Raw genomic sequence first — 60,948 nt, forward strand, 5'->3', positions numbered from 1 at the left:
CTCTTGATTAGATTAGATTTACTTTCATTCCAATTGATCCTTAGTGAGGAAGTCCTCAAGGATGTAGAACATGTCAGAAAAACAATAATACATGACAAATATTTACAACTGAAACAAATAAGCTAATGTACATTCCACAGGTCCCAGGTAGAATGAGCAATATATGACAGAATCATTTTACACACATGAATGAACTGAATTTATAAGAACTACTACAATACTTATTTACAACGAACACATTACTGCACTGAAATGGTGCAGAAGTTAGATTGTACTCCCACACACACACACACACACACACACACACACACACACACACACACACACACATATATATATATATATATATATATATATATATATATGTTGTTGTTGTGGTCTTCAGTCCTGAGACTGGTTTGATGCAGGTCTCCATGCTACTCTATCCTGTGCAAGCTTCTTCATCTCCCAGTACCTACGGCAACCTACATCCTTCTGAATCTGCTTAGTGTATTCATCTCTTGGTCTCCCTCTACAACTTTTACCCTCCACGCTGCCCTCCAATGCTAATTTTGTGATCCCTTGATGCTTCAAAACATGTCCTACCAACCGATCCCTTCTTCTAGTCAAGTTGTGCCACAAACTTCACTTCCATACAAATACTTTCAGAAACGACTTCCTGACACTTAAATCTATACTCGATGTTAACAAATTTCTCTTCTTCAGAAACGCTTTCCTTGCCATTGCCAGTCTACATTTTATATCCTCTCTACTTCGACCATCATCAGTTATTTTACTCCCTACTACTTTAACTGTCTCATTTCCTAATCTAATTTCCTCAGCATCACCCGATTTAATTTGACTACGTTCCATTATCCTTGTTTTGCTTTTGTTGATGTTCATCTTATATCCTCCTTTCAAGACACTGTTCATTCCGTTCAACTGCCCTTCCAAGTCCTTTGCTGTCTCTGACAAAATTACAATGTCATCGGCGAACCTCAAAGTTTTTACTTCTTCTCCATGAATTTTAATACCTACTCCGAATTTTTCTTTTGTTTCCTTTACTGCTTGCTCAATATACAGATTGAATAACATTGGGGAGAGGCTACAACCCTGTCTCACTCCTTTCCCAACCACTGCTTCCCTTTCATGCCCCTCGACTCTTATAACTGCCATCTGCTTTCTGTACAAATTGTAAATAGCCTTTCGCTCCCTGTATTGACTTTGAAAGAGAGTATTCCAGTCAACATTGTCAAAAGCTTTTTCTAAGTCTACAAATGCTAGAAACGTAGGTTTGCCTTTTCTTAATCTTTCTTCTAAGATAAGTCGTAAGGTTAGTATTGCCTCACATGTTCCAACATTTCTACGGAATCCAAACTGATCTTCCCCGAGGTCTGCTATTTCCATTCGTCTGTAAAGAATTCGCGTTAGTGCTTTGCAGCTGTGACTTATTAAACTGATAGTCTGGTAATTTTCACATCTGTCAACACCTGCTATCTTTGGGATTGGAATTATTATACTCTTCTTGAAGTCTGAGGGTATTTCGCCTGTCTTATACATCTTGCTCACCAGATGGTGGAGTTTTGTCATGACTGGCTCTCCCAAGGCCATCAGTAGTTCTAATGGAATGTTGTCTACTCCCGGGGCCTTGTTTCGACTCAGGTCTTTCAGTGCTCTGTCAAACTCTTCACGCAGTATCCTATCTCCCATTTCGTCTTTATCTACAACCTCTTCCATTTCCATAATATTGTCCTCAAGTACATCGCCCTTGTATAGACCCTCTATATACTCCTTCCACCTTTCTGCTTTCCCTTCTTTGTTTAGAAGTGGATTGCCATCTGAGCTCTTGATATCCATACAAGTGGTTCTCTTCTCTCCAAAGGTCTCTTTAATTTTCCTGTAGGCAGTATCTATCTTACCCCTAATGAGACAAGCCTCTACATCCTTACATTTGTCCTCTAGCCAACCCTGCATAGCCATTTTGCACTTCCTGTCGATCTCATTTTTGAGACGTTTGTATTCCTTTTTGCCTGCTTCATTTACTGCATTTTTATATTTTCTCCTATCATCAATTAAGTTCAATATTTTTTCTGTTACCCAAGGATTTCTATTAGCCCTCGTCTTTTTACCTACTTGATCGTCTGCTGCCTTCACTACTTCATCCCTCAGAGCTACCCATTCTTCTTCTACTGTATTTCTTTCCCCCATTCCTGTCAATTGTTCCCTTATGCTCTCCCTCAAACTCTCTACAACCTCTGGTTCTTTCAGTTTATCCAGGTCCCACCTTTTTGCAGTTTCTTCAGTTTCAATCTGCAGTTCATAACCAATAGATTGTGGTCAGAATCCACATCTGCCCCTGGAAATGTCTTACAATTTAAAATCTGATTCCTAAATCTCTGTCTTACCATTATTTAATCTATCTGATACCTTCTAGTATCTCCAGGATTCTTCCAGGTATACAACCTTCTTTTATGATTCTTGAACCAAGTGTTAGCTATGATTAAGTTATGCTCTGTGCAAAATTCTACAAGGTGGCTTCCTCTTTCATTTCTTCCCCCCAATCCATATTCACCTACTATGTTTCCTTCTCTCCCTTTTCCTACTGACAAATTCCAGTCACCCATGACTATTAAATTTTCGACTCCATTCACTACCTGAATAATTTCTTTTATCTCGTCATACATTTCATCAATTTCTTCATCATCTGCAGAGCTAGTTGGCATATAAACTTGTACTACTGTAATAGGCAAGGGCTTTGTGTCTATTTTGGTCACAATAATGCGTTCACTATGCTGTTTGTAGTAGCTTACCCGCACTCCTATTTTTTTATTCATTATTAAACCTACTCCTGCATTACCCCTATTTGATTTTGTATTTATAACCCTGTAATCACATGACCAAAAGTCTTGTTCCTCCTGCCACCGAACTTCACTAATTCCCACTATATCTAACTTTAATCTATCCATTTCCCTTTTTAAATTTTCTAACCTACCTGCCCGATTAAGGGATCTGACATTCCACGCTCCGATCTGTAGAACGCCAGTTTTCTTTCTGCTGATAACGACGTCCTCTTGAGTAGTCCCCGCCCGGGGATCCGAATGGGGGACTATTTTACCTCCGGAATATATATATATATATATATATATATATATATATATATATATATATATATATATATATATATATATATATATATATATAGGGTGGTCCATTGATAGTGACCAGGCCAAATATCTCACGAAATAAGCATCAAACAAAAAAACTACAAAGAACGAAACTCGTCTAGCTTGAAGGGGGAAACCAGATGGCACTATGATTGGACCACTAGAGGGCGCTGCCATAGGTCAAACGGATATCAACTGCGTTTTTTTAAAAATAGGAACCCCCATTTTTTATTACATATTCGTGTAGTACGTAAATAAATATTAATGTTTTAGTTGTACCACTTTTTTCGCTTTGTAGTAGATGGCGCTGTAATAGTCACAAACGTATAAGTACGTGGTATCACGTAACATTCCGCCAGTGCGGACGGTATTTGCTTCGTGATACATTACCCGTGTTAAAATGGACCGTTTACCAATTGCGGAAAAGGTCGATATCGTGTTGCTGTATGGCTATTGTGATCAAAATACCCAACGGGCGTGTGCTATGTATGCTGCTCGGTATCCTGGACGACATCAACCAAGTGTGCGGACCGTTCGCCGGATAGTTACATTATTTAAGGAAACAGGAAGTGTTCAGCCACATTTGAAACGTCAACCACGACCTGCAAGAAATGATGATGCCCAAGTACGTGTTTTAGCTGCTGTCGCAGCTAATCTGCACATCAGTAGCAGACAAATTGCGCGAGAATCGGGAATCTCAAAAACGTCGGTGTTGAGAATGCTTCATCAACATCGATTGCACCGTTACCATATTTTTATTCACCAGGAATTGTATGGCGACGACTTTGAACATCGTGTACAGTTCTGCCACTGGGCACAAGAGAAATTACGGGACGATGGCAGATTTTTTGCACACGTTCTATTTAGCGACGAAGCATAATTCACCAACAGAGGTAACGTAAACCGGCATAATATGCACTATTGGGCAACGGAAAATCCACGATGGCTGCGACAAGTGGAACATCAGTGACCTTGGCGGGTTAATGTATGGTGCGGCATTATGGGAGGAAGGATAATTGGCCCCCATTTTATCGATGGCAATCTAAATGGTGTAATGTATGCTGATTTCCTACGTAATGTTCTACTGCTGTTACTAAAAGATGTTTCACTACGTGACAGAATGGAGATGTACAGTCATGCTCAAAAGTATCCGAACGACATGAATTGCATTTCGCCTGATTCGCATGCAACCCACATAACGCAGCTGTCTAGCAGGTCCTCTAATCGCCACTTGGTACAGACGTTTAACTACCGAAAATGGTTCCAACAAGTCACCACTAGAAAACACTGCTCTGTATCGCAATAACTCACGATGTATAGTAATACCACGATACTGGAAATATCAGGGAAAACCGTATCACAGATAAGACTGTCCTTAAGGCTTGTAAGCTCACATTTATTGCAATAAAAGACATACCTGAAATGTTACCACTCTCATTATTACGGCAGATAGGTAATGCACGTAGCAAGTTCGTCGTATTCATGGTTTCCTCTTCAAAGTAACATACCGTACTTGTCATTAAATACAAAATGACATTAAAAATTTAAGTTATTCACGAGCAACTAGTTGCAAATATGTATGAACTTCAAATGACACGACGAACCGTCTCGTTCTGCATATGGATTCAAACCCAGGTCATGCAGACTAAGATTTCCTGACTGACGGAAACTAACAGTCATTTCTGACTAGGCATACACAAAGTGATATACCTCGATTTTAGACAGGATAAGTTAGCAAATATCAACTTTAAATTACATAACGTAAACATTTTTAACGGACGCGAATTCCTACCCAGCATCTATTGTCCCTGTTAACGAACTACATGAGATGTTAAATATTGCTTCTTCACAAGTAACTTACTTGAAATGCCATGAGGTAAGGTTTTGTGTTGGACAGGGATTCGAACCCAGAACCTAATCGGATTGTTATCGAAGCACAATCAACTGTGACATATAGGATTTTCTCGGCAGTAGCTAGATGTTTTAACTGAAATGACAAGATTAAACGTTATTTTTTTTCCTTCCCGGGACCCCAACCCAGCACCTATCGCTGTTATATTCTAAAAAAAACGAACGTAAAATATGGGTTTGTTACACCAGCAGCGACAGGTGAGCATGTTTGAACTAGAAATAATATGACGAAGATTTCAGTGCTGACTGAGAATCGAACCCAAACACATATCGTAGTTGACTACACACAAACAGACGTCAGCTAACGAATTTTTCTCCACGAGCAGCTCGGAATAACATCCTTGAACTTACAGTGATCTCGCAAATAGTTATGTCTCACTGGGAGTAAAAAACGTCAGATATCGTTAGTGTTGACAACGAATGAAAATGTATTAAAAATCAAAATTATTATCCACCAGCAGATAGGTGTTCTCATGCTAGAGCTTGATAATTCATGACGAAAACCTTAGTGGCGGGCCAGGATTCGAACCCATTCACGCGCAATATGTGGAGATGTTGTGGAATCTGCAGTTTTGAACAGACAACAAATTGTAGTCGAGCTGTATTGTCACGAAGGGATCAAATTCCGCGTTAAGGGCGGTCTGAGTTGCATTCCCAGTTCAGAACCAATTTTATCGGCATACAGAAGCTCTAATAAAAGATACAATAAGAGTCCTGTGACCCTACATAGCGTTTGTTTCGTTACTAGAAATAAATAACTAGTATTAGAAAGGATACTGGTGATAGAGTTCCTACATGTCGCCACTCCTGACTTTATTGTGTTTCAGCCTAACGTCTACTTGGTAGAGAAGGAATATCACGTTTAATGTGAATTTCAAACCACAATGCCATTATACCTTCTTCACTTGGAGTAACCAGAAGCGAATAGAATCTGTCTCTCCCTATCAAAAAGCATCGACAGAAATTGGAATCGAACCCATCATGAATCCAACAGACCACCAAAACCTCTTCTCTGTGACTCATTTTTCTATCATAACACCGATGCGGCACACTCGATGAGAATTCCGACACTTAGGCTCCCTGTAGTGGTTTGCAGCATGTTCAGTACATTCATTTACTTGGTTGACCGAGTCGCCATGAACTAGCTGCCTCAGCTATCCAGTGCATACAATCGACTCTATTTTGTAATCACCGAAATAAAATAACGAAACTGCCACCTACACAGAACTGCCAACAGTGTAGGATGCTGAAATAAATTTAAATAGGAAGTGTTTCTTTCCATTTGAGCTACTCTATTGCGCTATCTGTTTGTTGAAACCGTCGTGCAGTGCAAAAGAAAAGCTGTAACTGTTTGTCTCTCAGAAGTCTAGATCCGGCCATATGCATTATCTCACAGCACTGTGGAATGCAGAAGTTCTAGAGGAATTGTTGTTGACTTCTGGAGCTGCTAGCTAGTAGCGTAACAGTAAGTGTCGCACACTGTAGATAAGGTGTCGCGAGTTCTATTCCATTCGCTGCTACATTTTTTAAAACGCTATTCTGCTGTCTGCTTAAGTTATCAGTTTAATGGAACTTTGAACATAATTCCCTTCTCAACTCAAAATAGTCACATGTGGAAAAAAGGCTAACTTCTGCGACATTTTGTTCTTTTCAGGTTTAATAGACGGACAGGCAGCAGATGCATCTCAAAGCTTTTGTATTATGCATGGGAAGAGCGCATCATGCCAAAATAGTCAGAAAAGTATTTTCTACATTAGCTGTCGTCTAGTAGTGGCATTTTATTCTTCTTCAAACCTTATTTGACAGCTTTAACTCAGAACAAGTTTTCTACATGCATGTAATCAATAAACTGCACGTGCATTGTCAGACTGTTATACAGGGTGTTACAAAAATGTACAGCCAAACTTTCAGGAAACATTCCTCACACACAAATAACGAAAAGATGTTATGTGGACATGTGTCCGGAAACGCTTAATTTCCATGTTAGAGCTGATTTTAGTTTGTTCTTCCACCTACGCTCAATGGAGCACGTTATCATGATTTCATACGGGATACTCTACCTGTGATGCTAGAACATGTGCCTTTACAAGTACGACACAACATGTGGTTCATGCATGATGTAGCTCCAGCACATTTCAGTCGAAGTGTTCGTACGCTTCTCAACAACAGATTCGGTGACTGATGGATTGGTAGAGGCGGACCAATTCCATGGCCTCCACGCTCTCCTGACCTCAACCCTCTTGACTTTCATTTATGGGGGCATTTGAAAGCTCTTGTATACGCAACCCCAGTACCAAATGTAGAGACTCTTCGTGCTCGTATTGTGGACGGCTGTGATACAATACGCCATTCTCCAGGGCTGCATCAGCGCATCAGGGATTCCATGCGACGGAGGGTGCATGTATGTATCCTCGCTAACGGAGTACATTTTGAACATTTTCTGTAACAAAATGTCTGAGGTCACGCTGTTACGTTCTGTTGATGTGTGTTTCCATTCCATGATTAATGTGATTTGAAGAGAAGTAATAAAATGAGCTCTAACATGGAAAGTAAGCGTTTCCGGACACATGTCCACGTAACATATTTTCTTTCTTTGTGTGTGAGGAATGTTTCCTGAAAGTTTGGCCGTACCTTTTTGTAACACCCTGTAGATAACATCAGAGAATTCGCATATATCGTTGATGATTAATTTCTCTCTCATGTTTAGTATTGTTTCAACAACACTAAAAGAAACCTTACGAAAATTGTGCACTGTATTACAAGAAATGAAATAAAACTACCCACGATAACCTTACGACAAAAGTCTGTTTTAATAAAACTGAGTATCTGTACACAAGCGTGCCTCTTTCAGCATGAATTTGTAAAATACTACTCACTTAGATTTCGATTGGGTCTGTGTTTAATTGGTATGCTGTGTTATACTCAACAGGTATGCAAATGTGGCATTTCATAAATAAAGTTATGTATTCCTAGAAACCCAAAATTTGCTTGTCAGCAGCGGAAAGAGGCGTTACCTGTTGTGCAGCACTGTAAGGTTTTCACAATTGCACTGTGAGCTGAAAGTATCTTCTTGCGATTTGCTTATCGATGTTTCATGTTTCATCTGACTGCTTGTTGCTCTTTCACAGAAGAGATAAAAACGTTACAGTCAGTGAGACTGTCCCCGCGAACCAAAACAGACGCTTTTTCACAGGTGAGCACGCACCACACAGCTAGCGAATAGGTAGGTTTTGCGCCTTCCTCTTACAAGGCCAATAGTGGCTAGAACTCGTAAACTGCTATTTAAAGGACGAGATTAGTGCGATTTCCATGTGCAACGACTTTCCTGGGCTGACAACCGTAAATTTACAATCTTCTGTTACACCTCAAGCGATAATAACTCGTATTATTCAATGGAAATGACAGGAAAAATCAAGTGAACTATGAGGCTTAATTCCGCGCACACAAGGAAGTAACTCGTCGATCACAGTGTTTCCAAACATACCTTGTCTTTTTGCCAAATCTCAGTTACAGTACTAGCAGGAAGAAGACGAACCGATGTGATTCTACAGCGGGCTGGGAAGTGACCATATCTGACGTCTCAAAGACGCGGCTGCTACGGCTTGGAATACGTAATGCGTCTGATTCGCATTTCTGTAACTAGGTTTAGGGACTGGAGCGTAGTTACTAATAATACTCAGAACTGACTGCCAACTAAGCATCATAAATCAGTAACTCTCTTAGTTGTTTTTATATTTCTTTCGTAATTGTACTCAAAACTAAGAAACTCATTCACGGACGTTTTAGTGCCTCGCCGATAGTCGAGCACAACAAACAAATAAAAATAAAAAGAGAATGTGTGTGTATGTATGTGTGTGTGTGTGTGTGTGTGTGTGTGTGTGTGTGTGTGTGGGAGAGAGAGAGAGAGAGAGATAAAAAAGAGATCTTTCATTAAAATGACACGTTCCACATCATTACGAAATGTTTTCATGATGTATGGAACAAGTATTAATCTAATCTAATCATATCATATTGCTGACTAGTCATGAAGGGTCATGAATTACCGAAAATTTCGCCAATATCAGTAACCAAATCTAAACTTGAAAATAAAAGACGACAGTTTTTGTAATAAGCCGGGACTCCTATCAAGACCCTTTCATCCCTGTTAACTAACCACGAAAGATGTCTGACATACCTCAATTCAGAAGTAACAAAGTGTGTATGCATTTAAAGATGAAGCGCTTGATGTGAAGTTCTGTGACGGAGATACGAACCCAGCACGTAATCGGATTGTTAACTAAGTAAAATCAAATGTTACGTATCGGTTTTTATTACCAGCTGCTAGGTGTTTGAATCTAAAATAAGGTTACAAATTTTTGTGCCTGAGCGACAATCGAACCGCACTCCTATCGTTCTTCTTTATCGTCCACGAATATAGCTTAAGTATCAATTGCTTACGCACCAACAGTATGATGTGTGCGTGTTTGACCAGAAATTGTTGGCAACACATGAACAGACACGAAAAATGAACGTTAATTTTCACTAGCAGGCCGGTGTGCACGTGATAGGGCTTGAAATGAAATTATGAATATTTTTGTACTAGATCAGGATTCGGACCCACATAGTTACCTTTGGAGAAGACCTAGAGAAGATTGCAGTTTTGGAGAAAGGAGCGAAATGATTGAACTATACTGTTCCGAGAGATTCAGATCCTCGAAAGAGGAGATACGAATTCGAATCACAGTCCAGCACCAAATTTTTTAACGTCTCTAGTTCAATCAAGTGCAAGTAAAATAAGAGCCCTGTTCCTTTAAATGGCTATTGGTTCACCAAATAAAATAAAATTTTCTAATGTAAGTAAGTTTACTGGCGACAGTATTTCTGTTTACCATGACCTCCACCTATGTCATTTCCCAACGTAAACCGGCTCTGCCCAGTTGGGAATGAAGGGACGTGATGTTTAATGTGGATTCTGGATTATAACATCTTTCTCTTGAGGTTACCAGAGGTAAAGTAAATCTGTTTGTGCCTCTTAAAAGTAAATGCCTGAACCCACGCATTGCACTTGTGATAGTTCGTCCCACCAGACCATTGTGGCCACATTTACCAGCCCCAGGAGTGTGCTGTAACGGATGATGTGCTTAGCTTACAAAATTAGTCACGTTGGAAAAAATGCGAGAGTATTAAATGGGTAAGTAGAAGCAAGCTTCTGACGTGGAGATTATGCTATTCTCATGTCAGCAGGATATAAAGACTCTTATAGGCATCATATCCTCGATGTGAAGCCATTTTGAAGTTTTCACTAATTCAGCAAATTTCTTAGTTCGAGAAAATCCAATGTGAAGTGTGAAGTTACTTGATAATTCGATTGTTACCGTCATTATTACTATCATTTTCTTCATACCGCTGCTGGAACACATGTGCTTGAAGATCATTTAAGGCCTTCTGGTCATTATAGAAGTAGGTGTCCTAGAACAGGTTCTTTCCCTGTCTACAGAATCCTTTTCATGATAATATCAAACATCAACAATTACTCGTAGATCACATTAAAACTAAAGTAATTGATGAAGACGGTACTTGATGACAAAAGCGCGCTGCCTTTCTTCATTTATTTGCGCCTAGAAAGCGCTGTCGAATACTGCCAAACTTCCGATATACGACGCTGTCAGTTCTTCCATATGATTTGGTCGACGTGACCTGTGTCAAGTTGTGTATGACAGAGAATGTTTTAGAAAGTCAATTGTTTTCCTTTGCTATAAAAAGAAAGATTTTCATTCTAAGCTATCCAAGTCCAATATTTTCGCAATATAAGTTCAAATTTAATATTTGCTTCTATAATGTAGGAAAGTATTTCACAGTTGCAAAACCCGCATCTGACTCAGAGTTCAAAAAATGGTTCCAACGGCTCTGAGCACTATGGGACTTAACAGCTATGGTCATCAGTCCCCTAGAACTTAGAACTACTTAAACCTAACTAACCTAAAGACAGCACCCAACACCCAGTCATCACGAGGCAGAGAAAATCCCTGACCCCGCCGGGAATCGAACCCGGGAACCCGGGCGTGGGAAGCGAGCACGCTACCGCACGACCACGAGCTGCGGACTAGCTCAGAGTGACACCAGTTTAAGTAGCCTAATTTAGTGAACACTGTTTGCCAGTGCTCTTTCTCACCGGAAAATACGCAATTCACTCATTCGGCTCCAAAAGTACACTGTAACAGTAATTTCTGTTTGTATGCAATGTATACGGATTGTAGAAGTTAGTGGTGCTCTCTCTTCCACTTCTGTATACAATATGCCTGACCTAAACGGGCCCTTTATCATTATACGCCCTGGGCGGTGCAACATCATACTGACAACAGTAATGTGCTTATACTGACAACCTCACTGTTCGTTTTACCTGATTTTGTAATCATTTAAATAAAACAACATGACCTTCCAGTGGGAGACATTACGTCCCCCTTTTCCTTCTGTGAAATTTGTCAGTAAGCTTTTTGCCTTCCAACCAGCAAAATGCGGCAGAGTACGGCCGGTAAACGATTCACAAACCACGATTCAGTGCCGTTAAGGCGATTTCTTTGAACACTGAGTAGCTGAAGGAATTTAGTTTCTTCTTAAATCCTCTCATCCAGCAACGTTCACAGAGATCTCAAATAGGAAAAGCTCTTTATCCAGGTACGAAGGTTTTAAAACAAACTTCCCGCAGTTTGTGTCAGGTTGATCTTTTCGTCTGATAGCACTGCGAAAGTATTTTGTCTAAGAGGTATCACTAATAGTGTTCCTGTAGCTGTGGGAATCATTGGTTGAAAATGAGTTTAACACCAATGGGTACAGTACTGCTAAATATTCAAAATTATTACGAACCTATGTCTGCGTTCATCCACAAACTGAGGAGTATTTGTAATATTGAAGCTAGACCGTGTATCCTTGTCTTCCTTGAGTGGGCATTGGAAGGCGTTTACACACACGTATACGAGGGTAATCCCAAAGATAAGGTCTCCTAAGGGACACGCAAGTGACGACGCAGGCACAAACGAGAGATCCTAATTTTAAATCCAAGCGGAAAGTACAGAGTTGGCTGCATGGTGGCAAGTTGATAAAGAGCATGACTACGACTATGAAGGTCCCAGGTTCGATCCCTAGTCAATCCCACAATAGATATGTGCCATTTTACACTTATTTCCCCTCGGGTAGTGTTTGTTGATGTGAAAAATGCCGAGTTGCACTGTGGCCCGAAAGGCACGTTAAACTGTAGGCTCCCCTATTGACTGGCTAGGTAAGTCAAAGGTCGGAGGAAAGCAACGGCATACCACCTCCTGCAAGACCGTGGCCATTAAAGCACTGTCGCGTTAAAACCACTGTTCCAACTGATGACTGCTTTACTTTCTGTGGGCTCCAAAATTAATGATCTTCGGGTTATTAACATTTTTGTGTTTTCATGCTGTAGCTTTGATACCAGTAAACGTAAGTAACCGGCCGAGCACTGTCACCGTTCGAGTTGTCAAGGTGGTAGACGACGATGCTGTCGACCCCAGTTACAATCTTGGCCATGGCTATGTTTCAGTCGAATACCTCTATGTGCCTTTCTGCGTGTTTCAAGATATACTTTTATACACTTGGAACGCATCCAAATTGATGTCTGATAGAGCTGTATTTAGCAGCATGAATCAGATATGTTTTCCGTGCACTATATCAGACAATACGTCAAAAAATGACTCTGAGCATTTAATGGTTCAAATGGCTCTGAGCACTATGGGACTTAACGTCTGAGGTCATCAGTCCCCTAGAACTGAGAACAACTTAAACCTAACTAAATGTAAGGACGGCACACGTATCCATGCCCGAGGCAGGATTCGAACCTGCGACCGAAGCGGTCGCGCCCTTCCAGACTGAAGCGCCTAGAACCGCTCGGCCACACCGGCCGGCGACAATACGTCAGTGCAGCGAGATTTAGTTTGTGTGTGTTGTGCATGGTGCAAGAAATATTTGTGTTTTGCTTGCTTCTGTGGTAGGTTTCACCCACTGAATGCCAGTAAGCTCACGAATAGACTGTGAACAACTGGAATTACGCAATAATACACTTAAAAGTTGTGTTTTTGCATTATGTGTCCCGATGAAAATAATTGTAATCAGGTTATATGCCTACTTGCTTATTATTCGCGCTTCTCGATGCTTTCCTCAAAAAATAAAAATAAAAATAAAAAGAGAGGGGGAGACAGAGAGAGAAAACAGAAATGTATTTCAAATATCAGCTCAGTGACGCCATGTTGGTCTCATGATGTACGAGGTGCATTCAAGTTCTAAAGCCTCCGATTTTTTTTTTTTTTTTCTAATTAACTACTAACCCGAAATCGATGAAACTGGCGTTACTTCTCGACGTAATCGCCCTGCAAACGTACACATTTTTCACAACGCTGAGGCCGTGCGGTTAAAGGTGCTGCAGTCTGGAACCGCAAGACCGCTACGGTCGCAGGTTCGAATCCTGCCTCGGGCATGGATGTTTGTAATGTCCTTAAGTTAGTTAGGTTTAACTAGTTCTAAGTTCTAGGGGACTAATGACCTCAGCAGTTGAGTCCCATAGTGCTCAGAGCCATTTGAACCATTTGAACCACAACGCTGACGCCATGATTCCATGGCAGCGGCGAAGGCTTCTTTAGGAGTCTGTTTTGACCACTGGAAAATCGCTGAGGCAATAGCAGCACGGCTGGTGAATGTGTGGCCACGGAGAGTGTCTGTCATTGTTGGAAAAAGCCAAAAGTCACTAGGAGCCAGGTCAGGTGAGTAGGGAGCATGAGGAATCACTTCAAAGTTGTTATCACGAAGAAACTGTTGCCTAACGTTAGCTCGATGTGCGGGTGCGTTTTCTTGGTGAAACAGCACACGCGCAGCCCTTCCCGAACGTTTTTGTTGCAGTGCAGGAAGTAATTTGTTCTTCAAAAGATTTTCGTAGGATGCACCTGTTACTGTAGTGCCCTTTGGAACGCAATGGGTAAGGATTACGCCCTCGCTGTCCCAGAACATGGACACCATCATTTTTTCAGCACTGGCGGTTACCCGAAATTTTTTTGGTGGCGGTGAATCTGTGTGCTTCCATTGAGCTGACTGGCGCTTTGTTTCTGGATTGAAAAATGGCATCCACGTCTCATCCATTGTCACAACCGACGAAAAGAAAGTCCCATTCATGCTGTCATTGCGCGTCAACATTGCTTGGCAACATGCCACACAGGCAGCCATGTGGTCATCCGTCAGCATTCGTGGCACCCACCTGGATGACACTTTTCGCACTTTCAGGTCGTCATGCAGGATTGTGTGCACAGAACCCACAGAAATGCCAACTCTGGAGGCGATCTGTTCAACAGTCATTCGGCGATCCCCCAAAATAATTCCCTCCACTTTCTCGATCATGTCGTCAGACCGGCTTGTGTGAGCCCGAGGTTGTTTCGGTTTGTTGTCACACGATGTTCTGCCTTCATTAAACTGTCACACCCACAAACGCATTTTCGACACATCCATAACTCCATCACCACATGTATCCTTCAACTGTCGACGAATTTCAATTGGTTTCACACCACGCAAATTCAGAAAACGAATGATTGCACGCTGTTCAAGTAAGGAAAACGTCGCCATTTCAAGTATTTAAAACAGTTCTCATTCTCGCTGCTGGCGGTAAAATTCCATCTGCCGTACGGTGCTGCCATCTCTGGGACGTATTGACAATGAACGCGGCCTCATTTTAAAACAATGCGCATCTTTCTATCTCTTTCCAGTCCAGAGAAAAAAAATCGGAGGCCTTAGAACTTGAATGCACCTCATAAAGCAAGGATAGTTGATAGGTAATATCTCGTTGTACTAGCGATATGTATGGCTACAGGGTTCTTTCTTTTCTCTCTGCAAACAACCAGAACAGAATTCAGTAACAAAGTGGTAAGAACACCTACACAGTGCGCCAATTAAACACTCAGCCTTTCTTAGTTATTTTGTCAATAGTCTGTAGTCCAGTAAACATCCTTGATTATTGATTTGTTATTACTACCATTGTTATTGTTATTCGTCACCTCACAACAGCTTTCCTATCACTCATTGCCGCCGATGCACATAACGAATGGATCAGGATGAATGGAATGTGGGATGTTTCGTCACGGAGAATATACATATTTATCTCGGCGTCTTGTGTTCAGGTTAATATTAAAATCTCAATAAGAGACGACGACAACGGGATGCCGGTGATGCAGGCAGTAACACCCAACTATTTCTGTCGACTTAACACCATAATGACAGACAAATTGGCGTCTCACTGTATTTTGATTATAATTCATTAGCCTTCTTGCGACCTCGTTCTAATACCTCATGGGAGCAGGTATAATATTTTGCTTTTTGAACACCTAACAATAACACATAAAGATAGTAGATTGAAGGATACAAAGAAACAATCAGACTTATGGGTGTGGATCCAGTTCATCATTAGAAGACTAAACAAGAGGGAAACATTACGAAAGCAATGAATACGCTGGTTAGTATACATTATTTGTATAGATCTGAAGATGAAAAAGCGCAGATGTGCACAGTTCCCGCATCTGCACTTCAGTTTCTGTCTTAATGGGCATAATTTTTAGTTTCTTCTCTTCTGAATTTTCAAGTGAATTGATTTTTACGTGGTACAGTATAATTAGTTAACTGTGTTTCTAACAGCTTCCATTCGCACCAACGTTTATCTACATTCTCGTGCAACTCAAGAAATTCTACTTGTATCATCACAAGACTGCACATAGATGCAATCGATTTCGAGGTGCCAAGTGTTTTTTATCTTACTTTTCGTGACAGGTGGGCGAAGTTGATTTCCAAAGACTTTCTATTGTACTGAAATAAACTTTTGTCACAAAGTAACAAGGTAAGTGTTTTATTCGCATATATTTTGTGGGAAACTGTAACCGTGATGGAAGATTATACACCTGAATGTTTGACACAACTGGTAGGAGAAAACGCTGCATATTAACCAAACCCCGTACCTCCTCTCCGTATACTCCTATGACATGAGCATGGGATTCTCGTCCCATAACGCTACAGAGCTGTTCCTAGCACAGCTGAGAATTGGCAACATCGTCACAAACATTTGGCAACACTGTGACAGTGCAATCACTTCCGCGTATGGTACTGAACTAACTCGCTAAATTCACATGATATTCCCTTTCCATTTGAATGATTCGTGCTATATAATCCTCATGTAAACTAAGACAATGAGGCAGAAAATTCAATTTCTTGGCTAAAGAAATGCTATTCTTCACGTAAGTGACAACTTTTATTATCCTTCACGATGCGTTATAAGGCTGAGCCACCAATACTACGATGAGAGTGTCATGCCAGTAGCAGTGTGTGCGTAGCCCCGCTGTACCGCCCGTATCTCGTGTTGCAACGAACGGTTCAAGCAGTGGTCACTTCTAACTGGGGCAGGGGCCAGCGTGTGCGAGTTTTTTTATGTGGTTTATTTTATGGAGCTGCGAATTTCCAGAAAAAATTCTGTAACGAAATCAGAAGAAAACCTTCACACATCAAATCCTCTTGGCAGCTCGACTCAGTAAGTTGGGTTAATGGTCATAGATCTCGGCTTTCGGACTGCCAAGCTGCTTCACAATACAAGCGTCTCTGAAGAAATTCGAAGTGACCATCAACGATACGACGTTCAATATTGTTCTTCACTTAAGACTCACATGCCAGGGTGATAAGTATGAAATAAATGAATTGATAAGCAAATCGCAAGAGAATACTTTCAGCTCATAGTGCAATGGTGAGAACCTTACTGTGCTGCACAACAGGTAACGCCTCTTTCTGCTGCTGATAAGCAAATTTAGAGTTTCTAAGAATACATAACTTTATTTATGAAATGCCACATTTGCACACCTGTTGAGTATGACATGGCATACCAATTAAACAAAGATCCAATCGAAATCTAAGTGAGTAGTATTTTACAAATTCGTGCCGAAAGAGGCACGCTTGTGTACAGATACTCAGTTTTATTAAAACGGACTTTCGTCATCAGGTTATCATGGGTAGTTTTATTTCATTTCTTATAATACAGTGCAATATTTTCGTAAGGTTTCTTTTAGTGTTGTTAAAACAATACTAAACATGAGAGAGAAATTAATCATCAACGATATATGCGAATTCTCTGATGCTATCTATAATAGTCTGACAATGCACATGTAGTTTATTGATTACATGCATGTAGAAAACTTGTTCTGAGTTAAAGCTGACAAACAAGGTTTGAAGAAGAATAAAATGCCACTACTAGACGACAGCTAATGTAGAAAATACTATTTTGGCACAATGCGCTCTCCCCATACATAATACAAAAGCTTCTGCTGCCTGTCCGTCTATTAAACCTGAAAAGAACAAAATGTCGCAGAAGTTAGCCTTTTTTCCGCATGCGACTATTTTGGGTTGAAAAAGGAATTATTTTCAAAGTTCCATGAAACTGATAACTTCAGCAGACTGCAGAATTGTGTTTTAAAAAATGTAGCAGTGAATGTGATAGAACTCGCGGTGCTTACCGTTATGCTACTAGCTAGCAGCTCCAGAAGTCGACAACACTTCCTCCAGAACTTCCGAATTCCACAGTGCTGTGAGATAATGCAAATGACCGGATCTAGACTTCTGAGAGACAGACAGTTACAGCTTTTCTTTAGCACTGCACGGCGGTTTCAACAAACAGATAGCGCAATAGAGTAGCTAAAATGGAAAGGAACACTTCCTATTTAAATTTCAGCATCCTACACTGTTGGCAGTTCTGTGTAGGTGGCAGTTGCGTTATTTTATTTCGGTGATTACAAAATAGAGTCGAATGTATGCACTGGATAGCCGAGGCAGCTAGTTCATGGCGATTCGGTCAACCAAGCAAATGAATGTACTGAACACGCTGCAAGCCACTACAGGGAGCCTGAGTGTCAGAATTCTCATCGGGTGTGCCGCATCAGTGTTATGATAGAAAAATGAATCACAGAGAAGAGGATTTGGTGGTCTGTCGAGTTGATGATAGGTTCGTAAAATGACAGTCTAGGTTCGATTCCAACTTCTGCCGATGCCTTTTGATAGGGAGAGACAGATTCTATTCGCTTCTGGTTACTCCAAGTGAAGAAGGTATAATGGCACTGTGGTTTGAAATTCACATTAAACATGATATTCCTTCTCTACCAAGTAGACGTTAGGCTTAAACACAATAAAGCCAGGAGTGGCGACATGTAGGAACTCTATCACCAGTAACCTTTCTAATATTAGTTATTTATCTCTAGTAACGAAACAAACGCTATGTAGGGTCACCGAACTCTTATTTCATCTTTTATTAGAGATTCTGTATGCCGATAAAATTGGTTCTGAACAGGAAACGCAACTCAGACTGCCCTTCACACGGAATTTGACCCCTTCGTGACATTACAGCTCGACTACAATTTGTTGTTTGTTCAAAACTGCAGATTCCTCAACATCTCCACATATTGCGCGTGAATGGGTTCGAATCCTGGCCCGGCACTAAGGTTTAAGTCATGAATTATCAATCTCTAGCATGAGAACACCTATCTGCTATTGGATAATAATTTTGATTTTTAATGCATTTTCATTCGTTGTCAACACTAAAGATATCTGACGTTTTCGACTCCCAGTGAGACATATAACTATTTGCAAGATCACTGTAAGTTCAAGGATGTTATTCGGAGCTGCTGGTGGAGAAAATTTCGTTAGCTGACCTCTGTTTGTGTGTAGTCAACAACGATATGTGTTTGGGTTCGATTCCCAGTCAGCACTGAACTCTTCGTCATATTATTTCTAGTTCAAACATGCTTACATGTTGCTGCTGGTGTAACAAACCCATATTTTACGTTCGTTTTCTTTAGAATATAATAGCGATAGAGGCCGGGTTGGAGTCCCAGGAAGGAAAAAAATTAATGTTTCATCTCGTCATTTCAGTTAAAACATCTAGCTACTGCCGAGAAAATCCGATATGTCACGGTTGATTGTGCTTCGATAACAATCCGATTAGGTTCTGGATTCGAATCCCTGTCGAACACAAAGCCTTACCTCACGGCATTTCAAGTAAGTTACTTGTGAAGAAGTAATATTTAACATCTCTCGTAGTTCGTTAACACGTTAACAGGGACAATAGTTGCTGGCTAGGAATTCGCGTCCGTTAAAAATGTTTATGTTATGTAATTTAAAGTTGATATTTGCTAACTTATCCTGTCTAAAATCGAGGTATATTACTTTGTGTATGCCTAGTCAGGAAATCTTAGTCTGCATGACCTGGGTTTGAATCCATATGCAGAACGAGACAGTTCGTCGTGTCATTTGAAGTTCATACATATTCTCAACTAGTTGCTCGTGAATAACTCAAATTTTTAATGTCATTTTGTGTTAAATGACAAGTACGGTATGTTACTTTGAAGAGGAAACCATGAATATGACGAACTTACTACGTGCATTACCTATCTGCCGTAATAATGAGAGTGGTAACATTTCAGGTATGTCTTTTATTGCAATAAATGTGAGCTTACAAGCCTTAAGGACAGTCTTGTCTGTGATATTTCCAGTATCGTGGTATTACTTTACATCTTGAGTTATTGCAATACAGAGCAGTGTTTTCAAGTGGTGACTTGTTGGAGCCATTTTCAGTAGTTAAACGACTGTACCAAGGAGAGATTAGAGGACCTGCTAGACAGCTGCGTTATGTGGGTTGCATGCGAATCAGGCGAAATGCAATTCAGGTCGTTCGGATACTTTTGAGCATGACTGTACTTCCAACATGATGGATGTCCGGCACATAGCTCACCTGTGGTTGAAGCGGTACTGAATAGCGTATTTCATGACAGGTGGATTGGTCGTGAAGCACCATACCATGCCCGAATGTTCACCGCATCTGACGTCCCCGGATTTCTTTCTGTAGGGAAAGTTGAAGGATATTTGCCATCGTGACCCACCAACAACGCCTGACAACATGCGTCAGCGCATTGTCAATGCACGTGCAAACATTATGGTAGGCGAACTACTCACTGTTGAGAGGAATGTCGTTACACGTATTACCAAATGCATTGCAGCTGACGGACATCATTTTGAACATTTATTGCCTTACTGTGGTATTTACAGGTAATCACGCTGTAACAGCATGCGTTCTCAGAAATGACAAGTTCACAAAGGTACATGCATCACGTTGGAACAACCGAAATAAAATGTTCAAACATACCTAAGTTATGTATTTTAATTTAAAAAACCTACCTGTTACCAACTGTTCGTCTAAAATTGGGAGCCATATGTTTGTGACTATTACAGCGCCATCTATCACAAAGCGAAAAAAGTGGTCCAACTAAAACATTCATATTTCTTTACGTACTACACGAATATGTAATAAAAATGGGGGTTCCTGTTTTAAAAAACGCAGTTAATATCCGTTTGACCCATGGCAGCGCCATCTAGTTGACCAACCATAGCGCCATCTGGTTTCCCCCTTCGAGCTAGACAAGTTTCGTTCTTTGTAGTTTTTTCGTTTGGCGCTTATTTCGTGAGATATATGGCTCGGTCACTATCAATGGACCACCCTGTTGGTTCTACTGAGCATTCATCAATGGAGTAGAAGGAGTTGGCCACCAATAAATCCTTTAGGCTTCTCTTAAACTGAATTTCATTGGCTGTTAAGCTTTTTATGGCTGCTGGCAAGTTATTGAAATTGTGTGTTCCTGAATAATACACACCTTTTTGTACAAGAGTAAGTGACTTTAAATCCTTGTGAAGATTATTCTTATTTCTGGTACTGATTCCATGAATTGAGCTGTTGGTTTCAAAAAGTGATATATTTTTAATGACAAATTTCATTAAGGAATAAATATATTGGGAAGCAGTAGTTAGAATTCCTAGTCCCCTAAACAAACTTCTGCAGGATGTTCTTGAGTTCACACCACGTATAACTCTTACTGCACGTTTTTGTGCCCTGAAAACTTTGGCTTGGCTTGATGAATTACCCCAAAAAATAATCCCATATGACATTACAGAATGAAAGTAAGAGATCTGTGAAGATGCTTTAGCAGTTCTATGGTGTGCTCCTCCCAGTTGAATTTATTATCAAGCTGTAATCCCAAGAATATAACACTGTCCACTTCTTCTATCTTCTTGTCATTGTATGTTAGGCATATACTCGTGGGACACCTCTTACAAGTTCTGAACTGCATGTAATGTGTTTTTTTTTTTTTTTTCAAAGTTTAGTGACAAAGAATTGGCTAGGAACTGTTTATTAATGTCCACAAATATTTTATGAGCCGATCTTTCTAAGACTACACTTGATTTGCTATTTATTGCAATGTTTGTATCATCGGGAAGAAAAGCGAAATTGGCGTCTGGTAATGTTACTGATGAAAGGTCATTGATATACACAAGAAAAAGTAAGGGCCCTAAAATGGAACCTTGTGGGACCCCCACATGTAATTACAGTATCTACCAGCCTCGAAGTATCTGCAAGTGAATAGTTTTGCGACGGGGAACACTTATCATGTGCTTAACACGCTATTTCTGCAGACGACGAATGTGTAAATATAAAATGACGTACGACAAAATACCCAGAGTGCTCTTCAGTTGCTGCCAACTTAACTGGACATTTTCACTATTCTGTGTATAACTACCTGGGGAATTTTCTCGGTTAGCTATCCCCGTATTTAGCTTGTGATTGTACAAGCAGACCTCAAAAAACACTGCCTGACTGATTTGTAGCAAACTCATTCTACAATATAACGAAATTAATCAACTGTAACATGTAACTGTAACTAGCCTCTTTTTTTCTTTTAAATTATCAACTGTGTAGTATTATTTGTTTGACGTTATCCATTGCCGTAATGGTTAATGACAATAAAATTATTATTATTATTATTAACGTACAATTTCATGTAGTACATAGCACGAGATAGAGAGAATCGATATTTTATATCTCCAACGATCTTTGTTTTGTCATGTTGGCAGCCCATAGATCGAGCGGAATTACGAATTTAAATTGATGTGTGTTTGCTCTCTGTATGCAGTTTTGTGTTGATGAGTTAATTGTTATTATTGATCAAATCTTTGCATCTTGGTTGGTCGTTACTTACTGTTTATCCGCAAACGTAAAATATGTACGAGATTTTTGGAAACGGGGAAGCAGTAACTGTTCGTAAGAATAATAGTATTCCGAAGCCGCATCTTAGCAGTTCTATACCTATCAAAGGTAAGCCGTAATACGATTTAACTAATAATTGCTGTTCGTGTACTGTTGTTCGCTTCAAATGATAAATTTTTATTGTTCATTTGTACATCGCGTTACATAAATTCCACTGTGATATAAGAGTTAAGGGTCCCCTACAAACTACTTCTGTGAAGTACGGTATTGTATTATTCATAATGCTAATTTATTCACGCTGCTGTTTGTGGAAATTACTTTTGGTTGCGTTATATCTTAATAGCAGCTATTTGACACCTATCATTTTTTTCAGTCATGGTTTTTACGTATTTTCAGGTGAGCTAAATCAGAAATTGAGACCTCTGAGTTTAGGAAGCAGCAAAATAGTTCTTGGCGATGTCAGCAACAAAGTGAAAAATACGCTTACAGCAGATACTCAGTCCCATCTGCGTTCCCTGTCACCTAACAAATCAATAAAAAAAACTTTGTTTTCTGAAGGTCATATCCATGGTGACCATTCAGCGAAGGAATCTGGTATTCAAATCAGTAAAAGGGACAAGTCTCCTAAGAAAGTAAAGACCCAGTTCACACCAAAGCCAATAGCCAAGAGTTCAACTCTTGGGGCAACAAAAGTTTCAATATTTGTAGATACTTGGAATGATGGTTGTCAGGAGCCATCAGATCCCGAATTAGATGAAGTATTTCTTCCCAATCAGAATGAATTGGATACTTGTGACCTGGAAGTATCGCCACAGAAGATCTATGGGTGCTGTGAAGGATGTGAGACACCAGATGACAGTGCTGGTATGTGCTGGCTTCTTAGTAATATTTCTTTTGGATTAGAATAATACCAATATATATTGTTCACATTGTGATTGGAGTGCATAATAAGTTAATAAATGAAAAGAAATTGAAAGTAAAAATGCAAGGAACAGGAAGTAACTGAAATATACTGCTGGACTCACTAATGTACGAGTCACTAGTGTACACACTGCTGGAAACAATATAAAACTTATTATAGCCTACACCGAAAATAATGTCTTAAATATTTAAAAGCTTGCTAATTACTGAGAATTTAGTTTTTTTCTTCTATGTTCAGAATGTTGTGCTATCTGTTTAGTGTGTTGGAATTTATTTGTGGCACACACATTATGATTATTATGTGATCGCTGGTGGGGAGGTTAGGATAGTTCTGTCCCTCCCATTTTTCCCAAAAACCCCATCCCATACAAGAACTGCTCTGATTGAGCAGCTCATTTTTAGCGAGTATACTTGGTACCTTTTGAAATAATGGTTTATGTTGCCAGGTGGAGCGATATAAAACTGGGTTTCTTGTGCATACTGTCACTTTTGCAGTGTACACTGTAACACTGACAGGTTGACTAAAATTATGGACAAGTCAATGAATTTTTGCTGTGTGACCCTTGAAATTTATCATAAAGTTTTCTACTTTTCCATTGCCTGTACTTATGTTCATAAGTAATTCATGTCCATGCAGGCTAAATATTCGATTTCATTGTCTAACATTCAGTAATTGTAACTAGTAGGCCTATGTCAAAAGTGCCAATGTTGATGAAAAATCTTAAACCAGGTGGTGCAAGGCAGTGCAATGGTTAAGACATGGAAGTGCAATTTGGATGGAGTAGGGCTGGAATCAGCCATTGACTATCCCCTAAATCTCTTAGGATTGATACTGGTATTATGCATTTGGAATTGTCATAGGCAAATTTGTTACATGACCATAGCCTATCTTTGACCTTTTGACATTTGGAAGGCGACGTTCTCAAAAAGATTGCTGAATGATTCTTTGCAGCCTGTTGCCTGTTTGCACCCTTTCACTTGGGCTGAAATATGTATAATTCAAATCTGCGACTCATTTTAAGAGCTACTGATGCCCTTGGTATACCTTTTATTCAAGCAGTAGTAAAATTGAAGTCGGAGTACTTCATTGAACCTGTTGCTCCTTTTGGCATCAGCAAGACACTGTAATCGGTTGTTCATGCAATTTAGCATCACATTCCCCATAGAGATATAACCTGCAATATGTTTCATGCATGTTAATTACAGATAAATTGTTGCTTGTTTGTGTTTTACTGATACAGCATACATTTTAATAAAACTACAGACATTCTTTACTGTGTGGTATATGTGTAACATCTGTTATGAAGCATTGGTAAGAAATGCCCCATGCAGAAATCACTTGAGTGCTAAGACACTTCAATTCACGTTTTATTGTATAAATGGAAAAATGCATGAGCTAAGGATAAGCTTTGCCACAAATCGGTGGTGGTGGTGGTGGTGGTGGAGGAGGAGGAGGAGGAGGAGGAGGAGGCGGCGGCGGCGGCGGCATCGGTAGCAGTAAGACTAACACTGTTGGTACTCATATCATTTTTAATTCTGTTAATATATTTATCATATTAAAATTATTGTTATTTCTCAGGTAATAATGGTGTGAAAACTACTGTGTGAAAACCTGGTCCAGTGTAAAAAGATGGCATAAAGGCCCTAAGCTGATCAGGTTAAATAAAAATATGTGAAGTATTCAGATGAAACAGTCACGCGTTGCCCATAATTTGATTCACTGCGCCTAAGGGTACCACAAGTGGTACAAATAATAGTCAATCAGTTTGTGTGTATCCTGTGCTTCTTTTATGTGAACATTAATTACAGTGAGTCATTGCCCCTAGAGAGAGATTGCTGTTTTCTAAGTATACTGTTTATTCTTAGGTGCAGTGAATAAAAATCGGCAGTTGTGTGTTCGTTTTGTTGCTAACCTTACGTGGAGAGTTTCAGACGTGTGGGTCACAGATTGATCAAGTTTTGCAAGGATGCTGTATATTGAAAATAAAGACACACATTTCGGCTTTTTGCTAGACACTCCCTAGTTTTTGGGAAAGATTAAGGTCAAAGTTGATGACAGAAAATCATATTTTCTCCGCTATACATTGAAAGATCATTTTAAACATTTTCATTAATATAATACTGGGTCCAAACTTAATAATGTTGGAGTTACTAACATTTTTGTGTGTAGCTTGGATAGCCTTAAATCATCGTGTTTAGCAGAAGCAGGTTGGTGATCGAGCACTCAAGGCATTAGACAACCAACGTGCTTGATTCTTAGTCATGACATTGTCTGATGGTATTCTGATAATCTGAATACTTTTTTATAAAACCATATGATGAAAGACAGGTATCAAACTGTTTGTGGGTCAATGCACGCATTTAGATAGCCCTGTCTCATAATTCTGTGCTCCGCTGTGATTTCTCATGATTTTCGAGTCATACGATGAAATTTTTTACCTCTCGGAGAAAGTAAATGTCTCAGGTTGACAAAGGGAGGTACATTTCAGTGGTATCACTATAATCACACCTCCTGATACGTTTTACTTCCAAAGGTAAGAACGGTGTTTGCATTATCAGAATATTATTAAACACGTTTGGGGGGGGGGATTAGATCTAGAGAAACACCACAACCACGAATCAAACACGGAGCAGCCGGTTGATAACCTAATGCCTACACTGCTTGACTGCCAACCTTGCATTTCATGACGAGTACACAGGCAACAGCATGAAAATATCGAGCATTATTAACGTTACACCCCATGTTATATTAATAAAAAGATTGTATTTAGACGATCTTTTGAGGTACAGGATTGGAAATATTGTTTTTCACCTCAACTTTGACCAGGTTCACCTCCCCCCCTTTTCAGAAAAAACTGGTGAGTTTGTGACAAAACACTTGTCTCCTTATTTTCAATACAGAATGTCCTTGTAAAACTTAATCAAAATCGGTGACCCACATGCCGGACCCTCCCTTACTCGTCAGTAAATATTTATTTATTTATTTATTTATTTATTTTTATTTTTTTTTTTTTTTTTTTTTTTTTTTTTTTTTTTTTTTTTTTTTTTTTTTTTTTTTTTTTTTTTTTTTTTTAAATAAAGGTTCTTGGTAACCATAGGTATCTGTTGAGAGGCCAGCAAACATATGGTTCCTGGAGAGGGACACTCTTTTCAGTGTTGCAGGGGTAACAGTCTGGTTGACTGATAGTCCTGGTCTTGTAATATCCAACAACATGGCCTTACTGAGCTGGCACAGCCAACGATTGAAACCAAGGGAAAGCTACAGCAGCTATTTTTTCTAAGGGCATGCAACTCTACTGTATGGTTAAATGATGATGTCATTCTCTTGAGTAAAATATTTTGGAGGAAGAAAATTCCCCAGTCAGATCTCCAGGTGGGTACTATTCTCTCAGATGTCATCATAAAAACTAATCTGGCACTCCATGGGTTGGAGCATGGAATATTAATCCCTTAATCAACTAGCAAGGCTAGAAAATTTATTAAGGGATGTGGATAAGTGTAGATTAGATATAGTGGGAATTAGTGAAGTTCAGTTGCAGGAGGAACACGACTTCCGATCAGGTGAGTGCAGGGTTACAAATACAAAATCCAATTGGGGTAATGCAGGTGTAGGTCTACTGATGAGTAAGAAAATAGGAATAAAGGTAACCTACTATGAACAGCATAGCAAACACATTGTCATAGCCACATAGACGTGAAGCTAACACCCACCGCAGTAGTACAAGATTGTCAACTAAAAATGTGTGTGATGAAGAGATTGAAAAAATATGAATGGTGAGATAAACGAAATACTTCAGATAGTTGACGGAGACAAAAATTTAATTGTGGTGGTGGTGGTGGGGGGGGGGGGGGGTTCCGTTCAGTAGAAGGAAAAAGAAGAGAAAGAAAAATAGCAACTGAATATGGCGCGGGGAAAGGAATAAAAGAAGAAGCCACGTGGTAGAATTTTCCACAGAACATAATTCAATCATTGCTAATGCTTGGTTTAAGAACCATGAAAGGAGGTTGTGTACTTGGAAACACCAGAAAGTTTCGGATTAATTATATAATGGTAGGTCTGGGTCTGAAGATATTGCCTGAATCAAATGTTGACTCTCACCTCAATTTATTGGTTATGAACTGTAGATTAAAACTAAATAAATGGACCTGGGTAGCTTGAAAGAACCAGAGGGTGAGTGTTTCAGAGGGAGCATTAGCCAAAGATTGACTAGAACATGTTAAAGAAATACAGTAGAAGACGAATGGGCATTTTTGAGAGACAAAATTGTGATGGCAGCAGGGGATCACTTAGGTGAAATAATGAGGCAGACATCCATGGTTATCACTCGAGATAATGAACATAACCAATGAAAGAAGAAAATATAAAAATGCAGCTGATAAAGCAGGCGAAAGAGAATACAAATGTTTAAAAATGAGATTGAGAGGAAATTCAGGATGGCTAAGCAGGAATGGTTAGAGGACAGATGTAAGGAATTGGAAGCAAAATAGATAACTCCTATAGGAAAATTAAAAGAGGGCTTTGGAGAAAAGAGAAGCAGTTTTATGAGTGTCAAGGGCTTAGATGGAAAATTAGTACCAACCAAAGAAGGTAAAGGTGGAAGAATATGTAAAGCTCCTATACAAGGGAGACGAACTTGCAGGCCGTATTATAGGAAGGGAAAGGGACATAGATGAATATGAAATAGGTATGAGAAGAATTGGACAGAGCACTGAAAGACCTCAGGCAAAACTAGGCCCCTGGAGTAGACTGCATTCCATCGGAACTACTGAGAGCCTGGAGAAAGCCAACCATGACAAAACTACGCTAAACTGTCCATTCCATTCAAATATGGGTGCTGAATTATTAAGTGTGTCTAAAATTTAATTGCATAGGGACTACATTTCATTAAATCCAAAGATACAGTCATTTTCATAGAAAACTTAGTTCTTGAGTGTGCATGTATACAGTAGTATCACTCACCATTAAACTTGCCCAAAATCTTTTAGTTGTCGCATCAATGACGTGATGCTGGCATGCAACTGCTTTACAAGCATTACATCACATCAGTAATGCATGTGTGTTAGTTGCGTAGTGTACTCCAGGAAAACGTTCACAGCTTCAGCATCAGCGGTGTGTGACATTTTCATGCTATTTCCTCCTTTTTTCGTCTCTCCCCTTTTGTCATCAATTTTCTACGCACTTTCAGTTATCATTTCTTCATCTGTTTACCTGACAGTTTCCCCCATTCAACCACTTAGCAACATATTCTTCATTAATGTCTCCTTGTGAGATGTGTAACATTATAATTAATTAATGGCGTTGTTGTACACGTCATTTCTGCTTGACGGACTAGGGGCTGGACTACTTAGGACCAGATTAGTGAGAATTTAGTGTATTCCATCTGGTTTACAAATGTAGGAGACTGGTGAAATATCCCAGACTTCAAGAATAGTGTGATACTTCCAGTTCCAAGGAAAGCAGGTGTTGACATGTGTGAATATTGCTGAACTATCTGTTTAATAAGTCATGGTTGCAAAATACTAACACATATTCTTTACAGAAGAATGGAAAAATTGGTAGAAGCTGAACACAGGGAAGATTTGTATGGTTTCCAGAGAAATGTAGGGACACGTGAGCCATTCCTGACTCTAGAACTTCTGTTCTAATGATAGGTTAGGGAAAGGCAAATCTACTACTGTTATAGAATTTGTAGACTTGGACAAAGCTTTTGACAGAGTTGACTGGAAAACCCTCTTTGAAATTCGGAAAGTGGCAGGGGCAGGTAAAATACAGGGAGCAAAAGACTATTTACAATTCGTACAGACAATAGATGGCAGGTACACATTTCAAGGGGCATGAAAGGAAAGCAGTGGTTGGAAAGGGAATGAGACAGGGTTGTAGCTGATCCCCTGTGTTATTCAATTTGTACATTGAGCAAGCAGTAAAGGAAGCCAAAGAAAAATTTGCTGAAGGAATTAAATGTTCAGGGGAAAGAAATAAAAACTTCGAGGTTTGTCGATTACATTGTAATTGCCAGAGACAGTAAAGGGCTTGGAAGAGCAGATGTACAGAATGTACATTGCCTTGAAAAGAGGTTATAAGACGAACACCAACAAAAGCAACACAAGATTAATTATATGTAGTCAAATTAAATCAAGTGATGCCGAGGGAATTAGATAAGGAAATGAAACACTATAAGTAGTAGATGAATTTCACTATTTGGATAGTAAAGTAACTAATGACAGCCAAAGTAGAGAGGGTATAATACTGGGCTTGCTCAGGATAGAGTAGGTTGGAGAGCTGCATCAAACCAGCCTTACGACTGAAAACCACACCAATGACACAGTTGTAAACCTTAAATTTTTTTTTCTCCTTATGAGAAGTTTTGTCATGCCCTACCCCTCCCAATGATTACAGGGTCTCAAAGCAAGAGTTATCATGACGTTGAATGTTGTGTAGCAAGTAACTGAGGTGAGCAAATACACATTGGCTGCAGCTTTGTAAAAGCTTATGCTGCAGAGCAGTGCACGTCATACCATATCAGAGATTTTTGCATACAGTAAGGATGGACTGCAAATGTTGCGCATTTAATGCCTATTTGCCAGTGTGCAAATAATGTTCAGACAATATGCCACAATAATTCTGTCCAGAAACAGCTAGGTAAATTCCAAGAATGTTTGCCAATTGAAGCCGCAGGGTGCAAACGATATATATCGAAAATGCAATTCTAAATTGATCACGTGACTGTGGTGGCTGGCATTATGATAAATTATTTGAGAGATGCTAGCAGAACCCAAATGATTTATGATGGTAGTGAGTGGGATGCCTGGTATTGTAGACGTTTCTTCGGCCGATTGCCTCAAGTGGAGGAATCTAATTCCATGCTTATGCAATGTAGAAAATTGTTTGAATTTTTGTTGGAAAAGTGACACACTACCCATATTTTTGCGTGACATTGCCAGAGTCTATGCAGGTTATGACAAAAAGGGAATGTTTCCCATAGTGTACACATCAAATGGACTTTCTCATAAAGACAACATTGGCAACAAATGAGGTAAGCCGTTTCCTTTGTAATTGAAACGCTCTTTTGTTGTTGCTGTAGTGACCACTATAAACACACTCCATGACACCTGCCACCACAGTCGCATGATCGATTTAGAATCGCACATTCGGTATCCGTTGTTTTAAGCTTGCCGCTTCGATAGGCAAACTTGCTTGGAAATTACCAACACCTGTAACCTTTCATAGGCATCTGCAAAAGGGGACACTTGCACCTCCCTGGAATTTGGGTGCAGGGTTTTCAAAAGAAATTCACAAACTTTAGGGACGGGTTCCTTACACCAAAACAAAGGGAAGAAGTTCATATAAACATATGTTCGAAAATCTTCAGTTTTGAATTATTAATGAAAGTTTACCTCAAACGGCCTTCCAGTTACAACCAAACAACTTCATTTATCATTGCACTAGTTCGACTCATTGTAACCTAGATGGTGTTGTATTGCTGGGGAAACTTGTTTACGTACATCTGTCATCAACATTTCCATTTTTGCGTGTACTGAAGGTAGTGCGTTAACTGAAAGTGCAGCTATATTAGACAGCATTTCCAAACTGAAGGCAACAGTGTCATCCGATCTTTGGTGGTACGTATAGTCAAGTTGCTGAGATAAAGGGTCATTACACCACTGGCCATTGATGGAGGAAGATCACATGTTACTCATATGCCTGACGAGGAAGAGCATATTCTACAGGCTGTCAAAGAAGAGTCCCATATCGGTGCAATACAAGTGCCCTGGTATGTAATACATCTTCATGTTCAGCATGGAGCCAACACTTAACAGGCCGATCACAGTCCTCTTGCTACAAGACAGATCAGACATCTGCACCAGTTTAATGGGCCGGCTGGAATTGTAAGTGACTGTCTGGTAGAGCCATACATTCTCCCAGCACACCTTACAGGTGTTGTCTACTGGGTCTTTATTCATAACACCGTCAAAGACCTGCTAGGTGACGAACCTCTGCAAATAAGAAGAAACATGCAGTTTGTGCATGCTGTAGCTGCTCCACATTTCATCCCCAATGTTCGGGATGCACTGGCTGGTGTCTACCATGATAGATAGACAGGTAGAGGAGGACCAGTTCTGTGGCCTGCATGTTCCGTCCAACCTCAGTCCTTTGGATTCTTATCTCTGGGAACACCTTAAACAATTGGTCTGTGCAGCAGACAACCTGGATGCAGAAACCCTTCGTCGACGTGTCGTTGAAGCCTGCGAAACTGTTCGAAACTGGCAGGGAGGATTGGAAAGGGTATTACAATCCATGATTCGATGAGTGCACATGTGTTCAGAGGCAAGAGGAGGACGTGTCGATCACTTTTTGAGTGTGTGTATTGATGAGTTCCAAACAGCTAGAGTGTAAACTTTCATTAATAACTTGAAAACGAAGGAATTTTAGACACATGAAAATTCAGGAGTAAGGAAGAAACTGCTTAAGAGCAGTATATGTTGTTGTTGTTGTTGTTGTTACCACAGTTGTCTTCTTCACTGAACCAAGTTTTATTTCGTACGTCATTAACTCTGTGATTGACATTTGCTTTCGTGTATAAAAGTAGCTAACATTGTAATATTAGTGCTGCCTGCTAATAAACTCTTGACTACGTTGGCAGCAAAAGAAAGCTGTCAGTGTCACTCAAGAGTACCTTAGACTGGTATTGTTGCAGCAAGCTGTCCGTGAACCACCACATGCAATGTTTTAAAGGTGTAAGAAAATAATATTGCTCATTTGCCAAAGGGTAACACAGTTATTTTATTTGCTCCTGTAATTATGCTTTTTATGTATTTTGTAGGTGGTTGGTTGCTGGAACCTTTGTGGGATAATAAAGACGACCTTGCTAGGATAATTAATCTGGAACCAAGCCCTGAGATAGAACCAGACTTTCCAGGTGTTGAACATTTCAGTGCACAAAATCCAACAGATGAAAATAATTTTGGTAAGTTATTCATTCATATGTAAAATTATTTTATGACACAGCAATATTATGAAAAAGATAAGAGTGCTACTCACCATACAAAGGGGATGTTAAGTTGCATAAAGGCATGACAAAAAGACTGCTATAAATTTTAGCTTTCACCAAAAGGCCTTCTTCTAAAATTTAAACACACGTATTCATACAAGCTCAACTCTCACATACAACTGCTGTCCATTTCCACTGCAGCCGGACTTAGTTGCAATTGCACCTGATGGAAGCAGCAGTCCAGTGGTGTCAGATAAGGCGGCGGCATGGGGTGGGGAGAGGAGGAAATAGCAGGGTGGGGGAGTTGTAATGCTGCTAGTGGGAGCGTGTAGGGACGTGGTGGGGCAGCGTAGGGTTTCTGGGTGCAGTTGGTGAGATTTGGGTATGAGGGGCGTGAAGGGGGGGGGGGGGGCAAGGACTAGTAGGTGTGACTCTTTAACAATTACTGTTCCTTTACCACACAGCACCCTGCTCATCGCTATTGTTACCATCTCCCTCTATGCTAACATCAATAATGCTCATGGCCTTGTCTCTGTTGAACACTACCTTCCACCAACACCCGACGCTCCAAACCTACATTGCCTTTTCTGGTCACCATGACCAACTATATCCTTGTCCACAATTACTTCTTTGAAGGAAACACCGCCAAACAAATCCATGGTACAGCAATAGACACCCACCTGGCACCATCTTATGCTAATCTATTCATGGGCTAGTAATAACTCCATGTAGACAGTGGCCACCTATTCCATACAGCCTGGCCACCCATGGCTGTTGCATCTGCAGTGATGAGCAGTCCCTCTCTAAATACACCCAGGGTGTCACTGGGGCCTTCATAGTCCAAAATTTCTCATCCAGCCGTGTTTAGAAAAATGTCTGCCATTCTTAGCCTCTCTAGTCACCTACCACCTCTCATGTACCCATCCTCCATCCACAAAGGAGTACTCTCCTTGTGACTCAGTTCCACCCAGCACTGGGGCAGGTGAAACACATTCTCCAACAGTTTTTCGAATACCTCGTGGCATGCCTGGAAACGAGAAATATCGTACACACTGTTCTTTTCACCCTTCCAAAGCAGTATTCTGCTGCTCACCAAAACTACTCAGTACCCTTGTCTGTCCCTCCTCCACTCCTGGCCCAACCCCTTGCCCCGTGGAAATCCCTGCAATAGACCTAGATGCCAGAGCATCCAGCCATCCTGATTTAGGTTTTCCGTGATTTCCCCAAATCACTTCAGGCAAAACCTGGGATGGTTCCTTTGAAACAGTTCAACCGATTTCCTTCCTGTCCTTCCCTAATTCGAGCTTGTGCTACTTCAGTCCCTTTACAGGCATCTCGTATTCCATCAAAGGCAGGGCTATCTGTGAAAGCAGTTATGTGATGTACAAACTGTGCTGCATCACTGTTCTGTGTTCTATGTGGGCAAGACAGCCAGCAAGCTGTCTGTTCATGTGAACGGCCACTGACAGAGTGCCCAAGAGACAGCTGGACCATCCAGTTACTGAACATGCTGCCCAACACAATGTGCCCCACTTCAATGACTGCATCACACCTGCACCATCTGGATCTTTCCTAACACCACCAGCTTTTCTGAATTGCTGTATATCATATGTTCCCGTAACCCCTATGGTCTCAATCTTTAGTAGTCCATATCCTTTGCTTACCTATCACCTTCCCTGCTCCCACTCCAGTACAACAAAGCCTTCAATTTCACCTATGCACCCACTAGTCCTTTTCTCCTTCTTTACTTCTCTCATTTCCTGATACCCCATCCCACAAACCTCCCAATTACAGCTTGCAGCACTACCCTGTCTCCCTACCATTTCTGCACTCTCTCACAAGTAGCAGTACACCTTCCCTCAAACCCCTGCCCCCACCCCCTCTGTTATTTCCGCCTTCCCCTCCCCACTCCATACCTCCTCCATATCCCATTATCAGATTGCTGCTTCCATCAAATGCTGTCACAATTCAGTCCGGCTGCAGCAGCCAATTGCTGTAGTCCATCCTGGACTTCCCATTATTTTATAATACAGGTTCATGTGTGACAGTAGATACTGTTGAAGGATCTCTGTTATTCGAGGAGTGCTAATAATTTGTCTATATATTTCTTCTGCATGTCCTAAATTTATCCTAGTTTTGGTGAGATGTTTTTTTTCTGATGATAAAGTTGTTTAATGTTATCTGATAACGATGATTTAGATATGAAACCTCAACCTAAGCATCTGTTTCTCTAGTACATACAATCACTCTTTCATTCGCTATGTGCCACTCTTTGGATTCAGTGCTGCTGGAAGGATTCTGTTGTTTATGGTGAAGATGACTGCATCATTCAATGGTCTCCATACCATATCTGTGGTGTTACAAGTACTCTGCTGCTGATTTTTTTTGCCATTCATTATACTGAGGTACACTTCGGAAAACGTGTATCCAAGAGATCATTGCTCACATAGTGTCCGTATTTTGAAATTTCATCCAGAATGTGCTTCAGAAGAGAAAAATAATGTTTCCCTACAGAACTCATAAAGGGTTCTTGGTCATCATATATGACTGCATTCTGTTCATCACTGTGGTATCTGAGCCTCAGTTTTAGCACGAGTTTCCTGTAGAATGAGTTGGTTGCCCTACCATTAAATACTCCTATTGAAATAACTTTGTGACAACTGCCATGTTAGGCAAGGCTCTGCATGTATGTACAAAATGGGCTAGACAGTGAGCATGTGGCACTCGAGAAAGGACTAGGATTGGCAGGCAAGTGGCTCCTACCACTCCATTAGGTGAAAATATCAGTTGCAGTATTTTAGTTTAATTGGATGTGTCTGCTGCTAAATCTTTTCTCTTACTTCTGTTGATGACCTTCAGTGTAACCAAAGCTGATGGGCACTGCCGGCCACTTTCCATGGATATCGTGATCTTTGGTGTACGAAATTCACTAAGCACATGCTGTTCAAGAAATTGCGTGTCAGGTGGTTTCCGAAAAACCTGACACCCAAGCACAAAGCAAAACACTATGGAACAGGTCTGGCATCTCTCCAGCGGTATCATTATGATGATGATGATGATGATGATGACGAGTTCCTCAACAGGAGTGTCACAGGCGATGAGACGTGGCTTTCTCACTTGAGCCTGGAAACAGAGCAGCAGTCAATGCATTGGCGTCACAGTGGATCTCCGGTCAAGACAAAATTTAAACAGACCATGTCGGTGCAGAAAGTAATGTGCATGATGTTGTGAGACAGGAATCGCACTCTGCTCGTTGACTTCCTATCCAGAGGTGAAACAGTGAACACGACTGTTTCTGTTAAACTGCAAAAACTGCAATGTGCCATTCAGAACAAGAGGTGTGGAATGCTTACTGCAGGTGTTGTGCTGCTCAGTGACAATGCTAGTTCCAGTGCGACTCGGCACACAGCCACTGTTTTACAGAAGTTCAGCTGAGAGCTGTTTGATCATCCAGCATACATCATGCCTCCAGACACGCTGGTCACATTCATAGGCGGCAGACTTCTACGGCACAGGATTACAAATGTTGATCCCACAATATGAAAAGTGTCTGTTCTTCTGGTGTCTGTATCAAAAAATAGCTCAAATGTTGTTGCCAATAAAGTTTTTATGTGACTGTGTTGCCTTTGTTTTAAAAAAATAGGGAAACTCACTTTCTGGATGCCCCTAGGACATGAAATACATTGGAGATTGTCTCGTATGAGGTTGGCAGCTAGGCACCACACGCCAGCCTATTGCTGCCTGCTATGTAGTGTGTGGAACTGTCTCGTGTTTCTCTTTTTTGTATGCTGCCAATAGAAGGTGAAGCTTGATGTGAAAACACTTACTGAAATGAAAATCCACTGGCACTTATCAGCTGATGGTGCTGGCAGGATACTTTCCAGTCTGCACTCCCTGGCGTCAGGAACTTTGTGATAGGTGTAAAACAGGTCTAAAAGCTAAATTCCTGTTACTTCTGAATGAGCAGCTGGACAAACTGAGATCAAATAGGAAATTTCCTTATCATTGGCTTCTTCTGTTTCTGCAGATATGCAACATTTGCCACCCACTGCTACATCACTTCTGATGACTGATCTCCCTTCAGATCCAGAATTGTTTCTTCTAAATACTCCTCAACCTGAATCGTACAGCACTTAGCGTAATTGAACAATTGTAGAAACATTGTTGTGGCTTTATTAATTTGTGACCATTGTTTATCTGTGTACCACATTTAATGAAGTACTATACTAGGTGGTTGTACTAAAAATAAACCTTTTATAGCAGAGTTTTTAATGTCATGAAAACACTTTCACCAGCTTAACTTTATTGCAATGTGTAGTCTAGCAGGAGAAGTTGCAAATCAGAAACTTGTCTCCTGCTTTGTCAAGTTAGCTGATACTAATTATTCCAAACAGTGGAAACTGACTGCACTCATTCTCTAGAATTTGTGCAGTTTGTTTTTGTTTTGGGATAGCTCTTGAGGAAAACCATAGGTGAACTATGTTTCATATTTATAGCGTTTTACATCTGTATATTGAGCAAGCAGTAAAGGAAACAAAAGAAAAGTTCAGAGTAGGTATTAAAATCCATGGAGAAGAAATAAAAACTTTAAGGTTCGCCGATAACATTGTAATTCTGTCAGAGACAACAAAGGACTTGGAAGAGCAGTTGAACAGAATGGATAGTGTCTTGAGAGGAGCATATAAGATGAACATCAACAAAAGCAAAACAAGGATAATGGAATGTAGTCGAGTTAAGTCGGGTGATGCTGAGGGAATTAGATTAGGAAATGAGACACTTATTTAGTAAAGGAGTTTTGCTATTTGGGGAGCAAAATAACTGATGATGGTCGAAGTAGAGAGGATATAAAATGTAGACTGGCAATGGCAAGGAAAGCGTTTCTGAAGAAGAGAAATTTGTTAACATCCAGTATTGATTTAAGTGTCAGGAAGTCATTTCTGAAAGTATTCGTATGGAGTGTAGCCATGTATGGAAGTGAAACATGGACGATAGATAGTTTGGACAAGAAGAGAATAGAAGCCTTCGAAATGTGGTGCTACAGAAGAATGCTGAAGATTAGATGGGTAGATCACATAAGTAATGAGGAGGTATTGAATAGGATTGGGGAGAAGTTTGTGGCACAACTTGACTAGGAGGAGGGATCGGTTGGTAGGACATGTTTTGAGGCATCAAGGGATCACAAATTTAGCATTGGAGGGCAGCGTGGAGGGTAAAAATCGCAGAGGGAGACAGAGATGAATACACTAAGCAGATTCAGAAGGATGTAGGTTGCAGTAGGTACTGGGAGATGATGAAGCTTGCACAGGATAGAGTAGCATGGAGAGCTGCATCAAACCAGTCTCAGGACTGAAGACCACAACAACAACAGCGTTTTACAGGTGCATTCAGGAATTCCTTTTCACTCTTAATTTTTTGAGCTTTAAATAACAATCCACCATAACATCCTCTTCAGAAGAGCTCACGATGCAACTGAAACTGAAATGTGATTTGTGCTGTGTTGTTGCATGTCGTATGGCGAGTCGCACCAATAAGCGACCCTTATTGCAACATGTCATATCATTTCAGTGTGAACCATGTCTAAGAGAAACAAGGAGGCATTTAGAATGGGAAGTAAAACTCGAGGAGGAAACAATAAAAACTTTGAGCTTTTCTGATGTCATTGTAATTCTGTCAGAGACAGTAAAGGACGTGGAAGATCAGTTGAAAGAAATGGATAATGTCTTGAAAAGAGGTTATAAGATGAATGTCAACAAAAGTAAAACAAGGTAATGGAATGTAATAGAAATGATGCAAAGGGAATAAGGTTGGGAAATGAGACACTAAAATTGTTTTCTATTTGGGCATTAAAATAACAGATGGCCTGGCCAAATAGGAAAGGTGAACAAGAAAAGCATTTCTGAAAAGGAGGAATTTAACATGTTGTAAGAATTTCAATGTTAGGGCATATTTTCTTGAATATAGCTCTGTACAAAATTGAAATGTGGACAATAAACAATTGAGGTAAAAAGAGAAAAGGACTGTGTGAAGTGTGGTGCTGTACAATAATCAGGTGCGAATGGATGTAGTGTGCAGTAGCTATTTAGAGGTGAAGAGATTTTACACAGGATTGACTAGCATTGAGAAATGACTCAGACTAAAATCAACAACATGGAAGATATTAATCCTGATCTGTGTTTCTGAACTCATTCAAGGTGTCATAAAGGAAGCACAGTCTAGGCCCACACCTGTGGCTTGCAGTTCTCAATTTCCATGTGTATTATGCATTTCTGCTGATGTAAAACTATTTATCCACACCCAGAACTTTAACTTCAGACTGAACTGCTAGGGTGGTTATTCTTCTAGAAAACCTGGAATTCTCAGGGAATTACATTTTACATGGAAGAATCAGGAACATGTCAAGGAATTCTGTGTTTTTAAAATGCTTAATATTCAAAGTATGTTAATCACATGAATATTATTCCACATAAATTATCAATATTTAAAACTACAGTCAAACTACCTTAGTCAAGAGGAAAGAAAAGCTATTATTGTGGGATGCCCACCCCTTTCTGCTCATTGTTAATTATCAGGAACTATGATGCCATCTTCTCCCCATAGTTACAACAATTGCACCTCCTGAGGTGCAGGCCCCTCCACTCTCTTGGACCTTCTCAAAGCCCTCATCCTGTATAGACTCAACGAAAGGAATATGGCTTATGGATCAGTGGCCCCATCACCATTGCAGCTACTGGACCACTGGAGGATCTGATTTGCGACTGGTGCCTTTGAAGTAAGCCCTGTAGACAGGGGTAGGCAGCTCATAAAGACCACCCAAAATAAATCCACAACAAATAAGTTATTGAGATGTGTTTTGCACTAAATTGTAGCGATCACTGTAGCCAAGTTTCTGATGACCATAAATAATTTTTAATGTTAATAGCTATCAAATTATGATACTGACATAATTTTGTATGGAACCTTATACCTTTTTCATGCATTTAGACCATGAGATAAGTTGACTTTGATCAAATAGTGCCAAGATAACATTTCAACAAAACATTGTCGTGCAAATCAGAGTAGTAGTCCCACAAAGTTCAGCGTTTCAACATCAAACAACTTGGATATGGTCAGTGGGCTTATTTTGAGTCTCATACCCAGTTGACCTTGAGCTATGAAGCAACTCAGGACAGACAAAAGAGAAAATTCAATGATATATGGGCTTAATGCAGAATGCACCCGTGGAATATGGCATGGCATGTTTTTTCTCCTGGTGTGCAAGCAGGCCTGGTCATTGCATGGTTTTTAGGAAATACTCCTCGGATGTCCTCTTCAAGTTGGGTAATTATAGTGCAGAATGGGTGTGATACCAAGCACATTGCTCACCCCCCACCCCCTCCTCCTCCCAGGACAGGTTCGTGCTTAGCTACCATGGGACCCCAGCCTTTGAAGCATTTTTCCCTCTTTCGTGCTGAATGTCTATCATCTCACTATTCTTTTTCCCCTCCCTTGGGGAACATGTCTGGGATGTTATTGGGAATGTTCTGTATTGTCTGTTCCTGATGTAAGAACAGTCTCACCTTACCTTTGCTTTCGCTCACTTGCCCTTTCTTTGTTTCCAATCTCTCGTTCCTTCACTTCACCTTTAGAGGTTCCTCTTTTTCTTCTTCCTCCCTGTGTGCTCTTGAAGGCCATTCCATGCATCTGACTCGTAACAGGTCACTGGGTAATGCATAATTCCCAGCCCCGGGTTGACAGGTAGGGTTCGCACGTACCCCCTTGTACAGACCAGGCCAAGGGAGGGGTGATTGCCTGAGCTGCAACCTTCCCAAATTGCTGTTTGGTCTCTGTCAGGTGTTCGGGAGGTGTGACCTGAGGTGTGAACAATCACATAAGGCAGGTGCGCCCCCTTGTGAAGGGAGCCCCCAGTTAAAATTAGCATGCCATCGGAGATGCTGGCAATCGTGGAGATTTTCTCACATTGAGTCAATCTTCCCAACCAACGTCTGCGAAACCTCAACATAATGAGGCTAGTGATTCAAAGGCCCTTCCCGCTGCACCACAGTTCCTCGTAGTCTCACGTACTGAAGACAATCAATCCTTCACTACGGTAAATCTGTGTATTATTCAGAAAGGTGTTGATGCAATTGCTGGCGCTGTGAAATCCTGCTCTCGTTTACAGAATGACACTTTGCTTTTGGAGACCACTTCTGATCCTCGAGCACAACAACTGATTGCTGCCTCGCTTCTCCATGGGCACCCTGTTTGTGTTGAGGCCCATAGAACTTTGAATTCTTCCCGTAGTGTAATTTACACCAGGCTATCCGACGGTCTAACCGAGGCCAAAATCCAATATTACCTCTCTGATCAGGGTGTCATTGCTGTCCATTAGAAAGGTAGATTCCACCTTAGTGCCCACCCGTACTCTTTCTCTCACCTTTGATAGAGAGATGCTGCCATCCAAGATCAAAGTAGGCTATGAAGTTATCACAGTCTGGCCGTACATTCTGAACCCAGTGTGCTGCTACCAGTGTCATCATTTTAACCACTCTAGACCGTCTTGTCGACACCCAGCCAAATGTGTAACCTGTTGTAGGAATGCACACGAAGGCAGTTGTCTGCCTCCTCCTCCCCGCTGTATCAACTGCAGTGGCGGCCATGCCACCTCCTCTCATGATTTTCCTGTGTATCTTGATGAGTAGGCTGTCAAAGAGATCCGGGTAACGGAAAAAGTGAAGTGCCATACCCAGTCACTCACAAGTTACTGGCTAGTCGCAAACCCTGTGTTCTCCCATCTGGCACCTGTAGTTCTGTTCTTGTTGCCCCTCGCTCCATGAAGGACACGGACACACAGACATGCGACCTCAAATTCAGCTCTGAGGTTGTGAAATCGCCCAGTGTCAAGGTAGCATCGCCATCCCCTCATCCAGCTGTGCAACAAACTGTCAAACTCTCACCTCAAGAGGCTAAGCCACCAGCTACACAACCGGTGGGTCGAAAAGGACAGAAAGAGTACTCCCGTGTAGACATCCTCCGTCCCTCCAGCCAAACAACACCTGAGTCTTCCTCTACCCGGAAAGGCTCAACCAAGTCCACCAAAGGCAAACGGTCTTCTCTTTCACCAAATCGAAGATCCTCTTCGACGGTGCCGCCATGTGGTACCTTAGCCCGCCTGGCTGCCATGTTGCCGGTACACACCACCAATCGTTTTTCAGCATTGGACTCCACAGGCTGACCGCACAAGCAATCCAATGCTTCTGTGGACCCCATGGAGCATGATCCTCGGACTCCCCTCCAATGGAACGTTTATGGCCTTCGGTCCCACAATGAGGATTTACGGCTGCTTTTAGCATCACAGCATCCCCTTGTACTCTGCCTTCAGGAAACGAAAGTGCATCCTCACAACCGCTTTGAGTTTTCACATTACTTACCGATCGGTTTTGAACTTCCCCCTGAGGTCGGCATTCCATCTCATGGGGCATCATGCTGCTCATACGGGATGACATTCATAGTCAACCCATCTCCCTGACTACCCATCTTCAAGATGTTGCCGTTTGCCTTTTCCTCCTTCCCCACCTGACTTTTTCCCTCTGTACCATTTACCTCCCTCCATCATTGATGTCACCAGGGCAGACTTACTTCAGCTGATTGGGCAGCTATCTCCCACATCTTTGCTACTCGGTGACTTTAATGTGCATCATCCCCTTTGGGTTTCTCCCAGGACCTGTCAGTGAGGTGCCCTCTTGGCTGACCTTCTTAACCAACTTAACCTCTTCTGCCTTAACACTGGAGCTCCCACTTTCCTTTCGGACTCCTCGCACAGCTATTCCAATTTGGACCTATCCTTCTGCACTACCCAGCTTGCCCCTCGTCTTGAGTGGTCTGTTCTTTCTGACACCTACTCGAGCGACCATTTCCCATGTGCTATCCATTTGCTGACTCCTACCTCATCCACGTGTACGCCCAAGTGGCAGCTTTCTAAGGCTGACTGGCAGCTTTACTCTTCCCTGGAGTCCGGATCCCTTTTTGTTGATGATATTGCCATCTGTTGCAGTTCTCTACGGACCTGTCTCATTGAGCGCGTCTTCAGCGATGTCTTGATCGTCTTTACTCCTGGATCATCGGCAATGGCTTTTGCTTTTCCACTAACAAAACTGTCTGTATGAATTTCTAGCAACACAAGTGGTTTCTCCCACCATCTTTTCTTGTTGGACCTGTTGCCCTTCCATTCATCAAAACTACAAAATTTCTGGGCATCATGCTTGATAGGAGACACTCTTGGCCCTCCCATGTGTCTTACCTGACAGCCCGCTGTACGCGGTTCCTCCATCTTCTACGTGTCCTCAATAGTACTTACTGGGGTGCCAATCGAACCAACCTCCTCCTGTTTGTACCAGTCCCTTGTCCATTCAAAACTCGACTATGGGTGCTTTGTTTATGCATCTGTACGCCCATCCTTCTTACGCCGTCTCAACACTGTCCACCGTCACGGAATCTCTTTGGCCACGGGCGTCTTTTACACTAGCCCGGTTGAGAATCTGTGTGCTAAAGCTGCTGAACTACCACTGTCCTACCGTCGTGACTTTCTCCTCAGTAGGGACACATGCCGTTTGTCTGCCATTCGTGACCATCCAGCCTATGCCTCCTTCGTTGATGCTTCCTTTGATCATCAGTATGGGGCACGTCCCTCTTCTGTTACCTTCTGGAGTCTGCTTTCGGCACTTTCTACGGTGGCTTAACTTCACATTACCTGCAACTTTTCTGGTGGGTGTGAACCCTTCACCACCTTGGCTTCATGAAATGGCCCATGTTAACCTTTGCCTTCATTCACTTCCTAAAGACAATACTCCAGCCTCAGTCTACCGCCTTCAGTTTCACGACCTTCACATGAAACTTTGCAATAGTACCTTTGTATATGCTGATGGCTCTCGGACTGACCGTGAGGCCATCGACCTTTCGGTCTGCAGCCCTGACCTTTTACCATCTGTCCACTGGCATGTGCATGACGACTTGTGCGGTAGTGACCACTTTCCAATCCTTCTATCACTGCCACAGTGTCACTCTTCTAGGCGCCTCCCCAGCTGGGCTTTGAATAAGGCTGATTGGAACTCGTTCGCCTCCATTGCCACTATTGAGCCTCTTTCTCATGATGCCATTGATGTGGTGGTTCGCACGGTCACCACGGGCATAGCTTCTGAAGCGGAATCTGCAATTTCCTGTTGTTAGGGGTCCCCTTGGCTGAGGACTGTGCCTTGGTGGTCACCAGAGGTTGCTGAGGCGATTTGGGATCGCAGGTGGGCCCTCCAATGGTCACTGGACCACCTCATTGCCTTTAAGTGGCTCCGTGCCCGAGCCCAACACCTTATTCGCCGACGGAAGCAGGAGTGCTGGGAAAAGTACCACCATTGGCGTCCGTACCTCTCCGTCACAGGTTTGGGCAAAGATTAGGCGACTCTATGGCTATCGGACTCCCGTCAGTGTATCTTGTCTTTCCCTGGGTGGAGCAGTCTGTACTGACTCTGATACGATTGCAGAACTCTTAGCCGAGCAGTATGCTCAGAGTTGCGCTTTTACGAATTACCCACGCTTTCCACTCCCTGAAACAGCAGTTGGAATGTCGAAGCCTTTTATTCCATATGCACCACCCCGAATCATACAATGCTCCATTCAGTGAGTGGGAATTCCAAAGTGCCCTAGTCGCCTGCCCTGATATGGCTCCCGGGCCGGATCGCATCAACTATCGGATGTTCAAACACCTCTCGGTAAACTGCCAGAAATGCTTCCTCAACCTTTTCAACTGTATCTGGGTTGAGGGTGAGTTCCCATCACAGTGGCGGGAAAGCATCGTCATCTCCATGTTGAAACCTGGAAAGAACCCACTGGAGGGGGACAGCTACCGCCCCATTAGCCTCACCAACGTTCCGAGTAAGTTGCTCGGAACACATGGTGAGCCGGAGGTTGAGTTGGCTCCTCGAGTCTCTGGGCCTTCTGGCTCCGTCCCATGGTGGGTTCCGTAAGGGCCGCTCTGCCACCGATAATCTGGTTTGCCTGGAGTCTGCCATTCATATGGCATTTGCTCACCGACAGCATCTGGTTGCCGACTTTATTGACATGTGGAAGGCATATGATATAACATGGTGACATCACATCCTCACCACGCTTCATGGGTGGGTCATAGGGGCCCGCTCCCGATTTTTCTTCAGAATTTTCTGTCCCTTCATTCCTTCCGCGTGCAAGTTGGTCCCTCCCATAGTTCTACCCTAGTCCATTAGAACGGGGTCCCACAAAGCTCTGTCTTGAGTGTCTGCCTCTTTTTACTTGTTATCAATGGTCTTGCTGCAACTGTGGGAACATCCGTATTGGCTTCTTCGTGTGCTGATGACTTTTGCCTGTACTATAGCTCCACTGGCATTGCGGTTGCTGAACGGCATCTGCAGGGCGCTATCAGCAAGGTGCGGTCTTGGGCCGTACAGTGGGGCTTCCAGTTTTTGGCCGCCAAGACTTGCATCATGCATTTCTGCCAGCGTCGCACTGTTCACCCTGAGCCACGGCTTTATCTTGATGGTGAACCTCTTGCTGTGGTGGTGGTGCATCGGTTTTTGGGATTGCTTTTTAATGCCTGGTTGACTTGGCTCCCTCATATTCGGCAGCTTAAACAAACGTGCTGGCGCCATCTTAACAGTCCTTGTTGCTTGTGTCAAACCAGCTGGAGTGTCGATCGGTCTACCCTTCAACGATTGTATCAGGCGTTGATTCAGTCCTGTCTTGATTATGGGAGCCTGGCTTACAGTTTGACATCGCCTTCCGCGTTGCGGTTGCTTGACCCCATACTTCAGTGCGCGCAACTGGAGCTTTCCGCACAAGCCCTGTAAACAGCGTACTTGTGGAGGCTGGTGTCCCTTCATTGCGAATCCGGTGCCAACACCTACTGGCAGTTTATGCTACACATGTTTGTAGTTTGCGCAGGCATCCAAATTACCGCCTCCTGTTCCCAAACTCAGTCGTCCATCATCCAGAACGATGGCCCCAGTCAGGGTGTAAAATCGCGGTTCATGTCCAGGCTCTTCTCTCTGGGCTTGAGTTTTTCCCTCTTCACCCCTTTTCCGGGCCCATATACGTATACGTGGTGTGTGCCTTGCCCATTCCTTCAGGTGGATTGGGCACGGCCTGAAGGACTCAGTCCCTCCTGAGACCCTCCACTGCCACTTTCTTTCCATTCTTGCTGTGTTTCACAGCTCTGATGTGGTCTGTACCGACAGTTCAGTGGTTGCTGGTCAAGTTGGTTATGCTATTACTCTTGGGGATCATTCTGAACAATGCCCATTGCTGGATGGCTCTGGTGTTTTCACTGCAGAGCTTGTCACCATCTCTCTCATCCTAAAGTACATCCGCTCCCGCTCAGGTGAGACCTTTGTTATCTGTAGTGACTTCCTGAGCGGTTTACGAGCCCTCGACCAGTGTTTTCCTCACTCTCGTCTGGTGATGGCTATCCAGGAGTCTATCCATATTCTTGCCTATTGCGGCCGCTCTGTGGTTTTTGTGTGGATCCCGGGTCATGTCGGCATCCTGGGTAATGAACATGTTGACACGCTGGCCGAACAGGCTTTCAGTGCTCCGGTCCTGGAGATTGGCCTTCCGGAATGTGATCTCCATTCGGTATTGTGGCAAAAAGTCCTTGGTGCTTGGGGTGCTGAATGGCGCACCCTGCCTTCCCCCCAACAAACTTTGGGTCATCAAGCAGACTACTGGTGTATGGCACTCCTCCTTGTGAGCCTCTTGCAAGGACTCCGTTGTTCTCTGCCGCCTGCGCGTTGGCCACACCTGGCTGATGCATGCTCATTTATTGCACCTCAAGAACGCACCTCCATGTCGCTGTGGATCGGCGTTGACAGTGGTCCACATTTTTTTGGCCTGTCCACTTTTAACTGCACTCAGGCAGACATTTGCACTGCCCGATACACTCCCTGCACTTTCAACAGATGACACTGCAGTGGCAACCATAGTTTTGAGTTTTATCTGAGCAGGGGGCTTTTATCGTTCAATGTGAGGGTTTGTCCCTTCTGTGTGCTACATCTGGCCTTTGGCCTACAGTTTTAGATTGGGGTTTTTAGTGTCTCTCTTGGTGATTGGCCTTTCCTTTTTTGTTTCCATGGTCTGCCAACCACTGTAAAACTCAGTGTGCTTTTAATTCCTTGTTTTCTGGTTTTCTTGTTCTGTGTCGTCCCTTGTTACCTCTGTTGATGTTTATATTCCTTGTGGGTTTTCATGGTTGTGGAAAAAGGGACCGATGGCCTTTGTAGTCTGGTCCCTTAAGCCCCCACAAACAAACCAACCAACTGTGAAGTCGGGTGTGCCTTCGTCATTGGCACCCATGTCTTTCGCTCTCAGCACATTGCTCAGTATTTACAGGCAAACTCATTGTCTTGTATCGGGCCACGGAGTACATCTGGCGATACAGCCTTTTCAATTGTGTCCTTTGCTCAGACTCACTTAGTGTCCTTCAAAGTCTATGTGTGCTGTACACCTCCCATCCCATAGTGCAGCAGGTCCAGGAAAACTGTCACTTGCTCACTCTTGGTGGAGCCAGTGTGGTGCTCCTGTGAGTTCCTGGTCATGTTGGTCTGCGAGGAAACGAGACGAGGGCACGTGTGCTGCTGCCAAGGCTTGGACAACCTCCTCTTGGCCCTCCCGTCGGGGGAGATCATTTTAACTAGGCTGCATATTGGGCACTGCCTTTTTAGCCAAGTGGCACTACCCCAGCACTTTTTACACATTGCACCCAAGTTTTAACTGCCCGCCACTTCCTGATGGAATGTCCATTTTGTAACTGTTTATGTTCCTGCTTGGGTTTGCCGTCTGATTTATTGGCCATTTTAGCAAATGACGCACGGACTGTCGACCGCGTTTTACTTTTTATCCACCAAAGCAATATGGCGAAGGCCATTTACTTTTTTGTTTTGGGCCTCCATTTTTGTATGGTGTATTTTATAGCCCTTTACCTGTTTTTAGCTGTCTTGCATTATGCCAGTAGGGACTGACTTATAGTCGATTTTTAACTCCTCTCTTTCTTCGTGTTCTATAGGTTTGACTTGGGCCCAGTTGTTTTTTGTGTCCTAAAGCAGAACAAAACCAAAACGAAACATTGCTACCACATAGATTGCTTTAAGTTCAGTGTGACGTCTTCCAGTAACTGCGGCAGTATATATGTTAGTAACTATAGCTGCTTAGGACGTTTTTAGTCCCATCAATAAAACAAGGAGCAATAATGAAATTACCCATGGTTTGTAAAAAAATAAAAGTTGATAAACAAAATTTTCCATAAAAATGATGATCACATCAATTTTTGTAAACAACATTCAGGTAACTGTAAGGCACAGTTTCCACTCTGAGGCGATATGAGTGCGATACTGTGCAGAAGCAGCCAGCAATGGTGGAGCCCATAGGAACAGTTGAAACTACTTCTCTGATTAATAGTCTGATGACAGAAATACGACCCCAGCACCTATCTGTCATGTCGCCCAGCACAGTACGAAGTGCTGGTCACACAAGCAACTTGGGTCGTACAATACATGGAGACGGGAAATTTCAAGTCATATTATGTGGCTCGAATAAAAACTGTTTTATGTATATGAAGCCAAGTTACATCTGTTTCTGTAGTTAATTTTGTCAGTTAAACTTTTACTTTTCATGTAAAAATTAAAAACCATTGTCTTGTTGGTACCATACGTTTTCCCCTATGAAGTCTTTCTTGTTTGGTTTTGAGAAAACTATTCTTAAAATAAAAGAATATAAAAAAATTGTGCCTCTTACAGTTCAAGATCACAGCTCGTTAATAAACTGGTTTTCGTTTGGTTGGTAGTTATGCGTCACACACGAGGCTCTTTGCCTCCTAGTATGTGAAGTGCGGAGCTGCCTCGTGTTCCTCATTTTTGTAAGCCTCCGATGCAAGTCGAAGCCCAAAATGAAAAAACTTATTGAAAGTAAAACATCCCAGGAATCATCAGCTGATGATACTGACTGGAATTTCTTTCAGTCTATGTTCCCTGATTTCAGAAAACTTTGACAGTTGTAAAAGAGATCTGAAACTTAATTTGAGTTACTTCTGAATGAGCAGCTGTGTGAAGCTGAGGACGGCATGTTATATATGTACTGAATTGAATGAAGTATCATACTAGGTGGTCTTACAAAATATTAACTTTTGGTGTGGTGGCATTTTTAACATTATTCCCTCTTTTTCACCAACTTACCTTATTGCAATGAGAAGCTCCTCAGCAAGAGAAATAGCAAGTCGAAAATTTATGTCCTCCCTTGTCAGAGTAGCTGATCCTATTTGCTCCAAAAAGTAGAAACTGTCTGAAGTCATTCTGCAGAATTGGAGGAATTGTTTTGTGTTGGAGAGACCTCACAAGAACCACAATCAAACATATTTTTTATATGTATAGCATTGTATAGTTACACCCAACACTTCCTTTTCTTGCCCAGTTTTTTGGGCTATAAATAATGATACTCCACAGTGTCCTCACAGAAGAGCCCAAGATAGTAACTGAGACAGAAACAGGATTTATGCTGTCTTGGTGCTCGTCATGTGGCGAGCTGTATCACATGTAGTGTCATCTCAGTGGGAACATAAGTGTCGCACCAGGAAGCATCATGTGGCCTTCATTGCAACATGTTGTATCTTCTCTGTGTGAACTGAATCTTAACATTGGATTCATTACCATGAAGATATTGATCTAGTGGAATGTGGAAATTTGTTGGAATGTACTGTTCGCAGAACATATGTGTGGCCTTAATAACCAATACATTTCATTTTGAACATGAAAACACGTTTGTACTGATTCAGAGAAGTCTAGTAACTTGCAATGTTTATTTCACAAGTTGCATTAATCTCAGGCAGTAAAAGTGTGCTTCTAGTAAGAAAATTACTTCATAAATTCATTAGGGAACGGAATTTTAAAATATTCTACATAGCTTATTGTGCAGTCTACAGTTGCCTGCTGGTGCCGTCAAAATAGCTCCAGACCTTAATGTTCGCAGATGAAACATTTGTTTGCACATTTCGTATTGCCATTTATTTTCTTCCATCTTTCTGCTTCTAATCTTCACAAAATTTAAAAATTCATTCCCACATAACGAAATTTAAATGGCTTCAGACCAGGTTGAACTCGTGGGTAAAATAATAATAATGAGAACAACTGAGGTACTGAAACTGAAATCCACTATTGGCGTACCTTGCCTGTGTTTATAACCTACCTTTGTAACATGTGATTGTTCTGGAAACAAAACCTTAGCTTTATAATCAAAGATGAATTTTAACAAAAAGCACACTTTAATGAACAGAAATATCAGGACAATTAAATTGTACTAGGGCTTGCAGAAAAGTAATGTCTCTGAATTTGTTGTTTGAAAACCCGTAAAGCTTTTTAAATAAAACAAACATTATTAACGTTCTACAAAATTTTTTATTAACATTCTATATCTTTATTCTTCATGTCTACATATTTGCAGACCTCCACCAATAGAGGCCTGAGAATTGTAGCATGCAAGATGGTGGTGTGTAATGTAACTGTGGTGGTGTCTGAGAAACAGTCTACTGTAATAGTTTTAGATTCAAAGAATTCGTCCACAGATAGAACACCCTCTCCTTCTGTCTGACAATGCCAGAACACTTAAAAGTGGTGCAACATCTCCAACAATCTGATGACTTCGGTTCACTGTCATTGATAATCCTCCGTATAATCCTGACTTTGTCACATCTAATTTTTATCTGTTCCAAAACTTGAAGAACACCTTCGAGGACTTCACTTTTGATATATATGAAGCAGTGCAAGCAGAGGTGAAGTTGTGGCTCCATCAATAGGTCCACAGTTGCGATATCAACAAACTGGTGTCTTGTTGGGAGTAGTGTGTTAATCGCCAGGATGTGTATGTACAGAAATATATATGTAAACTTGAAGAATTAAGATGTAGAATATTAATAACCTTTGTTTTAAAAAGCTTAAAGAGTTTTACTTAAAAATACAGATAATAGTTTTCAGCAAGCCCTCTTAATATCTCTCTCTCTCTCTCTCTCTCTCTCTCTCTCTCTCTCTCTCTCTCTCTCTCTCTCTCTCTCTCTCTCTCACTCACACACACACACACACACACACACAGACACACACACACACACACACAAAATCGTACCATAAATTGGCAACACTCACTATGTGAATGAAACCAAACAAACAGGCGTAAACACTGTGGCAGTGTAGAATGAAAAACAGTTAAGAAAGTCATTTGTAAATAGTGCACTGCAGGAAATACTGCAGGATGCCAAAAACTCCCAAGTGCAGATGTGAAATGAAGCCTGTAGACACCAACCACTGCTAGCAAGAAGGGAAGGAGCAGATTATGTAAAGAAACACCATAAGTAGCTTGCAGACCAACTTTATAAATAAAATGCTGTTTCTAACCTAAACCAGTCAAAAAATGTACAAACGTATGTATCCAATTTATAGAATAACCTACGGAAGACCCTTTATAAATAAAAGCGAAATGCGTCTGGTATAATTCTTATTAATTAGATTGCAGTCAGCTCAAGACGGATAACCTATAGTAACAGTGTTAACAGCTGCTTCGGAAGATGGCCACGCAAACAAACATATTACAAATTTTCATTGTCATCATTCAATTATATAGCTGATAGTAATCTGTATTCGCACCTGCAAATACATTTCATTTATTTCATAATGGCTGTAATCACCCCATTGCATGTTCCTTCAGACATGCATGCATGGACTCAGAATAGAAGACAGATATTTTGCTAGGTAATATGTTGGGGCTCCGGTACTACATAAAGTGGGCCAAAGTGGAACCCCCGTCCTTATGGATCTTAAGCAGCCCATAAAGTCGTGGTGGAACTGGCACTTGCACCTGCCGAGTCCTGCAGTAAATCCATCATCATGTTAAGTAAGATGTTGCAGGCCAAAGAACAGTAGTGTGTCAGCAGGTAAAATTACTATTTCTGTGTCTTCTCTTAAAAAATGGAGTGCTTTCCTTTCTTCAGTGTTGTTCTGCTTGGGTGCAGGCATCCTGGTTATGAGCCTGCAGGTCTCTCATCTTATTTCTTGAGCAGTCTCACTGTGTTGCCACATTTTTCCCCGCATCACACACGCAAAGACCATGCCCCGTTCCTCTGATAGGGGACACTGGATACTGCCCTGCTCTGATTCGTCCACAATGATGCTATAGTCCCACCCGTTGGCGCCTGTGCTTCTCTAGCGAGCCAACGTATATACTGGCAAGCCACTGCAGCAGCACGTTAGTAAGCACCTGATACTGAGAAGTAGCTGTCTCACTGAAATATTGTGCAGTTTATTATTCAACGCAACAACACCCATTAACATAAACTTGTACTGATATAGTTAAGAGCTTCAGTTGTTTTATTTTGTTCCAACAACCAGTGAAAGTAATTCACATGTTTACTTCACAGACAGGAATGTCTTGTTGACAAATGTCGGTTGCTTACTGGAAACCATAGCAGCATTACAGAGTTTTTCACTATACCCAACACACTCAGGGATTGGGTGTGTTCTGTCACCACACACACACACACACACACACACACACACACACACACAAAAACCAAAAAAAACTTAAGATAAATAATTATCACTATATTGCCATTGAACTTCTTCTTCTTCTTCTTCTTGGCCTCCTACTCCCCGGCATTGGTTGTTTCACTAGTTGCACTTGAGGATGATAATTAACCTATCCATATTTAACTGAAATACTCACAGTGGAAGCCCAGCATGGAATAGCAACATTATTGTTGAACAGAAATACTGTATTGTTGTCTGACAATTTGTGGGTTCTTTGGCAGTGAAACATGCAGGAATGATTGATAAACAATGTGGAAGACAGTGTTAAAGTTTCTGGCGGTGTAAAACTGGAGCAAATTTCAATAGTATAACGGTGAATGTTAACGAAGAATGTTCTGATTTCTCAAAGACTGATTGTGCTGTGCTCATAGGGGGTGCTAATAACTTCTGTAGGAACAAAGCTAGTGCCTTGATTAAGAAGCTACTAAAATTGCTGCGGCTCCTGCATTTCACTAGTGTCATCGTAACAACATTGCCACTAAGGTATGACTTACCAGACTGATCATGCATTAACAATGAAATTAGACTTACTAATATGAAGCTGAGAAGCTTCAGTGCCAAGTTGGTGAATGTTAAGGTGACAGACATTAGTAATTATGAAAGAAACTGTTTCACATGAACCATGGAATGTATCTCAACAAATATGGTAAAAGGAGGCCAGCTTCTAACATACACGATGCTCTTGAAGATATCTCTCTGGTCAACAAAAGTAGAAATAAGTCATTTATTGTGCTGGGTGTGCCTTCACAGGGAAACTAACGGAGTGGACCAATTCCCATGGAATTTGGTCCACGAGAAACAAAATAACAGAATGCAATTTAGAATTAGACTCATGCAGATGATCAGTTAAATGATTCTGTGTTGGATTTAGTTCATAATAGTTCCATAATGCATTTTAATATAGGGGGTCTGTCAGTAGGAATACCAACAAATTGAATGAACTAGAAGTATTTCTGGGGAACCCAAGTTCTGTAAAAGTTATTTGCTTAAACAAACGCTGGCTTAAAAGTGAAAATATAAGCTTGATAAACTCACTTTCCGGTTACAATTCATCAGTGAGTTTTTGTAGAAAAATGGTTTTTGGAAGGTTGTGCATTCAAGTAGAAGAATCACCAAGCTTTTAAGTCAGGCAGACTTTTAATTGCTTGAACAATGAACTATTATTTGAAAGCTGGTGCATTGAACTTTTGGAAGGCATTGTTTAATTATTAGCATATATCGTATCCCTGACTATTCAGCTACATGTGCGTTTCAAGACAAATTTGAAACATTGCTGTGTAGGTTGATTTGAAACTTTGCTGTGTAGGTTGCAGGTAGAAAATTTATGTAAAAAGGTCATAATTTGTGCTGACTTCAACATGAGTGTAAGAGCTGATGATGGATTTGCCATTTCTCTGAAGGAAGTGTTATTTACAAATGGCTTAACATTAAACTTTAGCAAGTACAGGTATAGATAATGTAGTGAGTAGTATCGACTATGGTACTACAGAGAAGTTCATCTTAGAATTAGGGATATCTGAATATTCAGCCCTTTTTATGTCAGTGACAAATTTAGATAAAACTGTAACAGTGAAATGGAGTCAGAAATGCCAGCCAACAAAATGTGAATACACTTGTCTCTAGACTAAATGGAACTTCCCAGTTGTTCAGCAAGCACTACTCAGTACACACAAACTACTATGCTTTTGTATCAGAATGCATGAGTGTTTTCAATGAATGTTCCCCTTCATAACAGCACATGACAAAAACTGTAAAAAAAACTCGGGATAACTGAAGGCAATCAGGATCTCCAGTGTTAGAAAGAGGAAACTGCACATGGAAGCAAAGAACAACCATGATGCAGAGTTTGTCAGCTATGTAAGCAAATACAAAAGAATATTTGACAAAGTAGTTCAACAGGCAAAGGCAAATGACAAACAGTAAACACACATTAGATGCCACAAATAAACCAAAAATGGTATGGCAGATTGTCAAGACTAAAATAGGTGAACCCTAAATTAGAAATAGATGGGGAAATGTTTACAAACTCCAGACATACATGTGAAGAATTCAATAGGATTTTATAAATTCTAACAAAATTATTTTGGCCAAGATAGACACGAAGCCCACGCCTACTACAGTGGTACAAGTTCATATGCCAACTAGCTCTGCAGATGATGAAGAAATTGATGAAATGTATGATGAGATAAAACAAATTATTCAGGTAGTGAAGGGAGACAAAAATTTAATAGTCATGGGTGACTGGAATTCGAGAGTAGGAAAAGAGAGAGAAGGAAACATAGTAGGTGAATATGGATTGGGAGAGAGAAATGAAAGAGGAAGCCATCTGGTAGAATTTTGCACAGAGCATAACTTAATCATAGCTAACACATGGTTCAAGAATCATAAAAGAAAGTTGTACACATGGAAGAATGCTGGAGATACTAGAAGATAGAGATTTAGGAACCCGGTATTAAATTGTAAGACATTTCCAGGGGCAGATTTGGACTCTGACCACAATCTATTGGTTATGAACTGTAGATTAAAACTGAAGAAACTGCAAAAAGATGGGAATTTAAGGAGATATTACCTGGATAAACTGACTAAACCAGAGGTTGCACATCGTTTAAGGGAGAGCATAAGGGAATAACAATTGTCACGAATGGGGGAAAGAAATACAGTAGAAGAAGAATGGGTAGCTCTGAGGGATGAAGTAGTGAAGGCAGCAGAGGATCAAGTAGGTAAAAAGACGAGGGCTAGTAGAAATCCTTGGGTATCAGAAGATATATTGAATTTAATTGATTAAAGGAGAAAATATAAAAATGCAGTAAATGAAGCAGGCAAAAAGAAATACAAACGTCTCAAAAATGATATCTACAGGAAGTGCAAAATGGCTAAGCAGGGATGGCTAGAGGACAAATGTAAGGATGTAGAGGCTTACCTCATTAGGGGTAAGATAGATACTGCCTACATGAAAATTAGAGAGACCTTTGGAGAAAAGAGAACCACTTGTATGAATAGCAAGAGCTCAGATGGAAACCCAGTTCTAAGCAAAGAAGGGAAAGCAGAAAGGTGGAAGGAGTATATAGAGGGTCTATACAAGGGTGATGTACTTGAGGACAATATTATGGAACTGGAAGAAGATGTAGATGAAGATGAAGTGGGAGATACGATACTGTGTGAAGAGTTTGACAGAGCACTGAAAGACCTAAGTCGAAACAAGGCCCCGGGAGTAGACAACATTCCATTGGAACTACCGATGGCCTTGGGAGAGCCAGTCCTGACAAGACTCTACCATCTGGTGAGCAAGATGTATGAGACAGGCGAAATACCCTCAGACTTCAAGAAGAATATAATAATTCCAATCCCAAAGATAGCAGATGTTGACAGATGTGAAAATTACCAAACTATCAGTTTAATAAGTCACAGCTGCAAAATACTAACATGAATTATTTACAGACGAATGGAAAAACTGGTAGAAGCCGACCTCGGGGAAGATCAGTTTGGATTCCGTAGAAATACTGGAACACGTGAGGCAATACTGACCTTACGACTTATCTTGGAAGAAAGATTTCTAGCATTTGTAGACTTAGAAAAAGCTTTTGGCAATGTTGACTGGAATACTCTTTCAAATTCTGAAGGTGGCAGGGGTAAAATACAGGGAGTGAGAGGCTATTTACAATTTGTACAGAAACCAGATGGCAGTTGAGAGTCGAGGGGCATGAAAGGGAAGCAGTGGTTGGGAAGGGAGCGAGACAGGGTTGTAGTCTCTCCCCGATGTTATTTAATCTGTATATTGAGCAAGCAGTAAAGGAAACAAAAGAAAAATTCGGAGTAGTAATTAAAATCCATGGAGAAGAAATAAAAACTTTGAGGTTCGCCGATGACATTGTAATTCTGTCAGAGACAGCAAAGGACTTGGAAGAGCAGTTGAACAGAATGGATAGTGTCTTGAAAGGAGGATATAAGATGAACATCAACAAAAGCAAAATGAGGATAATGGAATGTAGTTGAATTTAGCCGGGTGATGCTGAGGGAACTGAATTAGGAAATGAGACACTTAAAGTAGTAAAGGAGTTCTGCTATTTGGGGAGCAAAATAACTGATGATGGTCATAGTAGAGAGGATATAAAATGTAGACTGGCAATGGCAAGGAAAGCGTTTCTGAAGAAGAGAAATTTGTTAATGAGTATAGATGTAAGTGTCAGGAAGTCGTTTCTGAAATTATTTGTATGGAGCGTAGCCATATATGGAAGTGAAACATGGACGATAACTAGTCTGGACAAGAAAAGAATAGAAGCTTTCGAAATGTGGTGCTACAGATGAATGCTGAAGATTAGACAGGTAGATCACATAAGTAATGAGGAGCTATTGAATAGAATTGGGGAGAAGAGGAGTTTGTGGCACAACTTGACAAGAAGGGACCGGTTGGTAGGGCATGTTCTATAGCACTGGAGGGCAGCGTGCAGGGTAAAAATCGTAGAGGGAGACAAAGAGATGAATACACTAAGCAGATTCAGAAGGATGTAGGTTGCAGTGGGTACTGGGAGATGAAGAAGCTTGCACAGGATAGAGTAGCATGGAGAGCTGCATCAAACCAGTCTCAGGACTGAAGACCATAACAACAATAACAACAACAAAATTGATAATCTCCCTCCTCCACAGGTAAGTCCCAATATAATGTAACACAGATTAGGAGTATTCAAATTTACTTCCCATTATGAAGTGGCTAACATCCCTAAAAAATCTAAAGTCTGTGGGCTGGGAGGAAATTCGGACAAAAATAATAAAGGCAAGATGTGATAATGTTGCACCCCAACTCTGTCACATAATAACTCAATCATCTGATGAGGGCTGCTATTCCGGACAGGCTGAAGTATGTGGAAATTCAACCTATCCACAAAAAGAACAGACAAGGGGAGATAGGAGATATTCACCCAGTATCATTACTACAATTTTTTTCTAAAATATTTGATCAAATAGTGTGTAACCAATTAGAAGAATACAACAAAAAATATAACATTATTCTCAATAATCAGTATGAATTTAGGAAGGGCTGAAGCACTGAGTATGCTATTAATGAACTAATCACTAAAATTAAGCAAATGCCTCAATAACAAGGAGTGTCCAGTATCTTCTGTGACCCCAGTAAGGCATTTGTAATGGTAAACCATAAGCAGCTGCTCCTCAAATTAGCTTCTTATGGCTTCCATGAAATTTTTTTTAAGTTGGTTCACATATTATCTCAAAAATAGGAAGCATAGGGTAGTTACTCAATAGAAGGGTGAGAAATCTTGCTCTAGTTGGAAGGAAATACAAGCAGGTGTACCCCAGGGGTCCATACTAGGCCCATTACTATTTCTGTATTATATAAATGACATACCAGGTAAGGTAACTTCAGATGTAATTCTGTATGCAGATGATTCAACAGCAGTAGTCTGCTGTAAAAACACTGAAGAATTATCACTGAAAACGAAATAAACTCTTCAAGAACTAGAAAATTGAATAAATAACAATGCTATGAAACTAAACCTAACAAAGACACAAACTGTCACTTCAGGACCAAACAAACTTAACACAGTTGAGTTATGAAAGCAGAGAACTGATCACTGCAGACTCTGTTAAATTTCTTAGTGACCATAAACAAAAACTTGTTATGGACTGATGAAGTGGATTGCCTACTGAAGTAGTTAAGTAGTTCTGTTTATGCAATGAGGGTTCTAAATAAAGTAACTGACTTTACTGTTGTGTAAATTGTGTATTGTGTCTATTTTATATCAGTTGTAAGATACAGCATAATTTTTTGGGGTGTTGAAAAAGGAATTAGCCTTAAAGTGTTCAAGCAACAGGAAAAAAATTATCAGAGCTATGACTGGAACAAACGGTAGACGATCATGCAAACCTTTATTTGCAGGCCTTGACTTACTGATAATCCTATCTATGTTTGTATTTGAAACACTTCTCTTGAGCTAAAAAAACACATACACATTTAACGAAATTTGTTCACACCTGCTTATGAAACAAGGCACAAACAAGATTACATGGCTTTGAAGCTTAGCAATAAAATTTGTTCAAAATTCTAGGACTGCAAGCTAGAAACGTGCAAACATTGAAAACTGTTCAAAAAGCAAATGTTACTCCAATGGGGACGATTTTATAAACGAGGAAGACAAGTAAGAGATAAAACATTTGCTTTGTTTGCCTACATTATGTTCTATGTGTATGCTTACATTCTCTTTTAATGGAGGTATATGTTTTTTTTATGGTGGGTCCATACTTGTATTGTATTGTGTAAACTGTGTATCTAAATATCTAGATGTATACACATATACTCCTTTCATGGAAGTATGTGCACTTATTAAGTATGTCCATAGTCAATAAATTTGAGATACAAACATGAAAAATACTCAAAAAGAAAGATTTTAAGCCACCAAGGAAAATTTTAAGAAACGGTAAGAAATCTAACGTGTATTTATCATTTTATGTTGTAATGTGTGTCCGGGAGCATCCATGTGCTTCCTTTTAGCGCATCTTGGTTTGAGGTATACTTAGGTAGGCGTAGAATTATCCATTGACAAGTCACCAATGTTTCAATCATATGATTGTACATAAAATGTCATGTGACAATAAAGATTCCATTCTGTTCATTCCCACATTGACAGGTGGTGGCTTTACAATTAAAAAACTATTCACAGTAAATATGGTTAACATCAGAGACCTGCAACTTGCGTTAAATTTTATTCATCATAATAACTGCAAATAAGTCCAAAAAGCATCCCCCCAAGTCAATCGTCAGTCGTGGAAATGCTTAATTTTAAAGTCTTCGTGTAACTGGCCTCAAGTAAGCCTAAATCCCCATTGCTGCATCAAAACAGTCACTTGCTAAATGTTGGAACACTTGTACTGAAAAATTTTCATTGTTGCCTAAAACTGCACAGATTGCTCCAGTAACAGACCATTGCGAAAGAACATGAGAAGACCATAGCAAAAAGCCCACAGCATGGTTGTGCCAGCTATTAAACGCATCCCCATTCCTCTTCAATCTTAACCATCTTTCTCCCTTTTTTTTGATAAAAATCTCTTTTTGATGTTAAATTTCTCATTGAAATATGCTCAAATGCTTACCAGAGCAATCTTATTGAAATGTGTTCTCAAATTGGGGGGGGGGGGGGGGGGTGTGTTCACATTTGCAAATGGGAAAAAAAGGGCGCAACAATACAAAGAGATAATAAAAAAATTCTGAAGTAAGATTTTATTTTGCAGATGAACTTTTTGAAGTGGATGACCCTTGCTACCCAGAGCCACTCATTGATGATGTCCCTTTGGCAGACTTGGAGTGGTGAAGTCTTTTAAAAACCTTAATATTAAATTGAATTAGTAGCTTTTAGTAATCCCAAAAAAAATAAATAAATAAAATTTAAAAAAAAATCTTAAACATGTGTAAATTTGTAAACAGTTGACAGATGAACTATAATGTAGTGCATGTACAGTGTTTTTTAATTATGTAAGCTGTTTGTGATAATAAAGTATTTACAATTAGGCCTACAGGTTGTGAACTTACCTTTTGTCCCACTTAATCTATATAAATAAAAGTGTAAGTGTTAGATTGTTCAAGAACATGTATCTCGGAAAGTTCTTGACCAATTGCCTTGCAATTTTGACAAGTAATTGCTTTCTGATACGGGCATGTTAGGTACCTATTTCTTTTATTTATTTATATATAGACACACACACACACACACACACACACACACACACACACACACACACACACACTCACTTACTTTACGGGGTATAACGTGAAACCTATGCCCAGGGTTAATGGGCAAAGACCTTAATGGCAGCCTTCAAAACGGTAGAGATGGTGGAGGAGGCAACCCATCTTCCCTGGGGGCAATTAGAAGAGGACACCACTGCCTTGTGGAGAAGAGAGATCTTCAAAGGCTAATCCTCATCTGTATCAGGCCTAGTAAGTCTGTATATACTGCTTCCAAATCTAAACCAAGCATCGGATGTAAGAATAAATTAAACACAAGAAATGACAGTTCTTCTAGTACCACTCGAAATAGTGATGAGCAAATGCCTGATGGTGCTTATGAAAGATGCTGAGAAGACGCAAGCCTCTCTCAAAAAGAAATATGAAGAACTAGTAGAACTTATGGACAGGTGTAAGCTCAATGTATTGGGGTTGGGTGAGACAAAGTGGAAAAGCTGTGGGAAGAAATCACTGAGAAATGGATATGTGCTATATGTGGTAACAATAATGAATCCAAAAATGGAGTTGGCGTTGTCCTCTATAAAGATATAGGCATATGTGAGTGACAAGATCATCCAGATGAGACTTAAGAGCTGGCTATACACAGCATACTGTTTTGCTGGTATATGCACCACAGACAGGATGTACCACTGAGGAGAATCAGCATTTCCTTAATGAACTTGAAGAACAAATAACGGAACGCCATCATTATGGGCAATCTGAATGCTCAAGTCGGTAAAGAAAGACTGGGATGTGAAGACATCATCGGTTCTCATGGTTATGGGAACAGAAACCCAGGAGAGAACCTAATTGATTTCCACGTGCGAAACAACCATACAGAACATGTGGTCTCAGAAGAGGGGGAAAGTCATAAAATAACGAGATACAGCTGGGATGGTGAGATTAAGACTACGAGAGACTTTGTCATCACTGATAGAAAATGTTACAGATGTTAGTCTTACCCAGTGAGTGCCTAGATAGTGACCACTGGCTATTAATTTCTGACCTAAAAGATGTTAAAGTGCAAAAATTTAAACAAAAGAGAATGCCAAAGATTAAGACTTGACTGTTGAAGGACATGGAAAGTAAACGGAACTATGAGGCACGAATAACAGCCAAATGCCCGAAAACTGAGAAAGGGGGAATAGAAGAAGAATAGTCTTTATTCAAAGAAACCCTTGTTAAAGAAGCCACAGGTATCTGTGGTAAAACAAGTGCTACACTAAAAGAGAAGGAAGCACCCTGGTGGGATGATCAGGTGAAGACAGCAGTGAAACTGACGAATTCACTGAAAAGAAAATTAGACCATGAAAAATGGAAAGCAGATAATAAGACTAAATGAATTAGCAGTTGAACATCTAGCACAGGAGTACTGGAAAAGAAACTAGCGGCAAAAAGGCTGACCAAGGAAGAAAAGTGCTTGAGGATTCACTACAAGAATAGAGGAAGACTATCAGTGAAGTAGGAAATTATTATACAAAGTACTAAAAACTAAACAAAATGAATATGTAAATATCCTTGTGCTGGAAACAGATGA

The 60,948-nt window shown here is 40.9% G+C and overlaps 1 protein-coding gene across 1 annotated transcript; it reads left to right on the forward strand.

The window, feature by feature from the left end:
* The first annotated feature begins 22,024 nt into the window (after positions 1-22,024).
* Positions 22,025-59,194, forward strand: LOC124777308. Its single transcript, XM_047252663.1, has 4 exons — positions 22,025-22,257; positions 22,546-23,013; positions 31,893-32,036; positions 58,919-59,194. The coding sequence occupies exons 1-4, from the start codon at positions 22,164-22,166 to the stop codon at positions 58,996-58,998; spliced, it is 786 nt and encodes a 261-aa protein (XP_047108619.1). The 5' UTR covers positions 22,025-22,163; the 3' UTR covers positions 58,999-59,194.
* The last annotated feature ends 1,754 nt before the right edge of the window (positions 59,195-60,948 follow it).

This window comes from Schistocerca piceifrons, chromosome 2, assembly GCF_021461385.2.
Source record: "Schistocerca piceifrons isolate TAMUIC-IGC-003096 chromosome 2, iqSchPice1.1, whole genome shotgun sequence".
Taxonomy (NCBI): domain Eukaryota; kingdom Metazoa; phylum Arthropoda; class Insecta; order Orthoptera; family Acrididae; genus Schistocerca; species Schistocerca piceifrons.

What these genes read in the sequence shown, in the direction of transcription:
- LOC124777308 (XM_047252663.1), top strand. Translation starts at nt 22,164, where the DNA reads ATGTACGAGATTTTTGGAAACGGGGAAGCAGTAACTGTTCGTAAGAAT. An exon ending in GACACCAGATGACAGTGCTG is followed by an intron (nt 23,014 to 31,892) that starts GTATGTGCTGGC and finishes TGTATTTTGTAG; the next exon opens with GTGGTTGGTTGCTGGAACCT. An exon ending in AACAGATGAAAATAATTTTG is followed by an intron (nt 32,037 to 58,918) that starts GTAAGTTATTCA and finishes TTTATTTTGCAG; the next exon opens with ATGAACTTTTTGAAGTGGAT.